At 42.7% G+C, this 61614-nt stretch overlaps 3 protein-coding genes across 5 annotated transcripts in view; 1 reads left to right on the top strand and 2 right to left on the bottom strand.

Annotated features, from left to right (window-relative positions):
• Positions 1–22588, bottom strand: part of chst11 (carbohydrate (chondroitin 4) sulfotransferase 11) — a 92226-nt gene extending 69638 nt beyond the window's left edge. Inside the window, exon 1 of one of the 2 annotated variants that reach the window (XM_028571053.1) lies at positions 22464–22588. In XM_028571053.1, coding sequence (XP_028426854.1) covers positions 22464–22581 — 118 coding nt within the window. In that variant the 5' untranslated portion in view covers positions 22582–22588. The remainder of the gene's footprint in view (positions 1–22463) is intronic. The other variant, XM_028571054.1, reaches the window with a different exon arrangement.
• An 11491-nt stretch (positions 22589–34079) lies between these two features.
• On the top strand, positions 34080–44985 carry LOC114550143 (nuclear transcription factor Y subunit beta). 2 transcript variants are annotated; one of them, XM_028570722.1, is made up of 7 exons: positions 34080–34195; positions 36552–36645; positions 37388–37518; positions 38947–39144; positions 42628–42706; positions 42882–42961; positions 44374–44985. In XM_028570722.1, exons 2-7 carry the CDS (start codon positions 36552–36554, stop codon positions 44404–44406), a joined length of 615 nt encoding a protein of 204 aa, XP_028426523.1. In that variant the 5' UTR covers positions 34080–34195; the 3' UTR covers positions 44407–44985. The 2 variants fall into 2 exon arrangements, with proteins under 2 accessions (XP_028426523.1, XP_028426524.1); XM_028570723.1 differs by lacking the exon at positions 34080–34195 and adding an exon at positions 34208–34497.
• Positions 44974–60547, bottom strand: LOC114550540 (histidine ammonia-lyase). Its single transcript, XM_028571349.1, has 19 exons — positions 60310–60547; positions 59320–59357; positions 59113–59187; positions 58530–58602; positions 58368–58434; positions 58185–58222; positions 56800–56925; positions 55444–55583; positions 54322–54369; positions 53136–53283; positions 52590–52685; positions 51904–51962; positions 50109–50189; positions 49539–49604; positions 48507–48672; positions 47741–47875; positions 47515–47623; positions 46208–46277; positions 44974–45104 (listed from the first exon to the last, which is right to left on the bottom strand). Exons 1-19 carry the CDS (start codon positions 60545–60547, stop codon positions 45048–45050), a joined length of 1830 nt encoding a protein of 609 aa, XP_028427150.1. The 3' UTR covers positions 44974–45047.
• Between the last annotated feature and the right edge of the window lie 1067 nt (positions 60548–61614).

Raw genomic sequence — 61614 nt, 5'->3', positions numbered from 1 at the left:
CCATCCATATGCCAGGTCTACAGAACCTACTATTGCCTACTATTTAATATATTTTTTTGCAAGTTAGACAGTGTGCGGGAGTTTCTCTGCAACTACTGACCTACTTATCCCCCTCCGACGCACCTGTCTCACATTATAGACGTGCAAAGTATTTTTCTGTACTAAAAAAGCTTTAAAAAAATGTACAATAATTTGGAGGCCCCCCTGCAGTAACTCTGAGGACCCCTCAGGGGCCCCGGACCCCCTGTTGAAGATCGCTGACATAGGGGGTTGAGTTAAATAAAAAAGAATAGGGTTCGCAGTACGTTTACGGCTCAGCCCCTCTCATCGGCAGGCATAGTAAGTGCAATATAACATATTAATACAGTAATAACAATAGAATATGGTGCGTTGTTCTTTTGTAAAACATGTTTCTTTTAGCATATTTAGCTTCTTATTGTAAATAATGCTAAATACATTGGAAAATGCATTATTTGTGATTTATCTTACACCAAACAACATTTTTAAAGTGATTCCACTGTCCCAGACTAATTTCCAATGTCTGAATGAGATCCTGAGAGTCTTGCTAGAGTCAGGGCGCTCCCGTGGTCTCCATCGTTTGGTGTAAGGTGGTCATAAGGTGGTCTTTTTCCCGTCTTGACTTTCCGACAAAATCAAACGTGTTTGATATTATCGTAAGTTTTAAGTCTTGGTAGTGAAGTTAAATCACGTGAACATTGTCAACAACCAATGGGTGCGCTCCCTCCAGCACCAAACAGGAAGCAGCAAATGGCTAGAGCCTGTGCTGTTTATGGTTGCTGTAGCACCGTGCTAAGCTAAGCTAAGCGCTAAAGAGGGATTTTCAACCCTTCTGAAGCAAGTAACTCAACTGGAGTTTCACCTGCAGATAAACACAGACCTCCGGGTACTGGAGACATTCATCTGCATGTACAGCTAGAACAGAAAGTCAGCAAACTTTCCCTTAAGTTCACCAGCTAACGCTACAAGCTAGCTTGGTTGTAGTCTTGCAATGTGTGACCCTGCAAGATCCCCAGTCTTTACATATTATGACAGTCTTTAACATTAGATGTGAGATGATTGTCTTTAGATGTGAGATGGTGTCAGACTGTAGTCTTATATAAGTCTGTTCAGAGTCTCCTAGTGCATGGTAGGCATTAGTCGTAGGGGATGTAATTCAGGAGACAGGGCTGGCGCCATTGTTGCATTGATGGCATTATTGCTGTGGAAATGTACATTGTGCTGAATGTCATAAGCCAAAAGGGAAAACATGGAGGAAGTGTTCAGTTTGCATTAACTGCAAATAGCTGCAACAGCAAATTAAAGCAGGAGCGGATCAGAAAACAGGGAGACGTCTTACTAAAATGCCATGAGATAGAATTATGAGAAGAGGCAGACATTTGCAATAGAAGCTCAGCAATCGAGTTGAATAGGGAGTTTACACGCGCACACATACATGCACATACGCAGCGCTGTGAACAGACACACGATGCATTTGTGTGTAATTTTTCGAGCAATTATATTGCCAACGCCATGTGGAAACCTTATGATTCCAAATTTATCTTTTTCTTTTATATATTTAAACCCTAATTAAAGGGTCATGCTGTTCTCTATGGGCTGAGAAAATTATACAGGCTTGGGCTAATGAAAACTTTTCAAAACCCCAATGGATGAACTGAAAAATGCATTGTGGTTATGCAGTAAACAAGGCTGTTGCGTTCCCTGACAAGTTGACAGATGTTACTTTAGCCATACGTTCCACTTCAGGGGTTAGGGTTAGGGTTAGGGTTTGGGTTGGTTACGGTTTTCAGCCGGATGTCCGTTACCTTCCGCGGTCCAATCTGAGTTTTCTGTTGCACGACTAAAACAACTTGTGAACGTACACATGTTCCACCAAAAAGTAGTTCCTTCCCGAGGCTATTTTGCAGTGGCAACGTGCGTCTGATCAGCGCCGCCAAAGACGATTGTGATTGGTTTAAAGAAATGCCGATAAACCACAGCACGTTTTTCTCCCATCCCGGAATGCTGTGTGGACGAGGCAGACCCTCCTCCGCAGCGCTGTGGAAGGAAGGTCTGGCAAAGCGAGACTATTCATCTCTTATATTTTAGATTTGTTCAAATCTGTGAATACAGACTCAACAAAGCTCTTCATTTTTCACACCCGCTGTCAGAAGTAACACTTGTGCGACGCTACTGTGTTTGGCGTTCCCTCAGCCAACCGGGAACGTTGCTGTGCTCCCATCGCAGCCCTTTCATTTCCGCATCACCATGGCAACCCCATCCCTCCTGCAAAGCGAGCTGGTAGTAGGAGGAATGTGTAAAAGCTTTGTGCATTTCTTTTCCCCCTTTCCCTCTGCCATCTCTCTCTATCACTCTTTGTTCCTCCTTCTACCTGACGCTCCCTCCATCTTTCCCCTTTTTTTCCCTCTATCAGCAGGTAACAGATGCCCAGCCGGTCCTCATTAATACCTCCCAACCGCCATCGCCGGTGATTCATGAAGCACTCAGACGCGTAACCTTCGGGTGCATGTACAATTCTTCCACATGCACAGGAGGACAAGACGGCGGAGGAGTGACAGATTACTTTGAGGTTCTCCTGAAGGTGCCTGGGGGAAACATCTGGGCTCCAAAAAGATGGAACACAGTCCCTTAATTGGACTATTTTCAGAGAAGAATCACAATTAGAGAACTCAAAAACAAGTCAAGCAAAAGAAAATCCTAAATCAAATATTTGATTGACAAAACCTGTCAAACTAAAAAAAAACTTGCTTTGTTTAACCAAAAGAATGAACCACCGAGTCTCCATCCTCCCTAGACTGGGTAAACCCAGCCCGATCTGCCGGTGATTTGATTTCTCCCTGAAGCTCAGGCTGGAAACCTGTACATTTTTCTATCCTGCTTCCGTTACAAATTTGCGGGAACCAATCACAGACTGGCTTATCCACCTGGCGCGCTATTGGCGGGTTTAACACGATGACGACAGAGAAGCAACCAAGCAGCTTCTTGTTTACATTCAACATGGCGGCCACCGAAGCGCAGCAACCCGTTGATGCTGCTGTCGCTGTCGCTGCTACATCACACGGATCGTTGTTCTGATTGGTTGAAGGACTATCCAATTGCGTACAGAGTCATTTGAACTATGCCCGTAGAGCACGCCTCTTGTGCAGTAGGAAATACAGAGCAGACTCCCCAGACTAATGTTCAGTCTTAAAAGATCGAGCTTGGTCCTCCCCCCACGGAGCATAACATAACATAACACCCCCCCAGCTGTCATTAAGCCTCTGGTATTATGACGTTGTGGATGTGGTTTGGCTGGAGCCCGGCTCTGACTCTCCAGTACAGTGAGCAGACTCGCAAACATCTCGGCTTCTCTAAAAAGTGCTACGTGTTCTGTCCCCTTTTTTGTACCGTCACGACATCAATATATACATTTTGAGACTTTGGTATAATTACTGTGAGGACAGGCTGTCGCAGAAGCCTCCGTGCGTTAGCTTAAGTAAAAGCACTAATACCACACTGTATAAATACTCTGTTACAAGTGAAAGTCCTGCATTGAACTTGTTACTTAAGTAAAAGTATGTAGTATCATTAGCAAAATGTACTTAAAGTATTAAAAGTTAAATTAGTCAGTGCAGAAAAATGCTCACATTTTAGAAACTGGAAAAGATCCAAACAGTTCTGTGTTTAATCTGCTAATCAGTGCAACTGTACTTATCAGGCACGGCGTTATGGGTGGGCCTGACGGGCCTAGGCCCACCCACTTTTCAACAGGCCCACCCAAAACATTTTCTCAAAAAACATTAATTAATTAATATATTATAATTTGGTGAAGAATTATTAAAAATCGGCAAATAATCTCATAATTTGTGCTAAAATTGTCTAAATGTTTAGTTTTCAAAAACAATTTTAAAAAACTGGTCATGTCTATTTTTATGTTTCTGCGCAAGTTCAGCAGACAGTGAAGTTGGGATCGGATGTAGCTTGTAGGTATGCTAGGCTAGCTCCCAGTGATCTGAGAGTGTGGAAATCATTTCCAGTAAAGGACAAGGTTGTAACAGCCGTTGTTTAGGTACCTTAAACGTGCACCAACGGTCTCAGAGTCGTCGCTGCAACCAGGAGATGAAGGAGAGCTGAGATCTACAACGCCGAGCACGTCTTTGTCTCGGCCACCGCAGGATGTTAGCGCTAGCGCGGTTAGCGCGGTTAGCGCGGCTAGCGCGGCTAGCGCGGTTAGCGCGGCTAGCGCCAGTGCTATAGTGCCTTTGCCTCTGCCTCGCGAGTGGATGATATATCCCCTATGGATATAGCCCTGTGGATCGGTCTTCCGTGGATGAGCCTGCAACTCAACCAGTGCTAAAGTATCCGGTCACTTCTTCTGCTTTAGGGAGTTTAATTGTGTAGGACCGCCAGAGGATAACCGTAAGGTATGTGAAGGCTACTCTGCCTGTATTGTATTATGTCGTTATATGAGATATATGGATTAAAATAATCAATTCATAACCCGCTACAGAGCTGCAGGTGCAGTTCTATTTCTATAACAGCTTGTTACTGTTGTAAAGTTTTCCCTCATGGTTTTCTCTTGTTATGGCCAATAATGCTTTAGGGCTATTAATGCGATTTATTTATTTTTGTTAAACATGTTTATAACATGAATCATCGCACTAAAGTAAGAAAATAACTTGAGTCTTGTTTTACATGACAGATGACGTTGTCAATGAACATGTTCTGTGGCCGAGTATTGATTGATGGCAGTGTTGTTGATTTGTATATTGTTGAAAACTTAAAACAATTGAACAGAATTGTGAAATATTCGGCCTCATGTTATACGAGGGAAATATGTTTTGGGGAAATATTAGATTCCTGACCACTTTTACAGTCTATAGGCCTTAGGTTAGGAGATATGTGCTATAGCACAGCCAGGTATGGTGCGTAATGGAGATTCCAAAGCGCTCTTCTTTTGGGCAGAACCAAGGAGAGCGATCGCGGATAGTTCCTTCCTTTGCACCGAAACCTTTTACAATGCAACAACATATAAATAGCATCAAGCTATAACAATCTTTATTATGTAAGCACATATAATACAGTATATATAATATAACAGTATATTAGCCGGTCATTTGTATTAGGTTAAACAGGGATTTGACAACGTTTTTAATTTAAGGCCCACCCACAAATGGTCTGGCCCATCCAAAACTGGAATCCTGGTGCCGTGCCTGGTACTTATAGGCCTATATTTTGTTGCACAGTTTAATTTATAATAAAACACCGTATTTTATGAACTCCTTGTGTTTTGTGTGCAAAAATCTTAATTTTCAAAGTAACTAAAGCTGTCAGATGAACATAGTGGAGTGAAAAGTCAAATATTTCTCTCTGAAATGTAGCAGAGTAGAAGTAGAAAGTGGCATGAAATGAAAAGAATCAAGTTAAAGTACAAGTACCTCAACATTTGCACTTGAGTACAGTACTTGAGGAAATCAAATCTGGCGGCATTTTACAGGGAGTTGGAATTTGAAGGGAACAAAGGTGGATTCTTTTCACCCGGGGTCTCTGCGTGAATCTTTGATCTGAACTGGCCACATACAGTTACCAGGAGGCGGAAGTGAGTGATAGGCAGCGAGAAATCACTTCCACCATGTTTATCTGCTTTTAGAAAAGCCAAAGAGAAAACAAAACGAGGGAGGCTCAAGAGCATAGACGGCCATCAACATCCTCTTCGAGACAGGAAGCATCGGGGTTTAGGCAAAATGTTTTCTCGCATTGCTAGCTCCATCTCCGCAGCGCTGCGGGCTAAGGTCTGGCTCCTCCACACCAGACTGATCTCAATAAGTGGCGTATGTATGACACGCCAATGCGTATGCCATTTTGGCGTGTTATCAAGACGCATAATCGCCGTGTTTATCAAGCCGTTTGGCCCCCATTGACTTACATTACCTTGCCATTGCGTCAATTTCCGCCAAGTTCTACTGAGAAGAGAACGGTAGCGAGTAGTACAAAAGGCCGAAAATCCGCGTTGGGAAGTTGGTCGGGGGGGTGGATGGGTCAAACAACACAGGACTTTCACCGGGGAAGGGGAGACCGGGGATTGTGTCCCGCGTGTCACGTTTCCTAAACCCAACCGTCCCGTTGTTCTTTTCCTAAACCCAACCCGTCCTCTGTGTACGGCACTATACTGCGTAGACATACACGCGGATAGCTAATTAATGCGTACAGATAACACGCCACTTGGCTTTAGAATCATAATCGTAACCGTCTCGGGTGACGCTAACTTCCAGACGCAGAGACGGTGGCTCTGCTAAATAGTCTCAGGAAGGAACCTGTTTGGGTGGAACATTTGCAGGCCACAAATATACAATACAATATTAAGTGAAGTGTTCACACAATACAGTAACGTGAGCTATTTTAATTAGCTTGATACATGGCTAAACCTCATTTGCTGTTAACAGTGTATCTTCTTTTGTATTTTGTCCATAGCAAATCCCCACCAATAGGTCCCCAAAACGTCCCAGTTAGAGGGGAAATACCCTAAACATATTCTTTGTAAATCTTAACAATCATTCCCTGAAAGAGCCAAGCAGGCCTGCCTTGTTGCACGATCCAAATCTTTTTCAAAAGTTTCTTATTTTCAGCGTGGAGCTTGCTAGCTCGAAGTCTGTTGTTGTTTCCCGAAGCGAAGGGAGTTTGAGAACGGCGACACCCAGCGAGCGGAAGGGGAGAGGCAAAGGCTTTATCCTAAAAAAATGTTTAAAAAGGACTTCCGTCGATCCAGACTAGGGAAAATGTGGTACTGCTTTTGAGAAGCAGCAGCACTGACATCATCAGTGGCATGAGACAGAATCTGCCAATCATTAAGAGCTGGTCATTTATTCCAGCTTCACTACCGCCAGGAGAACACTTGCATTCTCTGCATCCTCGATGCCCTCGCTTGATCTCCGTTCTCTCCGCTGCTTGCTATTATTTCCTGTGCCTTCCTTCTCTTCCTCTCTTTCTAACCTTCTTTTTCTTTCCCATTATCCCTGTGTTCCTGCTCTCTTTCCCCTCAGCCACATTGAGACACGGTGTGGCCTGGCGTGACCCGGCCAGACAACGCACCACAGGCGCTTCCTTCACAGTGGTTTGGAGGGGAGGTGGGATTGGGAATATTTGTGTAGATAGAGAGAGAGAGAGATAGAGAGAGAGAGAGAGCACACCAGAGAGCAACGCAGGCATTTAAGTGGCAGTGGAGTTTTTTTGTGATTGTTGCGGGCAAAAATCCTTGATTATGCGGCACGTTTTCTTAAAAAATGCGATGGAATATGCGGGATATTTATGCAATTTTAATGCGATGAAAAAAAACTTCAGTTTGATGAAAAAGAGAAAAAAAAGTGATTCCCCCCCAACAGCCTGCTTTTCGATGATGTTCACGTCGCGTAATTGCGTCGCTTCATAACGTTCCCATGGTAACAGGGGGAAACCCTGTTACTCTTTGGCTGTGTGAAGTAAATGCAACATTTTTCAACTTTCCGCTGACATATATGTGACTTTTTTAGATCGAAAATGCGGGGGTTATGAAATCGTGCGAGCCCCGCATATTTTGCACGGAAATCGGCAGTTTATGCGGCGAAAGTGCGGCGTATTTGATTGCATAAATATGCGGACTTTGGCTGATTATGCGTTGAATTATGCGATCACATAATCGCGTTTTTCTGGAGGGACTGAATAAGGAGCGGCTCAAATGACTTTACTCTAACACCACTTTCAGTCCGGCAGACTGCGAGGGGATAAGCTAACTGTGCAAGAGACAAGGCTCATTTGTGGAGCAGGATTGCCTTGTCAAACCACTCCGCAGCTCCATCTTCAAGGTTTGTTAAGTCTAATGTGTGTGTGTGTGTGTGTGTGTGTGTGTGTGTGTGTGTGTGTGTGTGTGTGTGTGTGTGTGTGTGTGTCTTCTTGCTGAGTCAGTGATGGGGGAGAGGTTAGTTTGCTCTGCTCTGCCAACATGTCCGCCCTAACCCCTTTTTGGAGGGACATGAGAGGAGACTTTGAGTCTCCAGCCGAGCAGGCTCTGTGCGCTGCCACGGCCCACCGCACCGTTGAGTCTGCAGCCGGGCCGATGGCAGCATCCGCCAGCTCCGCGGGGCCAAAGAGGCCACGCTGGCAGGAATAGCCGTGGCTGGAAAACCTTCCCCCCCAACACTGAGCCCAGATGGACGGATAACGGGGGGAGGAGTGATGCATGGTGGGGGAAAGAGAAAGAAGATGGAAGAGATGTGGGAGTTGTGAGTGATGGGGGAAATAGTGTTTGGCTGCACAATTAATCAGGTAGAAGTGCACATAATGGGTTTAATCTCCACAGATATTAGTTGTCATGTCAGCTATTTTGAAAGAAAAGTAATTTCACTCTCAACAATAAAAAACGGTGATGGAAACTGGAAAATGTCAAGACATTTGTATAAGCAACAAAAGAGCTGGAAAATAGCTTCTAATCCTAACAGTCTCAAACACTTTCCTGATACACCTTGTGTTGTGCAGTGTACTGGGTGTACAGTCAGTACTGTATTATACATTCAGGGTGTGATTTGTGAAGAAAGAAGAGGGAGTTTTTTTTTTTTATCATGCACAACAAAACAAAACACGCAAGAATGAAATCCCCCTTCCAATACCACCATGGATATAGAGCCACTCGGCCAGCCGTGCCAAACAATTATGTACTTCAATGTTCAATAGAAAATAACCTCAAAATGAAATAGCACAACGTGGTGTCAACATAAAAATAAAGCGCTTTCAAGCCGGAGAGCGGAGTTTGTGAAAACAAAATACTTTCACCCAGGAAACGCTTGTTCGTTCCTCGGGAGGGTTTTAATCCAAATCCGATCTTTTCACTAAACTTAACCAGTCGTTTTGTTGCCTAAACTTTACTGCCATCGCCGCATGATGCTTACTTCTTCTGGCTAAACTCCACTACCACGGCCCCTGAAAGGAGCATCATCTGGCGGTGCCTGTACCCGACTCACAAGCTATGTTTCCATCGACCCGCTTTTATCCAAATTAAGTGATATCAAATGAAAAATGCCTTATGGAAACAGGAAAATCCGATTGAATTTCATGAATATAGACTCAAAGAAAATACACTCAGTTTCATCGGATTTTCTCTTGATTGATATACGGCTTATAAACGCTGATGGAAACGTTATTTGCCGAATAAATAATGAATTGCGATTAAGTTTTAGGTCATTTTAGGGTTGCAACCCGCAATAAAACGAAGAAGTTTCAGTTCATATCCGCCCAGTATTTCCGCTCTGTTTGAATGACAGGTGTTAACAAAAACAGATTTAAGTGGACAAACGAGGAGACAAGATACTTTTTTAATTTAATTTACCAGAAAAATATAACAGCTATTTTAGATAGCAAAAATCTAAGAAACGCCATCATTTATCAGGAGCTCGCGAAGGAAATGACCAACAAAGGTTACGACAGGGACATTCTAAAAACGCTTTAACGTGAAAAAGCTTAACGTGGTTTAATGTATCTAAACAATGATCAATCATCAACAGATTTATCATAGTCATATCTTGTCATGAACACTTAAGCCTGTCAAAAAAAATAAAATCGAAATCCAACGATTATAGAAGTTATCTCACGTTGTTTTCTTCATCAGTGGCCGTATGGCGAGGAAAAAGCTTAACGTGGTTTAATGTACCAAAACAATGATCAATCATCACCAAATTTCTCTCTCATATTACCCATCATAACCACGGAAAACTGTCAAATAATCTAACCCAATGTCCAATTATTATGGACGTTATCTGACATAAAGCGTTTCTGCTTCAGGGCAGCGGAGCGGCTGGGGGTTGACTCTCCACGAGTCTCATTGGCTTTATAAGTCCTAATGTGAAAAAGCTTAACGTTGTTTAATGTACCTAAACAACGATCAATCATCACCAAAATCATGACAAGATATGACCATGATACATCTGATGATTGATCATTGTTTAGATACATTAAACCACGTTAATTTTTTTCACGTTAAGCGTTTTAGAATGTCCCTTACGACAAGCCGTGGGACGTCCTGCGGAGTAAATGGAAGTAGCTCAAACAGCGATACACGGCTCAAAAAAGAGAGTTGTCTCGTAGCGGTGCCGGAGGGAAAATATAAGGCAAGTTCCACCTTTTTGATGAGCTGGATCAGATCCTCAGCCAAAGGCCCATCAGAGTTTATAGCTTGGCTTCTAATATTAACAACAACAACAACAACAACTGGCAAAACTTTGTTCGCAAAAGTTCGCTTGAATCTTGTGCGATTCAGTGCAAAAATGAATGGAAACACCTTAAAATGTCTCAAATCAATTCGATATACCAATTTAATCGCAAAACAGCATGTGACGTCATTAAGCACAGGTTTTTATTCGATTTAAAGCTGTTTGATGGAAACACACTTTCACCAGCTTTATTCGCATGAGTTTTTTTACCGAACTTCAAATAATTCGATTGAAAAGTGGATGGAAACTTAGCTACAGTCACCTGTTGGCGGATAAACAACTGTTGCTGGTAGCTGGAGTCCTGGAGCTATGTTACAGCACTTTACTTAGTTTAAAATACTCCGCACTTTTGCCGCATAAATTGCCGATTTCCGCGCAAAATATGCGGGGCTTGCATGATTTCATAATCCCCGCATTTTCGTTGCAACAAAGTCACACATATCTTAGCAGAAAGTTGAAAAATGTTGGGTTTACTTCACACAAGAGCAGCCATTTTCCCCTGTTGCCTTGGGAATGTTATGAAGTGACGTAATTACGCACCATTTTGTCCCCACCGGAGATAAAAAATAAGCACCTGTATACATATTTATTCCTGTGGGAATAAGAGGCTTTTTTTCTAGCATGACAAACAACCTTTTACAACCAGCAGGAATCCATCAAGAAAGATACACAGATGCAAGTTTTCTACACCAATCATAACAGAAATTAGACCAGAATGCAAGCGGGGACAAGACATTTTGCCTTTTTAAAGTGTTTTTGAAAAAGAATGATGCAAAAATATTGATGCGGTAGAGGCCGAGATATCCTGCCTTTCTGTCCATTGTATCCAAAAACGCTGCACGTTCCCCATAATGCATCATAACTGCCCCTATCCCAGTTTGTAAGGCAAGCTTTTTGTTGTACGTAAATGTGTACTGTAGTCTCCGAACCCAAACTGAGATAACCCTGATGACCTCACTATGACATCATCAGGGTTATTCTTATCTCAGACGTTATACAACTGATTTCACAGTCTAAGTAATACTCAGTAAACTGACTTTTATGTGTGAAACTGGGGAAAGCCAGGGCTCAAACTGGATGGATTGCACTTCGAAATTCTCGAAATGTAGGAAATCTCTAACTTTAGTAGAGCAAGATGGGGCGCATAGCGATGGCATTTAGCAGTCTTTAAGGACTAGCCCAGGGTGGATCGCTCCTTTTCTTAAGCGAAAAGAACGAGTCAAAATCCACAGAGAGAGACTGGAGAAGAGAGAGAAGGAGGAGGAGGAGTGGAAAATCCCACCCAGTTGTTCAGTAAAGTGTCCCAGTAGCTGGTGTGGAGCAGCCGTTTAATGAGACACGGCTCAGCCCTCCTCCACCTAATTAAACCATGATTCACTTCTCTTACACCATGCAGTCTATAGTACATCTTGTTTTCTTTTCTGACCACACACACACACACACACACACACACTCTTTTGGGTTGACTTTCAAAGAGCTTATCATAGCCACTTACTTTCCCTGATTCCTAAATCAATGTTTTGATATTCCCAAAGATAAGGATTCCAGTCACACACACACACACACACACACACACACACACACACACACACACACACACACACAAACTTGTTGCCCTATCTTCTGGAGGCAAATATGTAAGATTTTGCCCATGCTGCATGCCTACTCAGACATCCTGCACTTACACAAACACACTCTCACAAACACACACTCCCCTGGCTCCTTGCACTCCAGAGGTAAACACTGGCTGTGAGATCTGGTCTGAAAGCCGTCCTGTCACCGCCTGAAAATGCCCTCGGCTCCTCCCCCCCCATGCTCTGCCGTTATGACTGTAATGCCCAAATGTGGCTTACGCGCGACACTCACACCCTCGACTTACTGCTCGGGGCTAAAACCTAACAACCGAATCAATATTTATCGCAGCGGCGGTGTGATTACATTCCCATCTCCGCCTGCTGCTGCTGCTGCTGCCCAGGCCCTGCAGACGAACAGGGGCCAGCCATGCATAATGACCACGGTGGCCTTTCCACTACCACTACACACTCATCAACATGCCAGCACACACAGATACACACACCCAGGGAAGGGGGCAGCTAAGGACTACAAGATCCCTTAGACATGATACAGCACTGAGCCGTGTCACTACCAGATCCGTACAGGAAAACCAATTTGTTTTTAAAGGTCCCATTTTGTAAAAGGTGAGATTTCCATGTCTTTTTTTTAATTATGAAGCAGGTGGAGTTGCTGTATAAATACTGTGAAAGTATTAAAATGCGCAATCCACAGAGAAAGGCACACAGCCAGTATTCAGAAACGGTGTCTTTAAACGAGCCGTCAGGACTTCCGTACTGTTGTGATGTCACAACTATACTATATATAGGTAGAAAGTGACGCCACAATGCCGTTAGAGTCATTCCCCGGCTGCAGTGACGGTGCAGGGCCTCGACCCGTAAACGTTGACCAATCAGAGCAGACTGGGCTTTTTCGGGAGGGGGGCTTAAAGAGACCATTTTTTAACAATTGTATCGCATTTTCCGACCATTTGTGGCGTTTTTTGATGCTTTTGGTGCTGTTCCTGACATTTTGTCGTTTGGTTTTTTTTGTTTGGTTTTTTACATTTGTGGCGCTTATTTCGACATCTGATATTTTCTGATATAAAATAACTCAAATTTGACGCGAGGACAACATCATGGTTAAGGACATTTCTGCTCCCAGGACATGACAAATCAATACTAATCAGTGGAATGAAATATGGCTTCCTACTCTGTCCACAGAAAGGTGGACTCAATAAAAGCTCTCCTGCTCCTACAGTACTTTCCTTTTACCATCCATTTGGAAAGAACAACGCGCGGTAAAATCTCAGACGAGTGCAGTTCACCGGCTCTAATTACATGACTCCTGGTTGCCGGAATCACATTTGATGACACAAATTCACATTTGTGCCGCTACCTTTGAAGTTGGCGGCTTTTAAAAAAAAAAGTGCATCCACTTTTGTTTTGGAAAATCCATTAAGTGCTGGCCCTTTTCCTTCCAGTAGCAGACACCCTTTTCTCTTGCACACACACACACACGCACACACACACACACACACACACACACACACACACACACACACACACACACACACACAGAAAGACAACCACAGACAGACCAGATGTCAGTGTGGAACATGGAAGTCTGACAGATGTTAGCCATGTCTCAGTTTACTGCCGTACCAGGTTTGAACCCGGCACACACAGTCACACCTTTAACAACCAGCACACTCACGATACGGTAAGATGTTTTTTTGGCAGTATATCCATCCTTTGGGAAACCGTCTGATACCAGTCAGAACATGCATTTAACAACCCGATCGACCTGAGATGCATTTAATGATGCAGATGTTGAGGCGCGGACAACGCTGGGGTATCTCCTATATCGTTAAAGTCCACACGTCTGATTCATGGGAATCCAACTTTTCTTTCTCTCAGAGATTGCGAGAAAGCCCCTGAAACATCTGGGGAGGCTGCCATCTGTTAAACACAGACGTCTGCGCCGCAACTCGCCGCACCTCTCAACCGTTTGTGCTCCAACACGAGAGTTACACACACACACACACACACACACACACACACTTCAGGCGTGCAGTTTTATGACACTGTTTGACATAGTTTGGTCGCAATCGCAGACTTTATAACTTGGCCTCGGATCACAGACACAGCAGACGTGGGTTACCCAGACAGACAGAGGTTTTTCGGGGGGGGCAACTCTACCGGTATGTGTCTGCTGTGAGAGATTAGGAGAGTGTGTGTGTGTGTGTGTGTGTGTGTGTGTGTGTGTGTGTGTGTGTGTGTGTGTGTGTGTGTGTGTGTGTGTGTGTATGTGTGTGTTTCAAATGTGTAACTCCCCTCAGACAGGGAGGACTCCGGATGATGCGCAGATGAAGTTATAAAGGCTATTCTCTGTCTCTAATACACACACACACACACACACAAGGGCAGACAGTGTCTGTTTTTGTTTCCCCTTAGAATAGCCTGCTTGTTGTTCTGAGTAATGGAGATGTCTCACTGTTTCTGCTAATGACTTAAAGGCTGTGTGTGTGTGTGTGTGTGTGTGTGTGTGTGTGTGTGTTCCATTTCTATACTTCCAAGGACAACAGGTCTTCACAAGGCTAGAAAGATGAGGATTTCTTTCCGGTCCAGGCTAACATTTTCCACGCACTTTTCAATCGAGATCCCAAAATAGTGAGTGTGTGTGTGTGTGTGTGTGTGTGTGTGTGTGTGTGTGTGTGTTCTTGTTTAACTACATCCGTGGGGTCCAAAAACCGTTAATACAGTATACTTGTGGGGTCCGGACAGCTTTGTGGGGCCAAAATGCTGGACCCCACAAGGTTAAAGGGCTGTTTGAGGGTTAAGACTAGGTTTTAGGATTAGGGATAGAATTAGGTTATGGTACGGTTGAGGGTAAGGGTTAAGGTTAGGCATTTAGTTGTGATGGTTAAGGTTAGGGTAAGGGGCTAGGGAATGTATTATGTCAATGACGGGTCCCCACAAAGATAGTGCCACGCACTAGGTGTGTGTGTGTGTGTGTGTGTGTGTGTGTGTGTGTGTGTGTGTGTGTGTGTGTGTGTGTGTGTGTGTGTGTGTGTGTGTGTGTGTGTGTGTGTGTGTGTGTGTCCATGTGTCCTTTGTGGCAGCGCTTTCATCGCCCCTCTAATGAAGTCCAGATGCTGATGCAGATGGTCATCAACTCAGTCTAGTAAATGAGGAGTCCTCAGCGCCGGCCTCCGGCTGCTGGCCAACCCAAAGTCCAGACGGCGGAGCGGCTCAGTGAGTCCGCTCTGAATTACTCAGAGAGAGAGGAAGACGCCGGGCAAAACAGGGAAGACACAGCATGACCTAAAGCCAGATTATACCCAAATTGAATTGAATGCATTTTTTGGTGGAGATTTTAGAGGGACTGTAGCAGTCTGTGCAAAGGAATTCAGATCAAAAAAGGACAGTGGGCACATTTCCTGACAAACAGAACGGCAGTGCTGGTGCTGGATGTGGACGCTATGGTGGGACCGAGCAGAGGATCCACCCCCCCCCTCCCCTCATGGTGGGATGTTTGATCCGGGATTTGGGCAGGAAAACAGCAGCAGCACTAAGATCACACAAACAGGACGTCCGGGATACACTCTCACAATACACACACATGCTTGGGCAGGGGACAATGCACAAACACGCCCACAAATTGCGTGTGCAATCACTCACACACACACACACACACACTCACACACACACACACACAAACACAGCTATCTTGTTTTCATCTCTTTGGGCCATCTCCTCGCTCAGCGGCCCTCACGGTGTGCGATATCATCATAGAAGCTGACAACAAAACAGGAGGACAGACCTTTGAATTCGAGGAGCAGGCAACGCACTTAACAAGCCAGGAGTTCATGGGTTGTCTGCAAGGGCACAGGCTTGGTTTCAATATTGGGGGATATCTATATATACATATCCCTTGTATCCCTCCAATCTGAGCCTCCTTGAGTGATTAATTGGGGCCAAAATACTACATTTTCAAAGAAAGACTTAGGACCCACAGAGCCACCAAATGAACAAATTTAAAGGTCTCATATTGTAAAAAGTGAGATTCCCATGTCATTTTTTTTTATTATAAAGCAAGTTGAGGTGCTATTTAAATACAGTGAAAACAAACACACAAAAAACGCTCAATCCAAAGAGAAATTCCACAACCCGTATTCCGAAACTGGGCCTTTAAACGAGCCATCAGGACTTCCGTACGGTTGTGATGCCACAACTATACTATATATAGGTAGAAAGTGACGCTACAGTGCCGTTACAGTCATACCCCGGCTGCAATGACGGTGCAGAAACTCTGAAAGCGCAGATGTGGAAGACCCAGAAAACGCTGACCAATCAGAGCAGACTGATCTTTTCCAGGAGGGGGTCTTAAAGAGACAGGCGCTAAAACGGAGCAGTTCAGACAGAGGGGGAATACAGGTATATTCAGACGGACAGTATGAGAAAAATAATATTTTTTGAACATTTAAGCATGTAAACATGTTCTAGTAGAATCCCAAAATACAAGTGTGAACCTAAAAATGTGCCTAATATGGGACATTTTAATGAGATGTACTCATTTGCCAGCTAAGGCGACCTGAATTCTCAGAGTTCAAACTTATCTAATATTTGACCCAAACCTGCGCTGTTGGCCATTTGTACACCAACACTGACTACAATGACAGAACACAATGAGCCCAAAATGGTGAACACTTTCATGTTCGCTGTGTCACACGACCTGCAAGTAGTACATACTGTACTAGCATGACCAGCACTACAACTGACAACTACTCATGGTCTTCGGTGTCAAATAACCCCATAAGATTCTGAATATTGACTTTCATGACAACACAAAAGAGAAATCTCAACTCGCTGAGAGGAAATCTCTTAGAATCACTCCGAATGAGAATCTCCCAAGGCAATACCGGGGACTTTTAGGAATGAAGGTTGGAGGATGGGAGCCCACTTCTCCGATTACAGGGTCCAATGTTTGAGGTCACCGACCCCGGCGACTCCGCGGTCTCCCTCGGCACTGCAGCAGCAGTAACAGCTGACGCTACCGCCACACACCAACGGAGGTGAGGAATTTCGAGTTTCCCGTAGAAATTCCAAGGCAAGTACATTTCATTCTTTCCCCAAGACGTTCCCATTCCTTGCTTGCTTCAAACCAGCGTAGCTTTGTTGCATGTCCGCAGTTATGGAAATCTCTCCCTCACATACACGTACACACACACACATACACACATAGGCACAGACAGGTTGGGATTTCAAATAAGGGCCCCCTCAGGTCTGTCTCTGGGCGCAGCTGACTGGGACAGAGGCACAAGGCCTTAGTGGGAGACATGATGTGTGAGCGGGCGACTTTGAGGCTTGGGTGCACAAGAAGGTTAGCAGTCGCAGGCTGAAAAAAAATGACACAGTGTAGTGGGTGAACAGAACTGCAGCCTCAGCACACACACACACACACACACACACACACACACACAGAGTCCAAAATATCCCAGAGGCACTTCACAAAGAAAGCAAACAAGCAGCTCCACAGAGCAAACTGCCTTATTAGCCGCGCTGATCTCAGCAGCAACAATGCCTTTAAATGGGCAGCAGAGACTCCGACTGATGAGGCAGGCTAGATCTGTCACACACACATAGTCACCTCAGACTCAAAGTGAATTCAGACAGACAGAATGGAGGTGGAAGGGCACAGGTCCTCCTTCAAGCCTGTCAGCAGGCAGCGGCTAAAACTAAACAAGCCGGCCCTTTCGGCTGGAATATAACAACAGGGGTGGCAACCTCCATTTGGCACGGATGGCCCACGTTTCATCAACAGGCTGCTTGTATTTGTGTGTCTGCCGCTTTGTGTACTTTGTGTACAGGGAATCTATTGTGTCTTGGGATATGCTTTTAAAAACCCTCATTTTGGAAAAAAGCTTTTTGCTGCTCATGACTCAATAGGCTGGATATTTCATTTTGATTTAGTACTTTAAGGACTCCACCAACTTTTGGGGATTTTGGCCAATACACGATGAGAGGTTTGGCCTAAAATCACCAGTCTCTGATGGATAACTCTATGCTGGTCGTTTTATAATCGTTATGGCAATATCAACTTGCACAATAAACACATCGCAAAAGGCTGCAACATTTCAAATACAATACATATTTACTATAGGTTCAATCTGCCACTTTGTTTTTAAAATAATTCCAGTGCTGCTTCCACAGTATCAGAATTTTTGATAGTCACCATGGAAACATGAATTAGTCATGTGACAAGGGCTAAGAAGAACATGCAGTCAAGTGACAGTACTCTGATCCAATGGAAATCTCAATTGTAAGACTGACAGCACTCTAGCTCAATGGATTGGGGGGGCAACAGAGGAGAGGGATCATATTTCGGGGGGGTAGCGGGGGGCAGTGCCACCCCGTGCCCCCCTTCTTGCCCCGCCCCAGCACAAAAAGGAGAAGTAAAAATCTTAACAGGTCTATTTCATTTTTATTTGGCACATTCTGCAAGTCTTTAAGCCTTGCTCGGTGTGTGTTTGTTAGCTAAGGTCACAGTGTGATACCACTGTCTCTCTTCACCCCCCCCTCTGTCTCTTTAACAAGAGGTCACAACCCCGCAGGTCCTGGAAGGGAGGTGAGAGTTTACATTGGGGAGCCAGACGGGATTCCCAGGCCCACTAAACATGCCTGAAGCACGGCGACGCTGCCTGGAACTTGATCTGATGGACAACAATGGTGCTGTCATTTGTGTGTGTGTGTGTGTGTGTGTGTGTGTGTGTGTGTGTGTGTGTGTGTGTGTGTGTGTGTGTGTGTGTGTGTGTGTGGAAAAAGGGGAGGAATAGGGAGAGTGAAAATCAAGAAAGAGGATTACAAAAGAGGATGAAGTCATTTCAGAAAGAAGACAGATAAACAGATTTAGATAGCAACAGCGATAAGAAGGGTTGTAAAGTACGTCAACAACAACACACACACACACACACACACACACACACACACACACACTGCTCGCTAGTATCCGTCTCACCTGTGCAATCACGCATAAATACACAGTGCAGCATTAAAAGTCATATCCCAGCTCCTGCACAAACACCCTGCTGCAGACATTTCCTCTTCAATCACGGCGTCCTGCATGCAGCACCCTGTCATCACCGCCACACAATAAAACATCCACGTTGGGACGTGTGTGTGTGGGTGCGCGTGTGCGCGTGTGTGTGTGAGTGAGAGAGCGAGAGAGAGACTCGGCTCATTTAATGTACAGTAGAGGAGAGGTCTCACTCTGTACAAAATCTCTTTCCCGTTACCCTGGATAATTCGTAAAAACATGCCTTTCTCTGTTAGAGAGATGTTCCTAAGAGAACTGGGTTCAAATGTCTTTTTTTTTTTAAATGCTTTTTAATTATTTAATTGACTTGAACTCAGAAATCTCAGAAGCTCAGCAGATAAAACCCAAACTCTGAATTAGTATAGAGGCTAATACTACAGCAGTACTAGTACGCTGAACTTACCCTTTAACCTTACTTCACCTTCTTTAACTTTAAACATACTAACAGGGCTGAAACTAGCATGCACTATCAATATCTGTTGGTTATTTTATTAATTGTTCATTTCATGAAATGTCAAAACATATATATATATAACATAATTATCTTACACACACACACGCCAAGGTCGGGGCCACCGTGGGGTGCAGCTTCCTCTTCCGTTCTCGCAACCTACAAACAATGCACCTCTATGCCATAAAAGCCTAAGCTATTTTTATGACTTAAGCTTAACTTTCTGTGCATCAGAGGTCACCCGGAGTACTTCTAACCACTTCCTCAATGACTAACGCAGCTCTCTAAACGAGACTTTTTGCATTAATAACAAACGCCAAAGGCACCTGACCAAGCAGTGCTTTTTGACGCGATCGGAAAGAGAATGTGTTGAAAAAAACATAGGTATTTCACGTAATGGGGAACAATCTGTGAGAGCCGTGTGGGGGCAGCTGTTTATTTTTTTTTTCTTCAGTATTTCGAGTACCGCCCCTTTAAATGCAGCAATTTTGTCATACTACAGTATATGACAAGCTTGAGCGAAAAAAATGTTTAGCATTTTTTTCCCCTGTCTTTGCTTGAAAATGACTCAAACAACTAATCTGTAGTTGCACGTTACTGTTCCGACAACCCAACTAATCAATTAATCGACTAACCCTTTTAGCATGATATTTCATGGATTTTCCTAATGTACTGAGAATTGCTTCTAAACATGATTTTGAACTGATGACAGAATAACGGGCCCCGGCCGTGAACATGGTTAAATATAAAGGTCGCTGTGTCGGGCCATACTTTTCGCAAAGCACTTATTCGATTTCTGTTATTAGAGTTCTAAAAGGGTTTTGTTTATGAGATATTTAAAAGCCCAGTTTGTAGCAAAGGCCAGGGTTACCCCATCACTACTTTCCTACATGCTGGGTGTTTAGTATTATCAGAAGAAAGAAAAAATGACAAGTACACAAACAGCAGTGGGGTCTGAAATTAAAGCCAATGTCAACCAAACAGTGAGTGGTCCAATCACTGAGGTGTTTGGCAGTCCGCTGACATGCGGGAGGTCTGATACCTTCCGAAAATTGATTCAGAAAGGTCACTTTATTCTCAGACGTAGTGGAAAAAGTGAATAGAACAGTGCAGTCTGGCCTTGCATCTCACTACAGGTTCCCTGCAAATGTGTGTCATGGTGATTCTCTTTGGATTTAGAAATGTCTATTGTCCACCGCTGCCAGCAGCAATACCGGTGACTCACACAGAGCGGCTGTATCTAAAGAAGAAACCCCTCCTGATCACAGAGATGGGCTTCACGCTGCTGTGGACGATGTGCTTCTCTCTGTCTGGTGTATGATTCATCCCTCGGCAGCCCCCGTTACTCACACACGTCAAGAACTATACTCTGTTTCCACATCGTCACCTGTAGACCAGCGGTGGAAAGAAGTATTCTGATCCTTTCCTTAAGTCAATGTACTAATACCGCACTGTAAACAATGCGAGGTAAAAGTCCCGCATTGGAAATGTTACTTAGTATCGACAGGAAAATGTACTTAACCCTCATGTCGTCCTCGGGTCAAATTTCACCCATTTTCAAATCAGAAATATGGCTTTCATTTCAACCACATTTCCCAAAAATAGCAAGGATAGTTCCATCTGCTAATTGGTGATCACTACTTCTATGGTCTACCCGGGAGAAAATCTGCGATCATCCATGAACATATGTTTCTCTGACCTTAACTCTTGTGTGGTGTTCAAGTCTGTGGGACCCATTTTCAGTGTTTGCTAAAAGAAAAATTATGCTATTTATTATTTATTCTAACTCAATCTCATTGGCCTTGGCTCATTAATAACTTATTTTCAATGACTGCACATGGTCCAACACTTTTTTTTAAGTAACAACAGGAGGTTTGGGGAAAAAGAAAGTGCTCTGAGCTTCTGGAAGACATGTCAGATCACTCAAACTAAGATGGATTTTAATTAGAGAATCCATTATTCGAACCTGGCCCTATACTGATACAGACTATGACTATGGGAAATCAGCCACTGAGCCTTCGCAGACACACTGTCTCCAACAGCAACATTATGGGATTATCATTTCTGCTTGGGAATGATTCCCTTTCTGCTAATGGAAACCAAATACCCAGACAGATTCATAATTCTGCGCCGTACAGTAAACCTGTTGTAGGCTACTGTGGGTCAGCAGCACTCAACGCCGCTGTTTGGTCGGCGGCGCGCGCTCTTCCTTTTTGCGCGTCTGAACGCAGGGTTTCTCGGATTTTGGCGCACAGATACGCTGCTGTACTACTGTTAGAAGAGCGCGGATATCATCCACGGGGCGTTGATTCAGTAAAACAAAAACAGGTTTGGCAAAGCAACATGTCAGATCTCCTCTTTTCACATCCTAATTGGATGAACATTCTCCCCCGCGGAACCGCCGCTGGCACGGAGAGGATTATCTTAATTGTGCGATGAATTGTTAAACGGGTCTCCAGACGCGCACGGATTAGAAATGACGGTTTAAATGCTCTCTAAATAGGGGGTTTCTTTTAAGACGTGTGGTCCAAACAGACATCCCCTATCACAGCCTTGGTCTTTACTTTCGATCCAGATGGCAGCACTCTCTACGTGGATCGCGTCAGCCTGCAAATGCCCACTTTGCCAAACCCCAGTCAGTGCCGCCCATGCAGGCGATTCCCGTCGCCAAGCCACGTTTCCAGAGACAAAAAAAAAAAATCTCCATGCCACTTGTCAGCTGGGGGGGGGGGAAGGAAACGAACAGCTCCTGGACGTTTCGTTGCTCACATACAAATCACAGCCAAACGCACGAACCCACACTTCCAGCAAAGAAAGAGAAAGAGCCGCTCCACAAAAACCAGCCCCCACAAAAAAAGCGCAGCAACTAGACAATCAATCCGGACTAATTGTGCCACACGAAAGATCGATTTATAACGGTGTACTCCGGCTGGATGACTTACGCGTTCACACATGTACACTGTATCAATTATGTATTCGCTGCGTTACTGTACAGCCTGGACCAATCAATATGTCAACAACATGCCAGGAGAGGCTGTCAAACGAGATGTCTCACACTCACACACACACACACTCTCACACACACACAGCGCGCGCGCGCGCACAGAGATAAGAGAGGAGGCAGAACCTACCTGGTTGGAACATACTTTGGAAATAAAAGATGACCAGAATAAAGGATCCCAAACAAGTGGCAAATACCATCCGGCATATCCGGCTCATCCTCATCAGTTCGCTAAGGGTCTGTTTCATTTCGGGACGGGGGGGCTGGAGGCTGCTGCTGCTCGCTCTGTGATGGGGGGGTGGGGGGGAATGACGGGCCGGTGTGTTGGAAGCTCCGGGGCTCTGCTGGTACTGATGAGGATTGTCCGCCGGTCAATGAGACTGAACGCAGCCAGCGCGGAGCGTACCACTGCTGGGCTGCTGGAGGGGGGGGTGAGGAAGCAGGGAGAACAGGGACAGCCTACCCACCCCCACACACACACACACACATACATCCCCCTCTCTGAGGAAATGAGCGCGTCCAGATGTGCGCTTCTATCCAACAGCATCACATTAGAACCTGTTGTTTAACCTCATATGAAAGTGTACAGTTTGTGTTCTTTTCTTTCGCTTCCATCCAAACAAATAAGCATACTGCGTCATTCATTTGACGCTGTTACGCGCCACATTTTAATATTCATGAGTCTACATTTCTCCAACCACAAACCATCTTTTTTATTTTCGAAAACGAACTCAAACATTGCATTTGTAATATTGTAATAATGCGAAAGCTAAAGTAATAGAATTATGTTTTACACACGTTGCAGATAAAAAAAAAAATCCTATTCCATAAATAGTTGTATTTTTTTTGGACAAATGAGCTGGTACTGGATTGCATTTTCAGATGTTTTCTTCAGTGGTGAAATAAGTACCCAGAACATTTACTTAAGTAAAAGTATTTAAGTACCACAATGTAAAAATACTCAATTGTAAGTATAAGACTTCACTACAATTCTGATGGAACTTTTTCAATTCCAAGAAAGTCAATTAATTTGCAGATTAAGAACTGACATAGGCTACACAAAAAACTTAGTAATATATGATGTTCAACACACATTACAAGTTATAATAACAGTAGCAGTAGAAACATTAGAATCAGTGTTATTGTTATAGGTTTGCTCAACCCACACACATCATTGTATCAGGAGTTTTTTCTTTCCCTCAGCATTGCTTCATTTCCTTATTCTACATACAGATACAGTGCCATCTAGTGGTGTAACAGCACACACTGCACCCCCTCTCCCCCCATACACTGTCTGACACAGGCAGGCAGATAGACCTCTGTGCAGCATCTTAACCTTGCTGCTAGACCTGCACAAAGTCACAGCAGCTGATCAAATTATGCCCTAATGGCATTTCCAGCCACCTGCCAAAAGAGAGAAACTCCTGTGCACTTTTTCTAATTAGGATATCTGTCTTACTTAAACAAGCAGCTCGGTCAGGGGGGGGGTCCGAATCAGAAGGCGGTCTGGAGGCAGGGGCGATTCCAGGATTTTTGAAATGAGGTGCCACAGGTAAGGGGCGTGGGGGACCGATAATCAGTCAGGAGGGGTCACCGCCACATTTTCTAAAGCTCAGTCTGCCACTTTAAAAAACAAAAAACAATAAGTGATGGTTCAATTATATCAGATTTTTGGATAGTCACCATGGAAACATGAATTGGTCATGTGACAAAAGCTGGGGAAATCGGTAGAAAAGGCAGCCAAGTGACGGTACTCTGATCCAATGGAAATCACAATTGTCAGATTGACAGGACTCTAGCCCAATGGATTGGGGGGGGGTGGAGGGGGTGACCCACCCCGAGCCCCCCCCCTACCCTTCTGGCACCGTCCCTGTCTGGAGGATAACCTCGAAAAATGTACATCTAATGCTGCCACGTTCGGCAAGCAACAGCACGATACACGGCAGTACAGTCAAGTCCAGTGGCAGTTCTAGACCATTTCCAAATTGAGGGGTGGGGGGTGGGCAAGGCTGGGGCCACATGTGATTTTAGACAAACCCTCCAAAGGGTCAGCGTCATGCTTTCAAGAAATACCTTCACTCCGGTCCCTGCATTCATCTGTATGAGACACTTCAATAAACGATTCCGCATGAATATTCAACAGTTGTTATGCAACCGCCGCTATGGCTGGCGGCACTGAATCAGAGGGAGAATATAAAAGAGGTAAAGCAAACAACAGGAACTCTGGCCTTTCTCTCAATGAGGACACCGAATGCATCAATTAAAGTGAGAGCACTCGCCAATAAACGCTTATTAATTTGGGTGATTCCATAATCCCCATCTAGTTCATTACATGAAATTAAGGCTGTAAAGCCCTGGAGGCTCGCGCCATAGCGATAAAAACACAGAGCATAAGCCTGAGCTTTTGCTCCATGTAAATACATCAAATCCCAGAGTCTTATCACTCTCCTGCAGCCTTTAAAAACTCAGCTATATTAAAGCTTACAGAGGCTTTCAGAGGCCGAACCCCAGGGAGCATCTTATCTTCCTCGTTGAGAGCCATAAAAATGCCATAAAAATGCATCAATGGTTGTATATCAATGTATATTTCCTAAAAAACACAAAAAGCAGCGCAGACACAAGTACACGGGAAACAAGACGTGTGTCTATCGATGGTTAGATTATTATACAATATCCCCAAACCCCTTCTAAGCTGACATCTCCAGCACCAGCGACCTCTATTTAACACTCCGCTGAATGCCTTATTAATTAAGTTTAGAAAATGTCAAGTATTAACCCGCTCATGTACTCTGAGGTCAGTCTCCACGGAGATGGACTGCAAGGTTTATTAAATATTGCCCATGAATAATTCACACAGGCAGCATTCAGAGCAGAAAGCTCATTTGAATCTGCTGCTCTGGCATTGACCCCAGACAGCAGCGCTTTTCCAAGGACTGAACATAAAATCTGAAAACTGACCTCTCAGCACAGCACCTCAAACAGAGTGTGACGGGACATCAAGGAAGTGACAGTGAATTAATTTCATCGCTGGGGGGGGGAAATCCATATATGTCAATAGAAGCTGGTGCTGGAGCCATATTGTAGCCTCGTGAGACTGTCCTGATCTGGCGAGCTCCAGTTTTCCACTCGCAGATCAGTCTGGCATCTTGTGATAGAGAAAATTTGGAGCCGTTCACCAAACGATTGACCAATCAGCGTTGGTTTTGAGGCGGGTTTAGGTGTGACGCAACGAGATGCGACGGTTAGTCTAAACAACGTGCTAGCTTCCACAGATGAGATGAACGTAGCTATCGCGCAAGTTTTATCCAAATTAGAAAGTATTCCTTCATTGAAAGAAGAGCAATAAAACGGCACTGGAGGCTTTTCTCGGAGGAAAGAGTTTGATCTGATTGGTTGATTTGGCCCGTCTATCACCAGCACAGGTGGTGATAGACAGATGGTTTATTCAATCAGCTAACCAGTATTTTTCGCCCCTTCCCAAAAGTTCTCCAACGGAAAGTTCCCAGATGGATATGCCGAGCAAATGCGAAGCAATCCATCTGGCGGAATCAGGTTAGCCATATTGTGCCTTAAAGGCTAATTTCGGTATTTTTCAACGTGGACCCTATTTTCCCATGCATTGGTGTCCAAGTGACTAATATGAACATACATTTTTGACCAGTATTGAGCGAGAATGTTGTTATCTGCCAGCTGCGAACCGGGCTGCAATGTAAGCCTATAGGGCAAATGTGCATCTTCAATTTCCGTCCACTAAAAGTGCTGTTTCTGCCACTAAAAGGCTCAGATTAGTATTCTAACTGTCTGACAACATTATGGAAAGGATCCCTACAGAGATAGACCTTTTTGTTAAAAAGTAAGATCCTTTTTGTTTAACCAAAACAGCCCCGAAAATCAGCATCGCAAAACCCACCAGACTCCATTCAAATAATCAGTACTTTTAGCGTGTATAGAGCCAGCATAGTTTCACATGTAAGTGTGTGAATTAAGGGTTTATTTCAACCACATCAGAGAAGTGATTGTTGGAACAGCGGAAAAACGAACCAAGACAGCTTTGGGCTTATTTTATTTTGTTTCTGTCGAATTTGATTGAAGTATGGTTTACAATAATAAAATTACTGTTTATTTAAATGGAGTGTGGTGGGTTTGGATATATATATAAAGGCTCAGTCATTTCCTAAAACAGCTGGTTACTGTAGTTTTTATCAAACGTTACTCAAACAGGAGGAAATAGAGCATTTGTTGGGGACTATTTTCAGCAAATTAATCTACAATGGGTGTTCTAGACTATTTGTGGCAGCAGGACATTGTTGAGAGAAAATGAACTACAGTGTGTGTAAGTGTGTGTGTGTGTGTGTGTGTGTTCATGGTAATATAACATATCATATCATAACATATCAGCCGGTGCAACAGTGTGGCAAATGAATGTGATTTAATAGTTTTTGGACACGATGGAGCTCTATGGCACAGAGGAAGAAGATATATAGTATATATATATATATATATATATATATATATATATATATATATATAGTGCTTTTCATAGGATTTGTTGACCCATGTTAAGAATGTAGAAAATGTAGAACATTGACAATCTATATTCTTTTAATACATTTTTACAACATCACACGTACAGTGTCATATTTTATACCACAAAGTACCAACTCTTTCCTCCTGAAGCATTACATTACATTTAAACCGAGTTCAATTTTCAAGTCCAAGATGCCACTTTTTATGACTACAATGTCTAGTGGTAGTTTGCATCTTTGTCGGAGATTTCTCCCTGCGTTGCAGTCTGATCTTTGGAAACACTGGCTTCTGGACTGCAACATGAAAGACAAGCTTGTGTGGGGTGATGTGGGTTGGATCTATAAATCATGTAATGGTGGACATCAAAGGGTCTGTGGGCCTAGGCCATGGAGGAAGAAGTACTCACATCAATTCCACAATTTGAAAAATTCTCCATTACATTCCTACTTTGAAAAGTGCAGTTTAGGTAAAAGTACAGAAGTATTAGTATGAAATGTAGTTGAAGGATTTGGATCTTTTGAAGTGGGGGTTGTATGAGCTGCTTCTCCATAATCAGTGTGTTGGCTACAGTAGATGGTGGGCGGCACGCCCCCAGTTTAGGAGACGCAGACGGGAGTACTAATACGGAAGCTAAGCAATGTCCTGCCGTGGACTGTGAACACACTTTAAGGCTCTGACACATCAACCCGGAGGCCGACTGTCGGACTTGGCTCCCCGAGGTCAAAAAAGTGCCTCGGAACACACCGAAGCGACACCGACGACGTAATACGTCTCCATAACAGCAGGCGGTGTTAATCTGTATTGTCGCCCAAAAAACTGAAAACTGCAAATGACGGAACATCTCTCTAGACCTAGTAAACACAGAGCACGCTGTCGTCACTCATTGTTTTCATCAGAGAGTGTTGATAGTAGTCAAGAAGGATCCTTGTCGTCATTACTCGCTGAACAGAAGAAAATACCATGGCTAGTAACAAGAAGATACTGGCGTTGTCAGCTCCGGTTTTCTCGTACACTGATTTGCTGGTCAAGGGCTAGCACTCCACCAATCAGATTGGTCATTGAGTCCGACTGGCCACAAACTGAACGCCAACGGCTCCTCCGACGGACGACGGCGCGGAACACACCGAACAGACTCGAGTCACCGACCTCGCCACACTGTCCGACAGCCGATAATCGGGTTGGTGTGTCAGAGCCTTTACACCTAAAAAAAAAAAATCAGTTTTAAAGCTATAGTGCGTAGCTTCTGTCTCCCCCATGAGGAATTCTAAGTAATGACCACAACATTGTCGGTGCATCCACATGATACAAGCCTTCCGTGATTGCGCTTTCCCCCCACCCCTCCTCCACGAAGTTGCTACGTAGCCAAGGAGGACATGGAGGATTAAAAAAAAAACATGATGGACTCTTCAGAAGAGGTCATTCTTTTATTCATTATTATATATTTTTATTCATTCTATTCTATTCTATTCAGCCAGGCCTGGATGCGTGCTTGCTTGCTTGTTTGCCCGGCGCCGCTGGGTCACGTGACGGTACAACATCAAATCACAAAAGGGGGGGAGCAAAGTGTGCCTGCTCCGCGCTGTGTCAGCCTGTGTGACAGGAGCGGCAGCAGCACAGACACTGACAGAGACAGAGACAGCCAGGTCGTCTCTTTGATGAATCCGCAGCAGTGCACACTGGAGAGAAGCTAAAATGAAAGTATCCATCTCATTACACTGGTATTGGTCAATATCACTACCAACGTTGGTATCGATATTATTGATATTTGGATCCATCCGCCCACCACTAACTGCACGGCCTCCACCAGCTCCTTCCAGCCACGGGACACTGAAATGAAGCCAACATTCTATACTTGTGAACACTTGGTACAGATGGTTAATATGGTTCATGTATATACAGTGGGGGAAATAAGTATTTGACCCCTTGCTGATTTTGCAGGTTTGCCCACTTACAAAGAATGCAAAAATCTACAATTTTAATCATATGTACATTCTAACAGTGAAAGACAGAATCCCAAAGAAAATTCCAAAAAATCACATCATATGAATTTATTAAAATTGATAACCATCTGATGAGGAAAAACAAGTATTTGACCCCCTGGACAAACAGCAAGTATTCTGGCTCCTACAAGCCAGTTAGTCTTTCTTTAAGACACAGCCCCAATCCGAACCAATTATCTACATCAAATACACCTGCCTCACCTCGTTACCTGTATAAAAGACACCTGTCAACACCCAAACAACCAGCATCCAACATCACCACCATGGGCAAGACCAAAGAGCTTTCTACGGACATCAGGGACAAGATTGTTGATCTGCACAAGGCTGGGATGGGCTACAAGAGAATCGGAAAGCAACTTGGAGAGAAAAGATCAACTGTCGGTGCAGTTATCAGGAAATGGAAGAAGCACCACACCACCGCCAACCTCCCTCGGTCTGGGCCTCCACACAAGATCTTGCCTCGTGGGGTGTCCCTGATCATGCGAACGGTGAGGAATCATCCCAAAACCACAAGGGGGGAACTGATGAATCAACTGAAGGCAGCTGGGACCACAGTTACAAAAGAAACAGTTGGTAACACACTACCCCACCATGGATTGAAATCCTGCAGCGCACGCAAGGTCCCCCTGCTCAAGAAGAAACATGTACAGGCCCGCATGAAGTTCGCCATTCACCACCTGGACGACTCAGAAGAGGCCTGGAAGAAGGTGATGTGGTCAGATGAGACCAAAATAGAACTTTTTGGCCTCAACTCAACTCGTCGTGTTTGGAGGGCAAAGAACACAGAGTACAACCCAAAGAACACCATCCCCACCGTCAAGCATGGTGGTGGCAACATCATGCTTTGGGGGTGCTTTTCAGCCAAGGGGACGGGACAACTCCATCGTATTGAGGGGAGGATGGACGGGGCCATGTATTGTGGAATTCTGGACCGACATCTCCTTCCCTCAGTGAGAGAGCTGAAGATGGGTCGAGGATGGGTGTTTCAGCACGACAACGACCCTAAGCACACCGCCAAAGCAACAAAAGAGTGGCTGAAGAAGAAGCACATCAAGGTTCTGGAGTGGCCTAGCCAGTCTCCAGACCTGAATCGATTGAAAATCTTTGAGGGAGCTTAAAATTGAGTTGCCAGGCGACAACCTCGGAACCTGAATGATTTGGAGGCTGTCTGCAGGGAGGAGTGGGCCAACATCCCTGCCGAAATGTGCACAAACCTTGTCACTAACTATAAAAACCGTTTGACATCTGTGCTGGCCAATAATGGCTTTTCTACAAAATATTAACATGCTGTTTGTCCAGGGGGTCAAATACTTGTTTTTCCTCATCAGATGGTTATCAATTTTAATAAATTCATATGATGGGATTTTCTGGAATTTTCTTTGGGATTCTGTCTTTCACTGTTAGAATGTACATATGATTAAAATTGTTAAAAGTTTGAAATAACTGAAAACATGTCTTATATTTTAGATTCTTCAAAGTAGCCACCCTTTGCTTTTTTTATTAATAAGGGAAATAATTCCACTAATTAACCCTGACAAACCACACCTGTGAAGTGAAAACCATTTCAGGTGACTACCTCATGAAGCTCATTGAGAGAACACCAAGGGTTTTCAGAGTTATCAAAAAAAGCAAAGGGTGGCTACTTTGAAGAATCTAAAATATAAGACATGTTTTCAGTTATTTCAAACTTTTTTGTTAAGTACATAGTTCCATATGTGTCCATTCATAGTTTTGATGCCTTCAGTGAGAATCTACAATGTAAATAGTCATGAAAATAAAGAAACACATTGAATGAGAAGGTGTGTCCAAACTTTTGGCCTGTACTGTATACATATAATGATTTATATTAGATTCTGTTGCACTGTAGATTTTGTCACATTTATATGCTGCAAACATGTTTCAAGTTTTGACTTCAAATTTGGATTTAAAATTTGGATGATCAAAATTAGTATTATTGATTATTAGTAGTAGTCACACAATTTCCAATTCCAGTTTTATATATTTTATATATATATTTGTTTTTTTATTACCATGCTCTTTCAACCTTCTGCCATATTTCTGAGAGTCTTGAATAGCTTTTCTCAGCAGAGATGCCTGTTGTAGAAATGTCCTGATGCTATCCATCAGTGCAATGTTGAGACTGGAAGCTCCCAGTTCTGGAGGAAAAAAAGAGTAAAGAAACAAACTGAAAGAATAGAGAAGTAAAGGAAAGGAAAGGGAAGAAATCAGAGAGGAGGAGAAAATAGTAAAAAAAAAAGAAAGGAAATAAAAGGAAAACAGTTGACAAAAGGAAAGACACCAGAGGAAAAGAAAGAGAAGAAAAACATGACAACAAAGAAAATGAGACGTGAGAAGATGAGAGAATTTCTGACTAATATATACTATATGTCAAGCATCAATAAAACTCAGTAGGAACACAGTGGCTGAAACATAGAGCCAACAACATAGATAAGATAAGAGAAGAGAAGAGAAGAGAAGTGAAAAGAAGAGAAGAGAAGAGAAGTGAAAAGAAGAGAAGAGAAGAGAAGAGAAGTGAAAAGAAGAGAAGAGAAGTGAAAAGAAGAGAAGAGAAGAGAAGAGAAGAGAAGAGAAGAGAAGAGAAGAGAAGAGAAGAGAAGAGAAAGGATTCCTAATCCCCCTCTCTCTCCAGACTGGGAGGATTAAATACTCAAACGTCCCCGAGAGGGAGCCGCGGGGTCAAGGATCAGCACCTTTCTCCTCGACGCCGCCGCTTCCTGGAGGAGCGAGAGAAGAGACAGATGGAATAAATGAGAGCCACAGAGTCAGACGGCAAAGGAGAAAGAGCTGGGAAATTAAATATTGAATCGGGTTAAGCGTTTGTCCTTCTCAACAATCGCAGATCCTGCACCCTTCATCTCATTTTCCACTTTTCCTCTAGAGCTGCTCGCAGATCACATCATTACCATAAAGCCCATTAATATGATAATTATCTGAGCCGGGCTTTGGCAAAAGGGTGCGTTCGCTGACCAAATTAGCGGTAATTATGAGGTTGAGTTGGTGGAGTGAAGCCGGAGTTATAGCTAGATGCAATGCAGAGGAACTTAGGGCTGGAGGAACTTAGGGGGCAAAAAAAAATCACAATCACAATTATTTGGGTCACTATTGAATATACATGAGATTACATGGATTTATACTTTCTTTAGGTCCTTCTTTCTGTCAGTACTCTAATCTTAAAGCTTTGGAGAAGATAGAAGTACAAGGAGAAAGCAAAATAAGTAGGAAAGAAAAGCGTGTAAATACTGACTGCAGAGCTTGTGTTGACCCCCCCCAGTAACAAGCAGGTCGTAGTCATAAGGACCCAGTAAGGGGCGCAGTTGGCGAGTCCATGTTTTACTGCTACACCCAGTGGTGTAGTCTAATGTATTGTAGTGGGTATACTGTACTGTATATTGACCATAATCTGCCTTTGGGGGAGGCTGCCTTTGGAGGAGGGGGGGCATATCATAGTGGGGGGGGTCAGGGTGTCCTCCAACAGGGAAGTTTTGAGCATCAACGACTTCATTTCCTGCATTCTGATACACTTTTATACACCGATTTACAGTGGAAATACCTTTATTGTGTGTGAAGAAGTAAAACACAGATAACAATTCAAAATATATCCAAAATATAATGGAATGTATGTTGTTGCGTGTCATTGGGCATTTTTAAGTGGGTATATGGAAATCCTGGAGCTTTCTCAGTGGGTATACTGCGTATAGCTGCGTATCACGTAGACTACACCACTGGGAACACCTATCTCTGGTGTTAGTCCTAAAAGCACAGACACATAAATCGAAGCCAAAAACATCAACATTGTATCCCTTCTTCAGGGGTGCTGAAGCACCCTTAAACTTGATCCTGGCACCCCTAAAAAATGATTGCTAAAAAAAACGTCTGTGTTAATCTATTTTTAGTTTATATCCACAACGCTCCACTTCCGGGATTGCTTTCATTCAGGATGTCACGCTTTTCGGATGTCCCGTCCCCTTACTCTTCCTTTGTGTTGGTATTCTAACCTCCGGTGGATTTCTGAGGACTATGGTTAACTGCTCCTCAGATCTCTGCAGGGTAAATCCAGACAGCTAGCTAGACTATCTGTCCAATCAGAGTTTTCTCTTGCACGACTAAAACTACTTTTGAACGTACACACGTTCCACCAAAACAAGTTCCTTCCCGAGGCTATTTTGCAGAGGCACCGTGGCTCCGGCCGGTGCTTAGCGCCGCCCGAGACGATTGTGATTGGTCTGAAGAAATGCCAATAAGCCAGAGCACGTTTTTCTCCCATCCCGGAATTGCTGTGTGGACTAGCCAGACCCTCTTTTGCAGCGCTGTGGAGGAAGTTGTGGGAATGCACGAATAAACTTTTGTGAGCTGAGTAGTTCCGCTCTGGGAATATCACAGCATTGTGAAACTAAACCCAGAATCTAGATGTCGAGGTCATTCAGAAAAAAAAATAAAAAATCTGAGCCATTAGTCAAAATTTCATAAATCTGCATTTTGGAAATGTCTGCTTTTCCATGGATAAATATGATTTCATTTGTAATAGCAACCACCTCACCTTTGTAGTAATGGCCCAAAAACCAGTGTTTTGGCATACATACAACAGTTGGCCAAAACTTTATTTTTGGTTAGCAGGAAAAGCTGTTTAGGATAACATAGTCTACCTTCTTTTTGTCAAAAAAGGACAGGTGAAATTAAATTAGCACTTATCAGAACAGTTTTCTACTTATCGGAACAGTTTTCTACACAAAACCTCGGCCTCATTGCACTTACATAGTCTCTGAATAGTCCTAAATAGGCTCTCTGTGGGTATTTGGTAATTGTGCAGAACTCCAGACGCCTGCTGGGCAGTATTCTTGGAAGAAAAGCCGAGGGCAGAAGGTGACACATTTGAGGGAACTTGTTGGCTAGAAGAGATGCATTCCCGTGCAGCCATAAATGTAGGAGTTATGATAATACAGCGGGATTTCGACTAGAAAACTTGCCTCTGAAAGTGCAAATTGCATTGAGTATTTTCTGTTGGTTCAGAATGCAGTGACTCTGTACTTAGACTTGATTAGGTTTGATTATAAACCACAGACGCTAAAGTACACGTTTTGAAACACAAGCGATTTTTACAATTTCACAGTAACGACTGATGTATATTTGCACTGCTAAAATTGCTAAACCTGTGAGGTAGGAGCTTGCGAGGAGTCCCTAAACGCAGCACGGCCCTCTATCGGCTAGCGCCGGTGATGCAGCCGCGGCTACGCGCTGGGACTGGTCCTTTCGCAGCCATTTTCTGTCCAACCAAACAGCCGTCTCAGGAAGGTAACCAACCAGGGCTTCATTGCAGGTTTGTGCCTGGCTCCGGCCAATGATTGCTAACCGATTTCTCGTTAGCTCGAATGGAAATGTCCGTCTCTGTCTGATTTTTTATTTGTTGTCTGAGTGGATGAGGGCTGCTCATCAGGAAGTATCCAGCGGGCGAAAATTTATAAACGATTATTTAACATTTCGGCCCCCGGCCACGTTTTGCTCCGCTCGGTATGACAAAGAACAGGCCTGTCTCTGCAGGCGCGAATTGCAGTGGACTTACAATGAACATGTTTTCAAGGGACACTATGTACCTGAATAGGTTAACGTTAACTACAGAAGGTAACGGCCCGCTGGACAGCCTCTCTTCATTAAGCTGAACTGATTAAGTTAACGTCAGTTGTATTAAAACATGGAAAATGGCTTGCTAGCTAGCTCCATTCGTGGGTTGATATTAGCTAACGTTAGCTAAATGTCTCACATACCCGCGGCTGACATCTGCTAGTTAGCATACTAAAGCTAAACACAGAACAATGTATTTGGCGCGTTGCTAGTGTTAACGGATCTCACTGCGGGTGTACAGCTGTGTAACTAGCACGGTTTTCATGTAAGTTACAATGCTGGCTAACTTCACCAACACAACGTTAACGCTAGCTCGCAACCCCAGTGCCGTGCCAAAATATCGCTTCAGAACTTATTCCCCCGAGCCAGCAAATAGCTATATTTCATCATACAAAATGCGTGTAATGTGGAGGGGGGGTTATTGTGCCAACATTGATTGTCAACCTCTAAAGATATCACCGTTCTCTAGAAGATGCAACACAACTAACGTTAGTCAGTGTCTTTAAAGTAGAAACGTATAAATGACGTAAACGCTAGCTAATGACCTGAATGCAACATCTGGCACAAGACCAGACCCGCTTTTTTCGCCAAGTCAAACGTTACTGAATGGGAGGTCAGCTGCGGTCTAGTTAACACACAGAGACAAAGCAAAACACAAATATGGTTCTTTTCTAACAACTTCTCAACTACAGCCTTTCAGTAGGTGTGTACTTTCAAATTAAATTCGAATTACATGGAAGAAATCATCACAACACTCAGAGGCCCTTTCCGGCATTCATTTGTTGCTATTACAATGTGTTTAATATGGGAAAGGAAAACCCCCATGTTATCTATAGTATACTGCCTAAATGGCAAGATACACATATGGATTAAACTCAGATATTAAACAGTTTAGGGTTGGGAAAATGTAATTTACAATTTCCCTAATTTGGAAAAATAAATTATTTTGGCGCTATATCTAAGTTAGGGTTGCACAATATGAGGAAAATATCGAATTGTGATTATTTTGACTGATACAGCGATTGCAATGTGATTCACGATATTGAAGGGAATGATCATGTTTGTATCATTGTTCTCATTTTCATTGACTAATATTAAATCTTAAATTATTAGAGCTGCACCGATTCCAACTTTCTAGGCCGATTCCGATTTTCTTTGAGTTAGGCCAGCCGATACCGATTTTAGCCGATTCCGATTTCATTTTTTCTAACCACTTTACAGAATACACAATCTATCTTTTTCTTTAACAGATAATGGATCACTATAAAGTAGAACTATATAAATTTACTCCTGGTGTGGGAAATTCACACACATCTAACGTGCAATGTTGGAACCATTTCCTTCTTTTCACATCCAATATCCAACAAAAAAAAAATTGTTTTTGGTGTCATCCCTCCACGCCCTACTTTTTCCTTGCAAGTGTTGCATATTGCAGACTTATCTTCTGCACACACGCTGAAGAATCTCCAAACAGTATCCGTCCTTGAGAACTGTAACTCGTATAACTTCTGTATCAGTTAATTGTACCGTTGACCGGCATGAAATCGGCATATGTCAGACTGACCTGCCGGTTGCCGGTCATGGCCAAGCACGTGAAAACCGGCCAATTCCGGTCACCAGTCGGTCTATCGGTGCATCTCTAAAAATTATGATTAGTGTGATTTTTGTTTTTGTTTTTTTGTTGCTAGGATCTGTACCAAACAATGTTGTTTTCTATAGTCTGTAGTATAGGATTTGTAGGCCGGGACGTCTCTGCAGCACCACACTACTTCATTCAGAATGGTTGGACACATATTTTGCCTTTTAACAAATATTGCGCCCCTGTGCAATTTGGTTATTGCACTAGTCCGTATTGCGATTTCCATAAAATTGCGATTCATTGTGAACCCCTAACCTACATGGAGATTTGCTCCTTGATGACGGTGTGTGTAGGAAGCTTTGTAAATAACTCAAGTCAAGCTTTCAGTGTGATTCCATGGAGTGAGTTTGAGATGCTTGGTACATTTTAGGCTTTTAGATGTTGAAATGAGACAGCTGTGGGTTTTATTTTGCAGATGGACGGAGACAGCTCGACCACGGACGCCTCCCAGCTGGGCATCGCCGGAGAGTACATGGCATCCGGTCACTACGTTCTCCAGTCTCAAGATGGTGAGGAGGAGACAAAATGTATAGCTTCAGAAAACAACCGTCAGCGTTGCGTTTACGCTAGGGCTGAACAATTGGGGCAAAACAATCTAATTGGGATTTTTCTGCCAGATATTGCGATTAGATTCAATTTGCGTTTAGCTAATATTCACTATGTAACAGATAAAACATGTCATGGAGCATTAGAACATGGGACACCATCAAAATTGCTCTATATTCTTATGGAACATGGATATGAACAGCCAGCAAAAATTGTTTTTCTTTTAATAAGCATGGAACATTGAAGAGTCGAACACAGAACATTCATCACAAAAGCTAAAAGTTATAATAATAGAAACAATTCCAATAAAAAATATCACTACTTCACTGTAAACTGAAATGTCTGATATGACTCAGTTCAGCAGCAGCATCTACATAATGCACCTTCATCATGTTCAGTGAAGTCATAAAAAACTATGAAAAATACACAAACAATAGGACATTTCTGTTAATCTGTAATATGTAACATATCAGCATTTATCTTATGAAAAAACAGTGAATATAATAATAAAAAGAGGAGTAAAATATGTTACACCAAACATTCAACTAAATATTGCACATTTGATTAATCGCGGTCTTCACGGTTTAGCTTATCGCAGTCGTTCAGATCGCGATTTTCAATTTGAAAAACGATTCATCGCTAAGCCCTAGTCTTAGCTCAGGTTTCCACGGAGCCGATTCAATCTTGTGTGTTTGTTGTCTGCAGATGACGGCGAGGAGAATCTGAATGACCACGATGACAGCGGTATCAAAGAGAACTTCAGGGAGCAGGACATCTATCTTCCTATCGCCAACGTGGCTCGCATCATGAAGAACGCCGTTCCTCAGACTGGAAAGGTTAGTGGAAGGGACGGAGCAGCCCTCTAGTAGCGCCACGGAGCAGTTTTACGGAGTGGTTCCCCGTTTTGTCGGTCGCGTGCCTGTGGTCGTTACTCTACCCGTGGAACAGCACCTCAGGGGCTTAAAGCTTGGGCTTTATATATATATGTGTGTGTGTGTGTGTGTGTGTGTGTGTATGTGTGTATGTATGTATGTATGTATGTATGTGTGTATATATATATATATAATATGTGTGTGTATATATATGGCGATATTGTGGCGATATTATAGGGTTGACAATTGGTGCTTATAAAATAATATCTTCACAATGAGATTTAAGATAAATAATCTTCAGTAATGTGGACATAATGACTAAGTGGGTAAAGCTCGAACAGTCTGGTAACACAGAAAATGACATCACTTTACTGCAATGCAGCCTTTAAAACCAGGAAAATACAACACTTGCCATATTACGATATTATGATTTCCAAAATCTAAGACGATATCTAGTCTCATATCACGATATTACTATAATATCGATATATTACCCATCCCTAGCTTAGCCTCTACACTGACTATGGAGAAGTACCTCGTAGAACTCCCACCAGGGCTGTGACAATAACTGCATTACCGCAATTTTTTTAATTTTAGTTTTTTGCTGGTGAAAGGTACAGGAGTGCATATGTCATGTGAAGTGGAAACGTTGTGCTGCGACATATGTTGTGAGGTTGAAGACGGAAGTTTTTTCCGGGGGTAACGCCATTTACTTTGCCGGCAGCATTGAGGCAGGGTTTCCGCCAGGTCTTAAAAAGTCTTAAATTCGCTCGAGACCTCCCTTAGAAATCCTTTCCATAATGTTGTCAGACAGTTAGCCTGCCAGCGGCAAAACAAGCACTTCTGTGAAGGTAAATACTCTCTCTTGCTCTCTCTCCCCAGTATCTTCTTCTTCACTACTTATTTGGAATACCTACAGTATCTTCCTAATCGGTTTTATTTTGTACTTGTACAATAAATAACTTCTATTATGATTTATTTTGGTCTGTAAGGGTTTTATGTTGAAATGTTGAATAATGGATGGGCGGTGTAAGCGGCCAGACACGAAAATAAACACTTCATTCATACAAGCTGCACAATCACCCAGTTCACTTACATTGGAGCTTGTTTCACCGCTGCCGACTGCAGTGATCTCTCTTAATACTGGACCAATGTCAAAGATTGTTGTTCCCATCAGTCACTTAGACACAAAAACATAGGAACATAGGGTCCAGGTTGGAAAAAAAAAAACGGTAGTTGACCTTAAAAATTATCAATTTTGGGATTCCGTCCATGATTCTGTTGTTTTTTTTTTTTTTTTTTTTTGGTTAGCCAAATTGGAAGCACTCAGGGTCATGCTTTCAGTTCTCCTGCAATAATATTTTTGTGTGTACATTCCCATCTCCTCGCCAGATCGCGAAAGACGCCAAGGAGTGCGTTCAGGAGTGCGTGAGCGAGTTCATCAGCTTCATCACGTCGGAGGCGAGCGAGCGCTGCCACCAGGAGAAGAGGAAGACCATCAACGGGGAGGACATCCTGTTCGCCATGTCCACGCTGGGCTTCGACATGTACGTGGAGCCGCTGAAGCTCTACCTGCAGAAGTTCCGAGAGGTGAGACACACACCGGGGTCCAGGTGACCGCGTGGACATGACGATTGGGGGAAATAATTGGGATTTTTCTGACAGATATTAAGATTATGATTCAATATGTGATTAGGCTATTTATTTTTTTAAAGTTTACATAAAGTTCAATATTCACTGTGTAACGTATAAAAGATGCCATGGAGCATTAGAACATGAGACACCATCCAAACTGCTCTATATTCTTGTATAAGGATGAGAACATGGATATGAACAGCCAGCAATAAGTGTTTTTCTTTTAATAAGCATGGAACATTGAAGAGTCAAGCACAGAACATTTATCACAAAAGCTAAAGTTATAATAAAAACAATTCCAATGAACAATATCACTATTTCACTGTAAACTGAAATGTGTGATATGTCTCAGTTCAACCGCAGCATCTACATAATGCACCTTCTACCATCATGTTAAATGAAGTCATACAAAATAAATCAAAAATCCACTGAAAATAGGGCATTTCTGTTAACAGTCTGTGATATGTAACGGTATTCCGGCATTTATCTTATGAAAAAACATTACATATAATAAAAAGAGGAATAAAAAATGTTAAACCAAATGTTACGCCAAACATTTGATTAATCGCGGTCATCACGATTAGCTAATGGTATTCTTTCAAATCCAAAATTTTTATTTGAAAACGATTAATCGTTCAGCCCGTTCCATGGAGCAGAGGCCTCAGGTTTATCGATGATTTGCAACTTTGGCAAAACTCTGTCATATTAGGTTTCAATGTAGCATTGCCAGATTGACTCCAGTCTGATAATTGCGCAAAGTTCATCCACTGTTTGTTAAAGCTTTAGTGCGTAACTTTTTGATATTAACGAACGTCCGTTAACATTCCAGCCGTTGCCAAATGAGTAGCTCCAAAGCTACTTAAGACTATCAGCTCCACACAGCTCTCTCTGGATTTCTCAGTAGGACTATGTTCAGAAGATTGTGGCGTCCGGTGACTTTCGTGTGCAGAAACTCAAGTGAAGATAATGACCTCTTCAACAGAGTCTGTCATGTTTTTTTAATCCTCCGTGTCCTCCTTGGCTACTAGCAACTGCGCGATCACGGAAGGCTTGTATCATGTGGACGCGCCGACAGTTTTGTTGTCATTACTTAAAATTCCTCATGGGGGAGACAGAAACTACACACTATAGCTTTAAATCGGGTCAATAATTCCAAATCTAAAAAAAAAGCTGTATGATTACATAATTCGGTAGCAGGTTTTGAGCACATATCCAATAGTCCCAATCATCTTAACCAGCCCAGTTTGTCTGTCTGCCCACTAACATGTTTTTCTGCCCACTGTGAATAAAAAAGCAGCCTAGCTGGCAACAGACAGAGCATCAAGCAGCTGGGTTTCCAGATGGGTTGGGAACTTCAGCGACAAACTGGGTAGAGTCATAACTTGTGTTGAACTGTCTAAAATGCTTAAAGTGTTGGTTCGGAGTAATTTCAGCCTAGAGTCCTTTGCACCATGACCTCGAGCCAAACACCCCCCCCAGAAGCTTTTTTCACCTGGGTCTAACATTGGGAGAGTTAGCGTAGAGTAGCGTTATCAGCTGAATAGCTTAGCACAGGGGCTAATGGACCCACGTTTGTATCTGGTAAATGACCCCACTAATAATGCCCGAAATGATACCAAACGTCTACAGTAGTACATATAGGTTATGTACTCATAAAACGATGGATTGGAAAGTTTGTAAGTACACCAGAAGTTTATGAACACTTGCCTGCTCTCTTCTGCTCTCTGCTGCTGCTGCTGCTACCTGCAGTTAGACGAGTGCTTAGGGCTGTCTACAAATTACTACACCGAAAAGAGATACAACAAAAATATTTATTAATTTAATGACTAAATAAGGTAATGTCTCCAAACTTACCTCAGTTATTACTTGTCTCCTGCTAGTTATACTACAGCACTTAGTTAAAAAAAAAAGTTAAATTAATAAATATTTTTGTTGTATCTCTTTTCGGTGTAGTAATTTGTAGACAGCCCGAAGCACTCGTCTTACTGCCGGTAGCAGCAGCAGCAGCAGAGAGCAGAAGAGAGCAGGCAAGTGTTCATAAACTTCTGGTGTACTTACAAACTTTCCAATCCATCGTTTTATGAGTACATAACCTATATGTACTACTGTAGACGTTTGGTATCATTTCGGGCATTATTAGTGGGGTCATTTACCAGATACAAACGTGGGTCCATTAGCCCCTGCGCTAAGCTATTCAGCTGATAATGCTGCTCTACGCTAACTCTCCCAATGCTAGACCCAGCTGAAATAAGCTTCTGGGGGGGTGTTTGGCTCGATGTCATGGTGCAAAGGACCCTAGGGTGAAATTACTCCGAACCATCACTTTAAATACAATCAACTTGATTACCCTAAAACAGACAATGGCATTTCTCTGGTTCAAGGGGAAACTTTGGTATTTTCACGTTTTTGTGTCTTAAGTGACTGATGGGGGGACGACGACTTTTGAAATCAGTCCAGTATTTAGTGAGCGCGCTTCAGACTTCTTCTTGAGCGAGACTTAGTTAATGGTCAAAATATTATTAATAAATATTCAAATATAAATAAACAAACTTGGAATATGATTTTTGGGCAAAAGTCAAAACCCTATTCAAAATGTTCTATCCTATTGGAGCTACATGCAGTAACGGGGCATAATCTAGAACCTTGTAATACTTGCTCACAATTATATATAATCATGAAATTGAATTATATTGTAATTATTATATTATATTGTAAATCCGTAAAAACAGTCCCATACACAGTTGTTAATGGGTAACGTGGGACAGTAAAGCTTCATCATTTTTATACTTCCATAATCCACACTGAGCTCTAGTTATTTGGCTGCTAGACAAAAAAGTCAGTTTTGCTCCCTTGTAGGGATCCTTTCCATAATGTTGTCAGACACTTAAGACTACAACAATCTGAGCCTGCCAGTGGCAAACGCAGCACTCCATGTGCCTTTGCCCCAAATACATTGCAGCTCAAATATTTCCCAGCTGCAACCTGCAGCGCGCTCTTGCTCAATGCTGGACCAGTTTAAAAAATGATTGTTCACATTAGTCACTTATTGGTTCAACCACACATCACGTAGGTACAAAGGCCATCAGAAAACGGCGTCGACAAAGAAAAGGTAACGTCTGCACGCTGCACAAAAGTTCAATGCCGTTTTCATTTAGACCCAGAAACGTGGGACAACAGGGTCCAGGCTGAAAAATACCAAAGTTTCCCCTGCAAGATAATCTGAAAACAATGTCTGAAAAGCTGTTTGTAATTTGTATTCTAGCCAAACCAATAGCAGCCCCTTCTTAATTCAAGGTTTCTACGTTTGACTGCAAAGGCCTGAAAATGGAATCCGTTAATTCCCAGTTAACGCACCACATTCTTGTTGAGTTCCAGACGCCGCCGTGGTCACGTGTGTAACGTGTTCTGCTGCTCTGGTGTGTTTTGTTTTTTTTCCAGGCCATGAAGGGCGAGAAGGGGATCCCCGGGGTGTCGGTGGGAGAAGGCCTGGGAGATGAACTCACGGACGACAGCTTCAGTGAGTGTCAACGGCTTGAATGTCTTTGAGAATCGGTCCTTAATGTTTGTTTCTTTTCAACCTGTTTTGACATTTTTTTTTTTTTATTATTATTTCTTTATTTTAAGTTTCTATGACCGCTCTTTTACATCTGAATTTCAGTCTGATTTGTAATCCACGTTTCTGCCCTCTCCAGCAAACCCACTGCCAGCTGGGATTATCACAGCAGACGGTCAGCAGCAGAACGTCATGGTGTACACCACCTCATATCAACAGGTAAAACCCACATACTGTCCTCACTGCACACTTGTTCTATACGGTTGAGTATCGTTTAGGTTTTTATTTTTTTTTATTTTTCGATACCAGTGCTTACGCGGTACTTTTAAAGCTTCTGAACCCCCACACAGGTGTTTTTCAGTTCTTCTGGCTGATCCGACTCTTTTCAGGTTGAAGGTGGACCGGAGCTCTGATGGGAACTTATTAGGCCACAAATTCTTTCTACCAATAAGGATGACAAAGCTGTCATTTGTGGAGTCAGGAAGATGTCAATCACTCAGTCTTACCACACCCACACAGTCCTGGAAAAGGTCCAATCAGACACATTAACTATATGTGCTTGTTCAGGGCCTTTTAAATGTATTTATTTTTAAAGTAAAAAGAAGAAGAGCACAAAACAATGGTGGGCAACATTAAAGAACAGCTTGTTTATTGCTAAGGCCATATGGTCAAAATTAAGTTTTTTTTTTTTTTTTATAAATGTAATAACAATAACTTATTTCACCAGTGAATTGCTGGTAAACGACAAAAACAACCACCGGATGGGAAAAGGGTATTTTACAATAACTTTGAATGCACCATGAGGCAAGTTTTTAAGTAAACACAGTCTCTGTTGTTTCTCCAACAACGGCAGCTGCTGACTGTTGGACGTCCCGTTTGTGTTCTCCAGTGAAATACGGTCACGCTTTACACTGTTTAGCTGTCAGCATCTGAACCGTGTTTAATCCAGCTGCTGGCTAACGGTAGGCTAACGTTACCTGCTGTCAAGTGTAATGTTAACCAGCGTCACATCAACATTTTTTGTTGCCTCTAACGGATCAAACGACACAATAAATGCCCTCAGATATCACTGTTGTCATAGTCACAAACATGAATTTTAAAATTCATAAAAGTCAAATTGTCTATGAGATGGCCATGTCTTGGAGGGGGGTGGGGAGGGTTGGATGCCTTCCAGTTTAAAGCTATGCTAAGCTAGCTACTAAATCTACTATTTTTAGTCACTGTTCAATTATCTTATTGTGACTATTATATCCACTGTTCATCACACCCCCAACCAGCACCGTCAGACACCCCTTACCAAGAGCCTGGGTCTGTCCCAGGTTTCTGCCTAAAAGGGAGTTTTTCCTCACCACTGTCGCACTAAATGCTTGCTCTTGGGGGAATTACTGGAATTGTTGGGGCCTTGTAAATTATAGAATGTGGTCTAGACCTACTCTATCTGTAAAGTGTCTCGAGAGATCTCGTTAGGATTTGATACTATAAATGAAATTCAATTGAATTAAATAAATAGTTTTAAATTGGACTGAAAGAGGCCATTATATTGTCACTCCCAATTATTTTGGAGACAGTTAACTCGTCCGGCAAACATTTGGAACCGTTAACAGCTCAAAACCCTGTGACTGTGTTTGCAGATCCCCACCGTGCAGCAGATCCAGTTTTCATGACGAGGCCTGACCCCCCTCCCCCACCGAGCCTGAACACGGCGGCTCGTTTCACCAGGCACCGATCGGCGGGTTGACCATCTGACCCCTCCCCCCCCGCCACAGGGTAGAGGTTATCAGACAGACAAGGAGAAGGGAGACGGAGGGGGGGGTAGAGGGATGCGTCTGCAGAAACCCCCTCATGTACAGAGCAATCACTACTTGTTGAGTAGAAAGTCTAGTTCCTAGTTGTGAGGTACCAAATGTTTTGGGAGTGCAGTCCAAAGCAGTTGGCAAAATTGAGGCTTTATTTTAAAGGCTAGTCTTTATGACATGATTTAGTGGTCGGAATATGTTTTGTGTGCGTTCATGTGTTTGCTTTTATGCATTTAATTGATTTGCGGAGGAGGTTGGGGTGGGGGGGAGGGGGAATAATGGGAAGTGTTGGATGTTTATTTTTGAACACCTCTGTGTTAACGGAGAGAAGGCACGTTGTTACTGCCACATCAGATCATGCAGCTCTTTTGTAAGTTGACACAATTTACCATGTGCTTTAATGTTATGTAAATCCTTTGAATAAAAATTCAAAAGTGATGTTAAAAACTTCTCCCCGTCTTTTATTTTCGCACATAGAGCACATCGCACCGTGTAGCATCGTTACGTGATCATATCTTCAGCTTGTTCTTGTATTCGTCCATGTACGGTTGAACTGTCCTCCAGACCTGAGAGCAACAAAAAAACACAGCATGACGTCATAATGTAGCGTTATTACTAGGGCTGCACGATGAGTTTTTTTCCAACCTGGACCCTATTTGCCTATGTTTTTGTGTGTAACAATCTGTGACATTGGTCCAGTATTAAGCGTAAATGCTGTAACCGGCATCCACAGAACGGGCTGCAAACCTATGGGGCAATATATGCATTGTCAGTTTGGTCCTTTTAAAAGTGCTTAATTTTGCCACTGACAGGCTCAGATTAATATTCTAAGTGTCTGACAACATTATGGAGAGGATCCCTACAGAGATAGACCTTTAAAACCTCTTTAAGACCCTTCTGTATAACCAGAAACAGCTCTGAGGTCGCTAGTGCTAAACCCACCAGACTCCATTTAAAAAAAACAAAAAAACAAACAATACTTTTAGTGTGTATGCAGCCAGTGTATTTTCTCATGTAAATTGGTAAACTATGTGTTTTATTTCAACCAAAACTAGAGTTGTGATGGTTGGAAAAGTGGATAGAATGAATGAAGTGTATTTTACGATGCTAAAATGATGTTTATTTACATGGTGTCTGGTGGGTTTAGCAAACACAGTTTCGTGGATTTTTTTATGTTTAAAAAAAGGATCCTATTCTTTAACAGAAAGGTCGACATCCTTAGAAATCCTTTCCATAATGTGTCAGAATATTAATCTCAATCTGTCAGCGGCAAAACGAGCACTTTTATGAAGGTAAATACAAACTGGACAATTGCCCTGTTAACTTATATTGTAGCTTGTTTCTCCACTGCCGACTGCAGCGATCTCTCTTAATACTGGACCAATGTCAAAGATTGTTGTTCCCATTAGTCACTTAGACACAGAAACATAGGAAAATAGGGTCCAGGTTGAATAAAAACGGTAGTTACCCTTTGGGTATCACACTAATCATTTTAATATGAATATTTTTCAATTTAAATTATAATAATTACCTCAAATATCGTGAATCATATCGCAATCGCAATTTCAGTCAAAATAATCACACTTAGATATTTTCCTCATCGTGCAGCCCTCGTTATCACACCACTCCAGTAAAATGTCAGGTATGTTAAGTTTTGGGGCTGACTTGCCTTTTGCTGTCTGACGAGTGCGTGAGCAGCTTCGATGTCGGGACTCATGATGCGGTCTTTGTCCCAAGGACTGGAGAGACAAAGAAGATTAAGGACATGCTCATAGAACTCTGGCCATATAACATGATGTGTATTCATACTGTGTTTCTGAAGAGGGAACCTAGAGGATCAAATCTAAACCGCTCTGCGACTTACATGGCTGTATTCAGAGGGCTTTGCCATAAAGCATGCTGGGCCCTATTTTAACTATGGTGCGTTTAGGGCGTGTACGAATCCACTTTTGCTAGTTTAACGGCAAAATAAAGGGTCCATGCGCATTGTTCAAAAGGGTTGTTTGACCGACACGACTGAAGCGTGGTGTCGCGACGTCATGCATCCATTGTTGATGCTCCACGCCCCTTGACCGGCAGCTGATTGGATGAACGCGTGACGCGGGTCTGGCTTCTCGAGAATTTCAACCGAGTGTCATGGCGGCTGGTTGAGAATACAATCTCGTATTTTTACGAAAATAGTTCACCGAAACGTGTGTCTGAAAACATTTTAAGCAAGAAATAGGCCGTGCAGTTGCTGAATCCTGTCTTCATTTCAGGTCGACGAAGGTCAGTTTGAAAGATTTTCGTCTACTTTTACTGGATAGTCGCGTCGCGTTCAACGGATTCATTTGCATGAAGGCAGTCATTGGCCAGCTTTTTTCAAACGCAGCGCCGTCTTCCCGAGATGCTGAATTGAAAGCGCACAAGCAGATCATGTCATAATACTATTTCACATTGTAATATTTTTATTTTTAATCTGCATGCTTGTGTGCTGCTGTCCCTGTGTGTGTAACAAGCATAGTGTGTGTGCGCTGTGCACGAGGCTAGGAGCATTTTACTAATGCGCTTTTGAAAGAACAATTAAATGCTGCGTTATTGACTTTAGACCAGGTTTTTGTTGACAAAAGACATATTTCAGCATGATAAATTTCTACAGTTTAAAGTCCTGCCTCACACTCTATATCTCTGTATTAACCATTGTATGGCTGTATATTTTAACAGAAATGGTCCACAGAATGTGATTCACAGTTGTATTTCTTTTTTTGGGGACTGCATAATTCGTGCTCTGACAACTTTTGGCGACCACAGAGTTTGGTTTTTGCAAATTAAAAAGGAGTCCACGAGTCAATGTGCTTACTGGTAAAGTGGGCCAAAATAGCCAGAACATGCACTCATTATAGTTAGGCTACGTCATTGCCACAAAATACTATTTTGTGTAAACAAATTACTAATTTGTGGCCACAAATTAGGTAGCCTAGGTTGAGTTTTCTGTACCTGACCACGGAGCGCAGCAGCTCGTGGACCTTCTCCAGAGGAGTGGTGGTCTTCAGAGGACGCAGGAACTCCAGAGCCTGGCAGGCAGCCAGCAGCTCTATGGCCAGCACTGCAACACACACACACACACACACACACACACACACACACACACACGGTTGTTTCATTCAGTTGCTACCAGAGGCGCACACTGCTGAACTGTGAGGATTCGCGGTGGGCCTGTCACCTTGCTCCACGTGCTCCACCACCCTCAGGGCTTTGCGAGCGGCCCAGCCGCCCATAGACACATGGTCCTCAGTTGCTGCGCTGGTGGACAGGGAGTCAACGGAGGACGGGTGGCACAGAGCCTTGCTCTCTGACACTGTAGAAATGGAAAGTTAGGACCGTTAAAGCTTTAGTGCGTAACTTTTTGATATTAATGAACGTCCGTTAGATTCCAGCCGTTGCCAAATGAGTTGCTCCAAAGCTAATGAAGACTATCAGCTCCACACAACTCTCTCTGGATTTCTCAGTAGGACTATGTTCAGAAGATTGTGGCGACTTTCCCGCGCAGGAACTCGAGTGAAGATAATGACCTCTTCTGAAGATTCCGTCATGTTTTTTTAATCCTCCTTGGCTACTTGCAACTGCGCGGAGGAGGGGTGGGGGGCTGCGCGCGATCACAGAAGGCTTGTATCATGTGGACGCGCCGACAGAGTTGTTGTCATGGGGGCGACAGAAACTACACACTATGGCTTTAAAACACACTGCAGGCTAGGAGCCACCGAGCTGAAACTATGAGAGAGTAGCGTTTTGTTTTAAATACTTATAGATGGTGTACTTATAGATAGACTTATAGATGGTGTACTGTAAGGTATCCGTTGCAATACACATTTGTAATATTCAATCTGACTGCTGGTCGTCCACTTTGGTCCAGACAAAAATTTCGAGGGGTCTCCAGAATTAGGTTTTTGCATGACAATAGTATCTCTTAGAGATGCATAGAGACAGACCTAAGGCAGCAGCAGTGCAGTGTGCGATCATGAAGCCAGAGTTGAGCCCTCCGTCCTGGACGAGGAAGGCCGGCAGCTCGCTGAGGGCCGGGTTCACCAGCCTCTCAATCCTCCTCTCACTGATACTGGCCAGCTCGTGCACACCTATGGCCAGGTAGTCCAGGGCCTGGAACAGAAAAGTCACGCTCAATCCAAAATATTTACGAAAGACGACAGAAGCGGCGGGGCTAGAAGGGGGGCCACCTTGAAATATGATGGCCCACCCCCCATCCATTGGGCTAGAGTGATTTCCACTGGATCAGACTACTGTCACTTGGCTGCCGGTTCTGCCAATCTTCTCAGCCCTTGTCACATGGCCAATTCATATTTCCATGATGAGTAGCCAAAATTCTGATACCATGGATCCAGCACTGGAATCTTTTTTTTTTAAATGGCAGGCTGAGCTATAGTAAATATGTATTGTATTTGGATATCCAATTTGTTTAAAATGAAAACAAGTTAACCTAATAATGAATGGGAGTTTTTATTTAGTAGAATTACATTATGTTCTTCTATCTCTATCTATCTTATTCAGTGGTGGAATGTAACTAAGTGCATTTACTAGTACAAATTTGAGGTACTTGTACTTCACTTGAGTTTTCTTTTCATGCCATTTTCTACTTCTACTCCGCTACATTTCCGAGAGAAATATTGTACGTTTATTGATTGACACAACTGATTTCCACTTTCTAAAATGGGAGGATTTTTCTGCATTGAGCACTTTTACTTCTAATACTTTAAGTTGATGTTCCTGATGATACTTACATACTGTTACTAAAGTAATATTTTCAATGCAGGATTTTTACTTGTAAGAATGTATTTTTACAGTGTGCTATTAGTACTTTTACTGAAGTAAATGATTTGAATACTTCTTCCACCGCTGATCTTATCCTATCTTATCAACCCAAACACAGACCAGGAGGAGACATAGTTGGGGTAAAAAGGACAATAAATAAAGCAGAGATGTTATTAGTTAGTTCAGTGGGACCTTACCTTGGCTGGATATTCTCCATGGAAATTCCCACCAGACATGATCTCCCCGGTTTCTGCAAATACCAGCTTTAGATAATTTAAGGGTACATAAGTCGGATTTATGTCATGTTTTTGTTTGTGAAACACTGCCACCTTGTGGTAAATTATTTCTGTCACATGCTGCTGGTGTGAAAATGCCCCCAATCAATTTTTCCCAAAAATGGGGGCTGGAGACCCCCACGGTTCCTTGAAGGGGTTCCAGGGGGTCCCCAGTAAAAAGGATTTTATTATTACTATAATTCCCTCCATAAGTAACACAATGACATTTGTTTATGATGAAGTTCTAATGTCACTGGTTAAAGTCTTTTTGGGGCGACCCCAAGTAGAATAGCTGCTGCAGTGCTGTAGCTAATAGGGATCCTATTAAACTAAAACAGTCCAAAACTACATTTTTTAGTTTACAATTAGATACGATAAAGACAAGGAGCACATCATCGTGTTTGAGAAGCTTCAACCGACACATGTTTAGAATTTTTGCTTGAAAAATGAGTGATAAAAGATGAATGTATTCATATATTGTCTCAAGGATACTGGGTTGTCCGTAGCACTGTTCAGCTCAGTGGAAATCACCTTCTGGACAAAAGCGACTGTGTCATGAACCACTCCATGAACCTGCGACAAGCAGAGACACAGCCATGCGTAAGTCATCTCCCTCCGCACTCGCTCAAGGCTTTTGTCTGCAGTGAATCAGCTATGATTTCTCCTTGACAACTGCACATTTTTCAGTTTATTGTGCAGCCAAAGGCTCAACGCTGTTTTTGTAGAGCTGAAATGGAATGACACCTTGAAACTCCGAGTGTGTACTATTATATCTTTCTCTCTCTTGCCCTCTATTACCCCTTTTCCACCAAGGCAGAGCTGGTGCTGGTTCGGAGCCAGAGCCTAGTTTCAAATCGGTTCTTTGTTTTTGGACCATCAAAGCACCAGCTCCGAACCAGTAAAAGTGGTTCTTAAGTAGCACCAAATCATTGCTGGGCCAGAAGTAAGAACCACTTACGTCAGTGGCTGGGGGGCGGGGTTACCGTGACCAAACAAGACAAACAGAAACTTGTGACCGCCATTTTTGAATTAGCAGATAAACACGATGGACGCGACTAAACAAGGCACTATAAAGGCGAGCCGCGCGAACGCATTGGATCCACCGAGTTTGGATCGCGATGTAGGTCCGCAAAGCAATGAACATCAATGCAACAGCAAAGCAACGTCCGCCATTGTTGATGGTGTGTGTGTGTGTGTCGCGCCGCCGCGCTAACGTTGCTGGGAAAGATGAGACGTATAGAATGATGTAAGACCTGGCTCTGTGCCGGCTCTTTAGCCTGTGGAAAAGCAAACTGGTTCTTTGGAGGCTCGTCAGTCGAACCAACTCTGAACCGGCACTAGCTCTAGCTCTGAACCAGCACCTGGTTCTTGTTGATGGAAAAGGTGGAAAAGTGCATTAATGTCCCATTTCCACCCCCAATTTACCCCCAATTTCCACCAACTGCGGAACGGTGGCGGAGTCAGTAGGTTTCCATTAAAGTCACGGCAGCCCTCCTGAGCAGATACGCAGAGCTTCTATTTTTGCCGGACGCCGGAGAGCTCTGCGGCAATTCAGCACACAGCAAATTGTGCGGGACAGGAAGTCGAGCACAGAAACAAAATAAAACATCCGGTTTATTTTCAAAATAAAATACACCATGCTCACGGCGGATCATATTTCCCTGCACTACATCTTGACAACGTCATAATGGGCGGAGACAGGCCTGAAACAAACTGTTGTTGGTTTTGTGGTTCCGTTTATAGAAACTACATCCTGTTATAAGGACCCATGACTTCAGCTGGCAGCCGTTCCGCATCAAATCCGGACCTGGTAGGTATTGAAGGACGACGGAGCACAGGGCCGACACGCCGCGGAGCCGATCCGCAGCCGTTGCGGTGGAAATCCGCCGTTAGCGTCTTCCCCCTGGAGTCCTTGTGCTTTCTCGCCACGCAGATTTCCTTGGATTGTGGTGGCACCTGGATCGTGGTTGCAGCTGCTGCTGTGGTCCTGCTACTACTACTACTACTATTAGTATTATTAGTAGTCATAATTTTATTATCTTTACTGTTTCTATAACTGTCACTGTTGATCATGTCATTCTATTATTCCAGCTGCTATAACTATGAGTCAAATTTCTGTATTAATTGTATCAGTACCAGTTGTGAGAGATCGCTGCCCACCAAGTTGTGTCTCTGTAAATTATATAGTGTGAGCTAGGCCTACTCTTTCTGTAAAGTGTCCTGAGATAATGTTAGGAAATTACACTATAAATAGAATACAATTGAATTGACATACACACACACATACCTGTGGGATACAGCGCAGGGTGTAGGCATCCTGAACACGATCGCATGATCTATGACTCTCTACAGGAAGAACATCATGAGGAAGTCAGAGAGAGGAAACCACCAAAATAACATTTGAAAAATATCCCAGAATGTCACTTTAGGAAGCTTTTCATTTTGTTCCCAACGTTGCATGTTTTGGTTAATTGCCCAGTTTGAGTAGATGTGTTGCATGTTTTAAAAGTTATTATTTCCATGGTTTTGTGGATTTGCTGTGTTTTTTTAATTGTTTGTTGGACTGGGAATTAGGATTATGAGAAGCAACTGTGATTGCCTGGACCACCCCCTCCACAGCTCATGATTGGTTACAAGATCTAATGATCTGCTTGTTAGAGGTGGACGCGAAACAGGTGCATGGGTAGGAAAAAGGAGGACAAAGAAAGAGAATCCCTGATGTGACCTCCCGGAGTTGTGATTTTAGGAGAGTTGTTGTCATTTTTTATTGCTGTGCAGAAGTAACCAGTTTGATTTTTAAATAAATACATTGAAGAAACCATTCTGTGGAACTTACGTTTTTTTTTTTAACAATGGAAACAATGGTAACAAAGGACCTCACACAACCATGTGACAAATCAATGTGTTGTGTTATCAGTGCTGAATTCATAAAGGCCAGGGGCCAATATTGCGCTGTAGTCATGCGGTTTCTACCTGAGATCTGAGAAGGGAAGACGTCCGAGTCCAACAGAGAGCGAAGCCTCGCAGCCACCTCCATCTGACCGGGGTGAGGTCTCACTGCATGAATGGCTTCAACACAACAATTATGTTAATTGCAATGGTGTGGTCTGTAGTGTGCTCAAGTGTGCCTGTGTACATAAGCAGGGATTCTAAAAGACACGGTTGCAATATCTGTGTACCAAAAGGCAATAATAGAAAACAGAAATTATTGTCATTGATACCACTCAAATGTTCAAAAAAAGCCAAGTTCAAATTACTTGGACACTCAGAAAAGTATATTGCCATATTGATTAGTTGGCCCATCCTTTAAATGTAGTGGCATGAATTGAGTTCCCTGAATATTAATTGTCTAAAAGGGCAGCTCTCCCTCCTTAAAGCAGTATTAATTGATTATTTTGGCCACTTGCTGTAAAAAAAAGAATTATATTTATATTTCTTTGGTAGAACGAGTGACACATGGCTCACGATTGGCTGCCTTTTATGTAACAGTCAGGGAAATTAAAAGTCTTCTTTAGGTACCGCTGTGGAAGGCTTTTGTGGTGCCTTTCAGGGCTTCAAAACTCAAGGCAGCAATGATGTCAGCTTGTCTGGCCACGCCCAGAGCTCTCTCCACAGCCTCCGCACCCAGAGATGACATCAGCTGAGTCCCATTGATCAGAGCGATTCCCTGTTCAACAACCACAATCATCCAAACAAATCCATACTGATCAACTGAACTTTAAATACACATCTGTCTGTAAAGCTGCATAACAACTACTGTTTATGAAAAGTTAGCTATCATAACAACAATGTTCTCCACAAAATAACTGTTGAGATCTACAAGCTGTTAGACAATCAGTCAGGTTGTGAACAAGTCCATACTTGTGAAAACAACTTTATTTGGAGGTAAAACCAAAAGTGAGCGCGCCTGAAAACATCATTTTCAATCGACAGTTCCTGAAACACATCCATTGTAACATTTTTAAACTAGGGGTTATTAAGTGTTAACCGACATTGAGAATTTTGACTGATTAATACTATCGGTTTTGATTGTATTGGCGGTACTCGAACATCCGCACAAAGCCTACGTGTATACCCTTTGATGACGAGATGTACGTCACATGGACTCCAAACGTACAGTCAAATTTCGGCTATATGCTCCAGTGTCAGACACACAGACGTGCAAGGGGTTCCAGGAAAATGGCTGCTTTTTATGTAAGACAATACACGGAACATTGTGGCTGTGCAACCGGTACAAGTCTGCAGCCGTCCGCGCACACAGACATTTTCGGCATTTTTTCTAAAGAATCTGTATTTTAACTGTAGCTACACACATAATTTCCATTTTTTAAATTCGGGGCAAAGTCCGGGTAATGAGCTGCCAGGAACTTTTTCTGTTTTACGCATTTATTTCTTAGTTCATTAAATGAACTGTTTGACGTTCAAAAGGGGCGATCCACAGAGCCCTGGGTTGTAATGTGTCTCTCTCCCCCCCACCCCCAATGTTAAAACCAATCCTACACCCGTGTCCGAGCCTCTTGGACGGTTGAACAGGTACTTATTGCCTGAAATGGTAGTAGCTCGTACAGCCAATAATGGTCAGCCTGCAGCCCGCAGCCTGGAGTAAACGTATTGCTAGCTTGACTACCCCCTGTTGGTCACTGGAGCCTTGCCTTGCAGGTCATAGTTTTAATAAAGAGTAGTTTCCCCTTAAGAATAATAGTACCTCCTTTGGTTTCAGCATGAGAGGTTTGAGCCCATGGCCTTCCAACACCTGTAAAAAATGACACCGCGGACATAGTTAGGTTCTTATAAGGGTTTATAAGTAACTAGTGGTAACTTCACGGCTGTAATTTAGTAATAAATCAAAAAGAAAATAACTTTTGAGTTGCCAGGTTGTAAAAAACAAACAAAAACAATTTGTATCTTCCTCTATATCTTTAGACAGGTCTTTAAACTATCAGGAAGATCCCAACGAAGAACCGTTTGACAACTAACCTGCTGAAAACTAGCTGCAGAGTAACCAGACCAAAATCTGTTTATTAATAACATATAAAGAAATATTGGCCAATGACTTATTAGCATTTATTACAACCTGTTCTTGTGGCATTCCTAGTGACAGTTCAGTTCATTCGTCATTAAGTAGCTAGTAAGTAAAGGGTTAAGTCAACACATTCTCACTCCCATTGTGTAAAATAGGGAAGCTCGGGCGTGTGCCTTTGGCGTTGGTCGGGACTCTTGACGTCACTTTTGACTCTCTGGGTCTGGGACGTATGTTTAACCGACAAGCGGCACAAGAACAGAACAGTTTAGGAAAAGATGGTGGGTGGGGTTATAAAATGTACGTTTCAGTGACACGTGGGACAAGAACGGGACATGAATCCCGCTCTCCTGGCTGAGAGTCCTGTGTTGTTTGACCGACGCACCACCCCAACCAACCAACATCCCTACGCGGCATTTTGGGCCTCCATACTAATCGCTACCGTTGTTGCTCTTATCACTACGTCATCTTACAGCGCCGCGGAGCTGCTGCTCTGCCCGCTGCTCTGCCCGCTGCGTTCCATACAGACGCTGAAGGGGGATTTTTGTGTCGTATCTGACGCTGAGAGCAACTGACCAAGCGTCAGCGTTTTACGGGTTGGGAGTGAGAACAGGTTGGATAAGCCATGACCATGAATTCTAAGGAGTTTTTTCAACCTGGCAACTTAGAAGTTGTTCTTTCTTGTGACTTGTTGCAGACATGATAAAGCATTTATTGGCCATAAAGTAAGTCAATAGTTACAATATCTGAATTATTATTAGAAAAGTGGTATAAAAAATAGCTTGGTGTTCATAGTGTGAAACACACAGCCTTGGCATCAGCCCAGCCGCTCTGTGGTGACCACATCCGGCCCTCTCCCATCAAGCCCAGGGTGAGGTGGGCCAGGGGCGCCAAGTCTCCACTCGCTCCCACGGTACCCTTTTCAGGTACCCAGGACAAACAGGATGCTGGAACACACACACACACACACACACACACACACACACACACACACACACACACACACACACACACACAATTTAGTATTAGGCAATATGTAATAAATTTACAAAACTCACTGTATTTAGACTAATATAGGCCTAACTCAGTAACACTAATCTAGCTACAAGGACATTTTGAAGTAAACAGATTATGAATGATTAACAATGTAATATAGCACAGTTATAGCACAATATAGTCACACGTTTTTATATTTTACGCGAACGGTCAAAATTTAGGATTAAGCACGTACAACTCCCCGAAACAAGTTAACAGCTATTCTAATGTACATAGTGCCATGGTTAGCATTACTAGGCCTCTGTCATGATTGATAGGTCCTTGTGTAGCCACGCCCATGAAGCATCCCCTGCTTTATCCATTTTAAAATAAAGGGGACCATAATATACTAACTATACATGTATTGAAAAAGACTTGAAAGAAGCTCTAAACTCATTATGAAAACGTTTAACTTTTATTTATATAGCACCTTTCATAAAACCCAAGGACACTACAGGACTACAGTGGCTATACTAAGGGAGGTTGTAGGATGTGGTAAACGAGTGGTGTTTCAGGAATCTTTTAAAAATGTAATAAATCAAGTGTGAAGTACGCTCATTTTCTCATAGACTTCTATAGAAACTGACTTATTTTTGCAACCAGTGGAGTCCCCCCCTGCTGGAAATTTGATAGAATGCAGGTTTAAAGCACTTCAGCATTGGCTTCACTCTTCGGGCCAGGAAGCTTGGTTCATTATTTTTACGGTGTATGATTAAAACTGAGCAAACTATTTGTTGATGAAGGCCATGAGATGCAACTGGACGAATTTGTTTGAGTACATTCAACATTAAATTATCATCATAAACCAGTTATGGTTGCTTCGTAGGAGAAGTTACAAGTAATGAAAAATCAAAACCTAGAAATGTCCTCATATCTGCTTACTTTATTTTAGTGTTATGTTTATATACGGTGGTTGTATGTGTATATATAAGTGTTTATATACACCATATACTAATGCATTTTCTTCACCTTACATTAATTACTTACAGTTGCCATGTGTTTGAAAGATGCTCTACAAATAACACTGCCTTGCCTAGTGTATATTTTGCTTATAAATGCTAAAAAGGGGGTTAAAGTAAAGTGCTACTATAGCAACATAGAATAGAATAAAATAGAGTAGTGGTATACCATTGAAGGCCTTGAGCATAGCGTCAAGGGTTTCCTTGGAGACGCCGCTGTAACCTTTCGCAAGGACATTGATCCTCAGAGCCAGCAGCATGCGTGTCCTCTCTACACTCAATGGGGCACCCAATCCTTCACACACACACACACACACACACACACACACACACACACACACACACACACACACACACACACACACACACACACACACACACACACACACACACACACACTGGCATTTGAGATACACACTCACCTTAAAGATTATTAGGAACACCCGTAAGATTTCTTGTTAATGCAATTATCTAATCAACCAATCACTTGGCAGCTGCTTCAATGCATTTAGGGGTGTGGTCCAGGTCTAGACAATCCCCTGAACTCCAAGTGAATGTCAGAATGGGAACGAAAGGTGATCTAAGCAACTTTAAGCGTGGCATGGTTGTTGGTGCCAGACGGGCTGGTCTGAGTATTTCACAATCTGCTCAGTTAGGATTCTCACACACAACCATTTCTGGGGTTTACAAATGGTCTGAAAATGGAAAAACATCCAGGATGCTGCAGTCATGGGGGGCAAAAATGCCTCGTTGATACTAGAGGTCAGAGGAGAATGGGCAGACTGATTCAAGCTGATAGAAGATCAATTTGGACTGATGAGTCTCAATTTCTGTTGAGACATTCAGATGGTAGAGTCAGAATTTGGCGTAAACAGAATGAGAATATGGAGCCCTCATGCCTTGTTACCACTGGGCAGGCTGCTGGTGGTGGTGTAATGGTGTGGGGGATGTTTTCTTGGCACACTTTAGGCCCCTTAGTACCAATTGGGCATTGTTTAAATGCCACAGCCTACCTGAGCACTGTTTCTGACCATGTCCATCCCTTTATGACCACCATGTACCCATCCTCTGATGGCTACTTCCAGCAGGATAATGCACTCTGTCCCAAAGCTTAAATCATTTCAAATTGGTTTCTTAAACATGACAATGAGTTCAATGTACTAAAATGGCCCCCACAGTCACCAGATCTCAACCCAATAGAACAGCCCTGGATGTGCATCCCACAAAACTCCATCAACTGCAAGATGCTATCCTCTCAATATGGGCCAACATTTCTAAAGAACGCTTCCAGCACCTTGTTGAATCAATGCCACGAAGAATTAAGGCAGTTCTGAAGGCGAAAGGGGGTCAAACACAGTATTAGTAGGGTGTTCTTAATAATCTTTAAGGTGAGTGTATACTGTGATAGTGCTGCCAACATTTATGAATGTATAACTACCACTGGAAAAATATTGCAATGATTTGCACATGCCTTTAAATCAGTTATTGAAAGCCATGAGGAAAGAGATGTTTTTCTTTGAGTGTATATTAAACAGCTGTTGTGTTTTAACTTACCAGCGCAATGAGAGCGAATCACATTCGCCTGCAGCTGCCTAAAGGGGGAGGAAAGTGCAGGCCAACTATTACACATGCATCAAATAATGATTTACACCTCGGGGGACCTGTGTGTTCAATCAGATGGTTTGGGTGTGGTTTTCTGCCACACCCAAACCGTGGTTACTTAACAACTTTACTTACACCAGTTGTTCCTTGGGTATGAGTGTCCGTGCAAACATTCCAAAACCAGTGTTGACTCCATACACAACTGCAATGAAAAAGCACACACACTGTTGCAGTATCTGACATGAGCTATCTGTTTCAGTTCATACAGTAAAATGCAGAGCTACCACCTCTACGTACCTCTGTCTTCTCTTATAAAAGCGTCAATAACCTCTCGGCATTTTATGACTTTCTCCTCAGCTTCAGGGGTTAGCTGGGAGGAAAGGAAACAACGTTTTCTCTCACACAAAAGTGTTCAACATTTCATCTCGGTACAACATCTGCACCACCAAACACAAAACTAAACCTCTTTTTATTACCATCAGGCAGACGGCACACAGTGCCACTAGCCTGAATAAAACATTTACAACATACCCTTCATTCCCTCTACAATAGCCACCCTGAAAAACATAAAATACACACAGCTGCTGTTTTGTATGTTTTAAATGTGTGGAAAATAGCGCTCCCGGCTTTGGAACAGACAGTGAAGTCATCTCTACCTATCTATCTATCTATCTATCTATCTATCTATCTATCTATCTATCTATCTATCTATCTATCTATCTATCTGGTACTTTGTGTGTGTGTGTGTGTGTGTGTGTGTGTGTGTGTGTGTGTGTGTGTCTGTCTGTCTGTCTGTCTGTCTGTCTGTCTGTCTATCTATCTATCTGGTACTTTGTGTCTGTCTGTCTGTCTGTCTGTCTATCTGGGTTACTTTTCTCACCTTTATTTTGAACAAGCCTTGACCCAAGCTGACCAGAGCGGCTGTGGTCAGACTTTCGCCATCCAGGGAAATGTACTGGTAGTAAAAGCCATCGAGAGGTAACAGTTAGCCGCACAGAATAACAGCTTTCTGCTCGGGTCATTTTTATTTTTATTTTTTTTTTTTAATTGCAATATTTGAAAGCATAACAAAGATCAACACACCCACCTCTTTGGGCTCTTGGTAAGAGGTTTGCCTATTTGCAGCTGGGTTAAGGAAAAGTGAACGTTTGCTCGTGCAATTATTTGAAAGCACATTCGTACATTTTGCAGTTGACTGGTCTTGCAACTTGGTCCAGATTAAAGATACTTCAACTGGATGAATTTTCAGGAAACTCTGCACCGACATTTAGGTGGTCTGGTGCCCAGAGGATGAATCATTTCAAAATCTAGTAGATGCACTTAACGTTGTACAGACATTCATGGTTCCCAGAGGATGAATCCTAATGACTTTAAAGACGTGTTTAAAATCGCGATCTTTACATTCAAACTGTCTGGTTTTTACATATGAGAGCAGAAAATGTGGGCTGGTAGGAACGACCCATTTCGGCGTATAGATGGGAGGACCTATTGCTATTGTTTAAAATTCTGTTCAATAAAACATCCCATTTAATATTAATTTCACTTGTTTTCATTTTAAACAAATTGCACATCTGAGTATAATACACATTCAGTGTTTTCCCCAGGTTTGTGGAAGACTTAAATGCGCACATGTGGCAGGGTTTAGGTTTTCTTCCTCAAAAAAATGTGTTTTTCAATAAAAAATGTATTCATTTATTGTGGGCCATTATTTGTATTACCATATCTGTGTCTAAAACATTGGAAGAGCATAGAATAGATAACACTCAAAAACGTAAAGACAAAACTTAAAGTTAAAGAAGTCATTGGAAAGCACTTTGTAATTTCATCTAAGAAAAGTGTTTTGTAAATACATTTTACTTATGAAATAATAGCCTATCCACTAAACATTTGAAATCCACAGGATCGGCTGTAATTAAATGTGTCTATTTCAATTATTTTAAAAGTCAGAAGAAGGATACGGCGCCATTGCCATGGGATTTTCTCCTGCAAAGACTCCAAAAAACAAACAAAAAAATCATATGATTCTCAGAAAATCAGCTTACAGTGATCTGCAGTTACATGAGCTGGAGACCCTTACCCAGCTGCACAAAGTCTTCGTCCTCCAGAACGTCCTGTGCCCTGTCCTCGGGGTGAAGGAGCTCTCCACCCTGACACCGCCGCATGCTGAACTCCTTCTCCCCATCTCCGTCCTCTAGCTTCTTGGCCTGACGGTAGCGCCGCAGAGCCTCGGACCCCAACGAACGGACAGAGACCGAGGGGCCGCCACAGGGCACCCTGAACCACTCGCCCCGAACATAGAGAGACACGCAGTGCATCGTGCAGAGAGATTTGCAAACGGCTTCACAGGTGCTGAGGCTGAAACACTAATAGCTTGGATGATAAAAAAAAAGAGGTAGGCTCTTCAACAATGACGAGTCCAACTCGTTCTCCCTGGGAGCAAATTCCCACAGTCCCTCTCTGACTTATTAACATGTCATGTAAATGTTGTACCTGCTGTCAGACATGTTGGCAATCTTTAATTTTAGACACAATTCTTTATTTTCCTCACACATGCCTACCAAACCACCAACCGTGACATTTTTATTTGATATAAACATAATTTATGATGAATGGTGTATCATTATATTTGTTTTCCAAGAACTTGAGGTTACAAAGAACTTGCTGAGGCAGCTTTCAACCATTGATTTGGGTGAATAAGGTAAATTAAATGTCAGCCATGGAAACAGCCAGGACAAAAAGAAAAGCTTGAAGTGAGATTTTCCATTTGAGGAAAACTTCCTTCAGGTCCTCTGCAGCTGGTTCAAATGAGTTTTATTTACTGCAGAGTGGAGACAGGAGTTAACAACAAAGCTGTAGAATTCTCCATGAACACAGAACTAGAAAATGCATTTCCTGCAGAAAATGCTTGTAAATGCTAAATCGCTAAACTGGACTGCTGGCGTAATTGTGTATGAAGAAGGTGAAGAAGTGAGGATAGTTGGAAAAGTGGGAAGGGTTTTAATTAGTGTACTATAGGTATTTAAAAAAACGGAATAAAAAAGTCATAATATAGTTTGTCGGATAAAATTATGAAAAAGACAGTATAGTATGTTGAAGAAAAAGTGATAAAAAAAAGCCATAGTATAGTATGTCAAAATAAATTATAAAAAAGCCAAAGTATAATATGTCGAAAAAGTTATAAAAAAGCCATAGTATAGTATGTCAAAAAAAGTCATAAAAAAAGTAATAGTATAGAATGTTGAAATAAGTCATAAAAAAGCCATAGTATAGTATGTCGAAATATTTGCTAAAAAAGCCATACTTTGTTTCATGCAATAAAAAAAAAAAAAAAAAAAAAAAAAAATAATAACAGAGTGTTGGCAGTAGTTCAGTCAGTAGGGCG

Source organism: Perca flavescens, chromosome 23 (genome assembly GCF_004354835.1).
Source record: "Perca flavescens isolate YP-PL-M2 chromosome 23, PFLA_1.0, whole genome shotgun sequence".
Lineage (NCBI taxonomy): Eukaryota > Metazoa > Chordata > Actinopteri > Perciformes > Percidae > Perca > Perca flavescens.
This window is presented reverse-complemented; position numbering and strand designations above follow the sequence as displayed.

Bases quoted from the DNA above. Each gene is read 5' to 3' on its own strand.
- LOC114550143 (XM_028570722.1), top strand. From the start codon at position 36,552: ATGGACGGAGACAGCTCGACCACGGACGCCTCCCAGCTGGGCATCGCC. The intron at 36,646-37,387 runs GTGAGGAGGAGA...TGTTGTCTGCAG, and splicing joins CGTTCTCCAGTCTCAAGATG to ATGACGGCGAGGAGAATCTG. The intron at 39,145-42,627 runs GTGAGACACACA...TTTTTTTTCCAG, and splicing joins ACCTGCAGAAGTTCCGAGAG to GCCATGAAGGGCGAGAAGGG.
- LOC114550540 (XM_028571349.1), bottom strand. From the start codon at position 60,547: ATGCACTGCGTGTCTCTCTATGTTCGGGGCGAGTGGTTCAGGGTGCCC. The intron at 48,673-49,538 runs GTAAGGTCCCAC...TTTCTGTTCCAG, and splicing joins ATGGAGAATATCCAGCCAAG to GCCCTGGACTACCTGGCCAT. The intron at 46,278-47,514 runs GTACAGAAAACT...TTGTCTCTCCAG, and splicing joins CTGCTGCGCTCCGTGGTCAG to TCCTTGGGACAAAGACCGCA.